The following is a 63,641-nucleotide window of genomic DNA, read 5'->3' as shown; positions in this document are numbered from 1 at the left end:
CCTTGCGGGAGTCGTACTGGCAACCTTGTAGTTGAGAGGACGTGCTCCAACCAACTGAGCCATCCGGGAGCTCAGCGGCAGCTCAGCGGCAGCTCAGCTCAAGGTGCCATGTTCAATCTTAGTTGCAGGGGATGGAGCCCACCATCCCTTGCAGGACTTGAGGAGTTGAACCGACAACCTTGTGGTTGAGAGCCCACTGGCCCATGTGGGAATGGAACCGGCAGCCTTCGGAGTTAGGAGCATGGAGCTCTAACCGCCTGAGCCACCAGGCCGGCCCCCCACAATGTGCTTTTATAGTCACACACCCTGCTGGCCACCTCAGTTCCTTTCCTGGGCTTATTAAGCACATCACCCCACGTGTGTTCCAGACAACCCAACGCAGGTTCCTGGAGAGAACTCAGGCGGCAGGCGGCAGGCAGGAGCCGGAGGGAGAGGACTTCCTGCTGGAGCTTGGGCAGGGGGAGGTAATGTTTATTTGATGCCCTTGCCCTAAATCCTTATTGGGTGTTGGGGGGCCTTGCAGGGCACCTCTCCAAGTGTTCAGGGCCCAGGTTCTGCAGGTGGGTCTCAGGGCTGTAACCATTGGAAATGCAACCTGCGGGCATGCAAGCTCTCTGTCTCTGTCTCTGTCTCTGTCTCTGTCTCTCTCTGTCTCTTTCCTTCCCTGTCTCCCTACCTCCCTCCCAATCTCTCTCTCCTCAAGAAGCAAAAAACTCACAGTTATTTACATAAAGTTTTATTACATCAGACTGTAACCAAAGGATCCAAGTTCAAACTTTGAAGCTTTCAATAAGTTTTGAATAAACAGTAGTGCTTTTTTTCCTTTTTGTACTGTAATATTTATTTTAACATTTTTTTTAGTTGGCATGATTTTATGTATATGAGGTTCAAGAAAAGAAAATGTTCACTGTTTGCATTTCTTTTCTAGCCGTTAATATTGTCCATTTCATTTCCTGATCATTACTGGAAATAATTTTGTCATATAGAGAATGGAGGGGTTTGGCCTCTGTGACATCCCGTGGTCTATGAGAGGGTAGTGGTGAGATTTAGGAAGACCCCCTTGGGAGTCTGAAGGGGAGTGGGTCCCAGATGACACAAGGGAAGGCTGGAGACCACTCAGAAACCCAGGTGAGATAGGCCCCTGGGACTCTGGGATGGGGGAGGGGGAACTGAAGGTAGAAACCACAGAGCTTAGTGTGGGGTTGGCTGTGGAATGCTGGCTGCTCTCTGTGGGCCTAGTGCCCAGACAAGGAGGTGACTCAGGCTGGGGGGGCTGTAAATAAAGAAGAAAGGGCAGGTCAGCCCAACCGCTGTGGCTGAGAGCTTCATGGACACCCTTCCTAAATCACTGGGTCCTCACACACACCCACCTTACAGATGAGGAAACAGGCTCAGACAAAGAAGGCCCAAGACAGAGAGCGGGACTGGAGCCCAGGTCTCCTACCTAACCCCGTGCTTCATGATCTTAAATAACTTTGGGTCTTAAACCACCTCCGCATATTGCTTTTTCTTCCATTAAAAAAAAAAACCAAAAAACAGAAACACAAAAACCACATACACTTAGCTACAAAGCCTGAGTGAATTTTTAGAGTGACAGGACTGCCATGAATCCTGCTTAAGCCTGAGATTATACGACTCTACGCATTTGTCAAAACTCATAGAGCTGTGTACACACACAAGTGTGCATGCACACACCCATGGCTTACCATGTGTAAATAATAACAATAAACCAAAAACAAATGCAATTAATGTACTTTGTCTGGATCCCAATTCATACAAAACAACTGTAAAAGGATGTTTTTGAAACACTGGGGGAAATTTGAATAGGAACTGGATATTCGATGACATTAAGGGATTTGTTCATTTCGTTCGATGTGATAAGACATGGTAGCTATGTAGAGAAAGGCACCCCCGCCCCTTTCTAGATACTTATTATAGTATGTACGAATGAACATAATGTCCACCACTTGTGGGGTTTTGGTTTTTTTTAAGTATTCAAAGAAATAGAGAGGGGAAAGAAAATAAAATGGCAAAGTACTGATGGTTCTTGAAGCTGGGCAATAGGCCCATGTGGGTTTATTGTCTCTCTGCTTTTTGTCTCTATTTGGAAATGTTCATGATCTAAGTTAAAAGTTTTGAAAATAAAATTAAAAAGAAGAGTTTGTTGTTTGTGAAGCACAATTTGGAAAATATAGAAAAAGAAAAGTAGCAAGACAAAGATACCCCTGACTCCCTCACCAAGCCTCACAGGCCCACAGCAGTATTGTAGTTACCATTTTGATGTATTTCCATTCAGGCTTTAAAAAGTGTGTGTGTGTGTGTGATGTTTTATATAACTGTGTGAGCAAATTGTTTATACAGCCCTGCTTTTTCTCTTCTTAAAACGTAAGCTATTCCCCGGTTCCCCTGTCCTCTCTGTGTAAACACAATTTCTAGTGTTTGCATGATGTTTACTCAATAGGGCAGTGTTGCCAGACATTGAAGCTGTTTCCAATTTCCTCTCATTACAAATAATGCCTTGATGCACATCCCTGTGTGTCCCAGAGGCGGGATTCCTGGGCCAAAGGGTGTGGACCCTTTGGCAGTTCATGGTCAAAATTGCCTTAGAGTTTCTGCCTGACCCAAAGCTGAAATGACCTCATATATTTAAAGTGAGATTTCACTGCTATTTGTTATTTCCTAAAGATTTGATTCATGACTCACATTCATGAGAGGGTGTCTTTTTTTTTTTTTTCCACTTGCAGGAAACAGAAATCCATTCACATCTAGCTCATGTCTAAAGGGGGTTGAATCAGTCAGCGAGCAAAACTAACATTCCCCTTGGACAAGCTATCTTGCTATGTCGATTGTTGAAATACTAAAACAGTTCTATGCTGCTTGGTAATCATGCTGCTTCAAGGGCCACAAGTGTCCCTCACCAAGACTACTTCAATTGCCCTAGAGCTTCCTTAGGACTTCGCAGACCTCCCCACCATGCAGCAAGAACAGTGTTAATATCAGGCACAGCAATGAACCATTCTGATTGCTCAGTGCCCAAGGTACCGGTTGTTAAATATTTTCTTTACTCTTTGATGCAAGTAACACAAAACCTGAGTAAAATGGCTTAAACTCCAGAGAATTTGTAACTGGAAAACAACAGTTCAGCAACGATCACTAAGGACCCTGTTTCTTTTCATTCCTCTGTCAACCTTAAAAATAAAAAGGCCAGTTATTTTACTAGCAAAAAAACGAATCTGTTCAGGAACAGCAGAAGAATTGCAATTCTGGATAGGCAGACTATGGCAAACCACAGGCAAGTCCAGAGAACAATGGAGGGGAATGTTGTTTTATAGAGAAAAAGCAGGAAGTTGGGAGGGGTGGTTATGAGCAAAAGTCTATTGGAAGAGAGTAGAGGTTCAGGTGGTGGTGGCTTTTCATTGGCTAAGTGTGGTGGTTTCTTATTGGCTGGGCTGTTGCTGGGCAAGAAGAAAACCTTCCTCCTGCTGGGGTAGTAAAGTAAGCTTCTTCCTGCCCTGGTTTGTAAAGTGAGCTCCCCCTTCAGGGCTTCCCTGACTCCACTGTGAATGAGATTTTCTTTCATTTATTCTTACATTTCTGTACCATCTTTTCTGGTGGCAGCTCCCAAGATGGCTGCCAGCAGCCTTCTGGCCACGTGGAACCTCATTCATATCCCACAAGTAAAGGAAAGCATCTTTGTCCCAGGTTTCCCTGTCAAATTAATGAGGCTGACTCTAATTGGCCAACTGAAGTCACATGCCTGTGCCAGAGACAGTCATTGTAGCCCGAAGAGGACCTGAATGCCCTGATTGGCTGCGACAAGTCACATATTCCTCACTGGCAAGGTGAATGTTTACCATCTGTTGCTGAAGCCAGGACTGGATCCAAATTCCATTCTTAGCCAGTTCTTGCTGTCCTCTCTGCCCTGTTTTCCATCCGTAAAATGGAGATAATAGGGCGGCCTGGTGGCTCAGGCGGTTAGAGCTCCATGCTCCTAACTCCGGGGGCTGCGGGTTCGATTCCCACATGGGCCAGTGGGCTCTCAACCACAAGGTTGCCAGTTCAATTCCTCCAGTCCCACAAGGGAGGGTGGGCTGCGCCCCCTGCAACTAAGATTGAACATGGCACCTTGAGCTGAGCTGCCGCTGAGCTCCTGGATGACTCAGTTGGTTGGAGTGTGTCCTCTCAACCACAAGGTTGCCGGTTCGACTCCTGCAAGGGATGGTGGGCTGTGCCCCCTGCAACTAGCAACAGCAACTGGACCTGGAGCTGAGCTGCGCCCTCCCCAACTAAGATTGAAGGGACAACAACTTGACTTGGAAAAAAGTCCTGGAAGTACACACTGTTCCCCAGTGGAGTCCTATTCCCCTTCCCCAATAAAATCTTAAAAAAAAAAAAAAAAAAAGGAGATAATAATGATCCCTCCTAAGGTTGCTGTGAGGACTGAATGAGTTGGTTAGTGCCCAGCACTTAGAATGATGTCCACACACAATAGGCACTTAAATGTGAGCTGCCGCTGCTGTTGTCATTATATGATTATCTTCAGCTCTCGAGGCTGTGGTTCTCTGCAAGCTCCTTATTTTCTGTACTCCACCCTCTTTCTAGTTACTGCTGAGTAACAAATCACTCCAAAACATGGTAACTGAAACCAGCAACAGTTAACCTATTCTCTCTCACCATGTCTGTGGTCAGATTTTTGAGAAGCAGCCAGTGGGCAGTTGTGGCTTAGGATCTCATCTGATTGCAATCACTTGCTGAAGTGGGGACAATGAAGCGGCTGGGGGAGGGCTGGGCATCTTTCTCCATATTGTCTCAGGGCTTCTCCACATGGACTAGTTTGGGCTTCCTCACATCATGGTGGCCTCAGGGCAGTCGAATTGCTTGCGTGATGGTTCAGGCCTTCCGGTGCAAGTGTTTCAAAAAGAGGCAGAGGCAGCCTTACTCTTCTGATCTAGCCTTGGGAGTTATGCCAGTGGCACTTCTACCATACATTATTAGTTACAAGCAACTCACAGATCCAAAGAGAGGGAACACAAACCCCACTTCTCAATGCGAGGGGTGCCAAAGTGCTAGAAAAATATGTGGGATGGGAAATGTTATTGCAGCCATCTTTGGAAATTACAGTCTGGCTCCTCTTCGTATTAATTAGCCCCACCTCTGTACAATTAGTGCCCAATACCATCCACCTGGGTCATGGCCTCCAAGTCCCAGTTCTAAATGGAAGTAGTTTATTGATAAGTCTCAATTCCTTGGGATTGAAAACATGATACAGTAGTCCTCCCTTATCTGTGCTTTTGATTTCTGCTATTGCAGTTACCTGCTATCAACTGTGGTCCAAAGATACTAAATGGAAAATTCCAGAAATAAGTAACTCATGTTTTAAATTGTGTGCTGTTCTGAATACCATGATAAAATCTCATGCTGTCCGGCTCTGTCCTCCCCAGAACATGAATCATCCCTTTGCTCAGTGCCTCCACTGTATATAAGAGGTCTGACAATTTAGCTCCCGAACTTGTTGCAATGATGCTGCTAACCTTGTTTTGATATCAGAGGGATTATTCGTTATGAATTGGTACCAACTGGACAAACAGTTAACCAAGTTTACTATTTGGAAGTGCTGAAAAGGCTGCGTGAAAAAGTTAGACAACCTGAACTTTTTGCCAATAATTCATGGCTCTTGCATCACGACAATGCACCAGCTCACACAGCACTGTCTGTGAGGGAGTTTTTAGCCAGTAAACAAATAACTGTATTGGAACACCCTCCCTATTCACCTGATCTGGCCCCTGGTTATTTCTTTCTTTACCCGAAGATAAAGGAAATATTGAAAGGAAGACATTTTGATGAGATTCAGGACATCAAGGGTAATACAACGACAGCTCTGATGGCCATTCCAGAAAAAGAGTTCCAGAATTGCTTTGAAGGGTGGACACTGGCGTTGGTGCATAGCTTCCCAAAGGGAGTACTTTGAAGATGATTGGGGACAGAGTCCTAGAGAGCAGTTCCAGGCTCTCATCCTCACATGGAAAGGTGCTGGCTCCGGTAGTAGATGGCCATCAGCTGTAACTAGTTGGCCGCCAGCTGTAACCCTTGAGCCATTGGCCCCTGCGGTGTTTGAGCTAGCAAGTGCGGATTGCAGCTAGCAAGAGAGTTGGTTGGTTGGCAGAGAAGCGGATGGCGGATTGTGGATCCTGTGGATCCTGCTTCCTGTATCTCCAACCCAGCCGCTAGTGAGATTATAGTGGTGTGAACCCCCTATCCATGGCTCCATTGGTGTTCCTTTTTGGCCTCGCCATATCCTGCACTCTCGTGCAAGGAGCGGGAGCTGAGACCCTGCATTACAGACCTTAGTGATATTCAGCAATGAGGTATGTAGCACTTTTTCTAGGATGAGTTCATGAAGTTAATTATCTGACCTCGCGCGCTACCCACCCATTTGTCACTTAGTAGCCCTCCTGGTTATCAGATCAATTGCTGTAGTATCGCAGTGCTTGTGTTCAAATCACCATTATTTTACTTAATAATGTCACCAATGCATAAGAGTAGTGATGCTGGCAGTTTGTATAGGCCGAAGAGAAGCCATGAAGTGCTTCCTTTAAGTGAAAAGGTAGGTATGTATAGGAGAAAACATAGTGTTATAGGGTTCAGTACTATCCGTGGTTTAGGCATCCATTGGGGGTCCTGGAATATATCCGCCACAGATAAAGAGGGGACTACCAGTAGTTTCCTTCTGGTTTTTAGTGATTGCCCCCACGTGCTATCTATATTCATTTTCTTTTTCCTGCAGGATAAAGGCTACAGGGAACCTTAGTGACCATTTCACCAGATTCTCATTTTCATTCATTTTAAAACGTAGTCTTGGATCCTAGATCATCTTATGGAATGATTGCTCATGTTTCTAGGTGTGATAAAGGTGCGGTTCTGTAAGAGGATGGCCTTGTTTTTAGAGGACACATGCCGAAGTATTTAGGAGCCAAGACCAAGGATGATTCAGCAGATATTCACATGTGTGCAAGCACGTGTGTTGATTCAGAGAGAGAGCGAGAGAAAGAGAAGGGAAAAAAAAAACAAACAGCAGGAAATGTTAACTGCTGATTCGAGTGGAGGGTATGTGGAGTTTACTATACTATTCTCTCAACTATCCCGTAGATTTAAATTTTTTCACAACAAATATTTGAGGGGTAAAAACTTCAGCTGAAACCTGATTCCAATTTCATGGGGAGGGAAAGGTCTCACTTCTCTTGAAAAGTCTACCTTCTGATTTCTCCCCAAACAGGCTAGCACTTCCTTTCTCTTCTCCATCCTTTTCTGGGGGTGGATGATGGAAGCTGGGCCTGCCCTGTGTTCTCTCAGTGAGTTCTTTGAGTACGTGGCTGGTTCCAATGCTGGGACCGTGAACTTAGGCTATGGGATAGTTGGCCATCTTTGTCCTCAGCTTTGGCCTTAATAGCAATTCTGGAGGTCCTGGAAAAATCCAATTCAACATCCTATTACAGAAGTCTGAGGAACAGAGACTCCAGTTGGCTGCCAGCAGCTGAGGGCTCTGATTCTCATCCAGAGGCAGTGCCTGGGGGACCTTTGGAAATGTGTGGGATTATTTTGTGATTGCCACAGTGACTTGGGAAAGAGTTGCTTTGGGAGGCTGTTCTAGAACTTTTTGACTTCATCTTTGTCTGCCCTCCCCATCCCTCCTGACACTCCAGCCCTCCAACCTGAAGCTTGTTCCCACCTCAGGGCCTTTGTCCTGGCTGTTACCCCTCCCAGGAACCCTGTTCCCTCAGATATGGGCATGACTCCCTTACTTCAGTCAGGTCTCTGATCAAATATTTTCTTCTCAGAGAGTGCTCTCTGACCACCTTGTGTAAAATCTTACCATCAATACTTTCCTCTGTTTTTTTCTTAAAAACATTTATCACAACCAGCCATTGTGTCACTCACCTACTTACCGTGTTTCCCTGAAACTAAGACCTAGCTGGATAATCAGCTCTAATGTGTCTTTTGGAGCAAAAATTAATATAAGACCTGGTCTTACTTTACTATACTGTAAGACCGGGTTTTATATTAATTTTTGCTCCAAAAGATGCATTAGAGCTGATTGTCCTGCTAGGTCTTATTTTCGGGGAAACACGGTATTTATTTTTTAATGTTTTATTCTTTTCTTACAATATCAACTCCAGCAGAGCAGGATTTTTGTCCTTCTCCTCCTCCCCCATGGCTATAGCCGTAGGTCCTAGAATAGTACCTGGAACATGGAAGGTGCTCGATAAATATCAATACATATTTTTGAATGAATGAATGAGTGGACACATTTGCCCATTAGCCAAAGCCTCTACCAGACTTTGAGATCCCTGAGGGCAGGGTCTATGTGTGTTACTCTGTATTGTCCGTATTCAATATTTGGTAGAAGCCAGTACTCAGAAAATGCATGTGAAATAAAGAAAAAAATACATATGTGACAAAAACTAGATCAGTAGCTGCCTGGGGCTGGGGACGGGAATGGGAAGTGACGGCAAGTGGGCACAAGAGGTCTTTTCAGGGTGATGGAAATGTTCTAAACTCAAATTGTGGTGATGATTGTACAACTCTGTAAAATCACCCCAAATCGTTAAAGCACTTAAAATGGGTGAATTTTATGATATGTAGAATAGACCTCAATAAAACTATTAAAGCAAAATATGGATGAATTTTATGATACGTAGAATAGATCTCAATAAAACTATTAAAGCAAAACATGGGTTGAGGGAGCAAATGAATGCTCCCTAGGAGGTGCCCGGCCCTGGGACACAGTATCACCAAGACAGCCCTTGTGCTTGCCCTCCCAGGCTCACAGCGACAACCCAGCCCAGGGGTGGGGTTAGGATGGGGGAAACAGAGACAAAGGGGTCAGGGCTGCTTTGGGGAAGCGTGGCTGGATCTCAGGAGCCCCGTGCAGGCTGCCGATTCAGACGGGAGGAGTCAGAGAGGATTTTCTGGAGGATCGAGCGGCTGAGCCAGAGCCTGACAGATAATGTTGCTCATGACTACGGCGCTAATTTAAAAAAAAAAAAAAAAAAAAAAAAAAGACAAAACAGAAAAAACCACTTTTTCTGCCTTCGCGTGGGCCTGGTCGTGGCTCTCATCCGGAGCCGTGAATGCGGCCCCTCCAGGTTGCCGAGCACAGGGCCACACGGGGGAGCTGTTCTACCGCGTTCGTGCAGTATCTCCACTGACCAAGGGGCCTGGCAGGAGCAGGAGGGTTGGAGGGCTTGTGGAGGCCGGGGGTTATTTGCGCGGAGAACGTTTCCGGAGACACCACCGCAACAGGGACGACCTGCGAACCTCCGGCGGGCGGTGGGGACTGCTGAACGCGGGGGCGGTGGGGCGGGTATCCCGGAGACCCCCACCTCGAGGGGGACGGGGCTCCAGCAGGGGGTGGAGCCTTGCAAAGCGCACGGGGCAGGGGTCCTGCGTGGGTTATATTGCGGGGCGTTAGTGCGCCGCTGTGGGCGTGGGCAAAGTTTTCCAAACAGAACTGGCAAGGGGGCGCTGAACCAACGTGAACTGGACGTCCCCCCAAAGATGACCTCGATGAGGATAGGATGGGTGCAGCACGTGGCATTGGTAGAAGGAGGTCACCCGGTAAGGCAGGGGCGTTGACTCGGTGTCCCTGGGTCTATTCTGACGCAGCCTAAGCCTGGGGGAAGTGGAGGGTGGGAGGTTAACCCTAGATCTATGGTTTCTGTGAAGGGAGAGGCGCCAGGAACAGCGAGTCTCCATCAGGCGGGCGTGGGAGGAAAGATGGGGAAATGGGCTCCGAAGAGCCAGTGGGAGGTCCTGGGGAGATAATCCGCCTGGAGCTCCCAGGGACCAGGACATCTGCCGCTTTGGGATTGTTGAGTGTGCGGGCGGGGGTCTGAGAAACACTGCTCTGGGTACAGGGAGGAATGGTTTTGTGTAAAGATCAGCGTCTGGCAGGGCAGAGGGGCTTGACTCTGTCCCTGATTTGCTGTGTGCTGCATGGCCTCAGCTTCCCCATCAGTCCAACAGCTGGAGTCATCTCTATCCAAGTCCTGGGGTCTTTCTGCCCCCTCACTCATCCGCGGTTTTCAGAGGTGAGTTGCTGAGATTGCCTCTTGCGCACCTGGCCCTGTGCTGCGACACCTACGTGACTGAAACAGCCCCGGACCCACCCTCCACATACAGTCCGGTGGGGCACCAGATAGTGACAGCCCAGGATCATCAGGGCTGGGATGGGGGCAACAGAGATAGAGGGGTCAGGGCCAGGATGGGGGAAGCACAGGATCCCAGTGGGGAAGGGGTGTGCCCGGCTCAGCCTGAAGGGTCAAAGGTCTATCTAAACTGAAAGGTTTGCATGGGGCACAGGGCTTGGAAGAGGGTCCACTTCTAAGAAGAGATAATTAAGGTGCATCAGGAAAGGGTGTTCTAGGCAGAGGGAATGACATCTGCAAAGGCTTGGAGATGAGAACATGTGGCTCATTTCCAGCAGTCTTTTGCTGCCTCCCTGGGGAGCCCCTTGGTGCCCTGTCACATGTCCCCTAGTCCAGGATCTACAGCTGAGTGATGGGCTGTAAATTCTTGACGGTGGACACTAACTAGGTTTGTTCTCTCACAGGCCGGTGGTTTAATGACTGACCTTGAGGTTGGTGTGAATCCCAGCACCCCCACTAATCAGCTATGTGACCTTGGGCAAGGGACCCAACATACCCATCTATCAAATGGAGATATAATATTGGGTTTTACCAAATCAATCACCTCATTTTAAAGAGCTATAAAGAATTAAACATATTATTTATATACTTAAAAAATATACATCTAGTAGATGATATCAAGGGACCCAAGAAATAAAAGACTTAAAAACAACATGCTGCCACATCAGATGACACTTTGGCCTAAGTTACAGAAAATACAACTGACGACACAAGAATTTGCCAACTCAAAGATATACTATTCCAAACCTCATTACTTGAAATTTTAATACTGAACTTATTAGCAGCAGATTAGAATTTTTTAAATTCTTTGGTTCAAAATCTGTAAGAATCAGAAATGGGGTGATTAATTTAGGGTACCCTTTACTACTCACCTCTCCAGTGTTGGGTCAGCTGTTACCTGCTATGTTCTGACTCAGAGGTCATTACACAGGGAGACCTCCTGTTTTAGGGGATGACCCAGGAGGAAAGGATACCCCCGGAAACACACCCTGCTTTCCCGAGGGGGACCATTATATTCTTCCTTTATTGGCTGTCCTTGTATAATACAAATCTGCAAGTTTAGATACAAAAAAATCTGGAAATAAAAGATAGAAAAGTACCCGCCAGGCACCCCTCCGCTTTCCTCTGGACCCCTCCCCAACGGGCACCGAAGTGAGGTAACTGAGCAACTCCTTCCCCTTCCCTCTACCCCACTCCTGAGCCCCCAACTTGGCCCCTGCCCCCATGAGACCTTGGCCAGAGGAAGATGTGGGCCCCCAAGTGGGGGGAGGGGTGATAAGGGTGAGCACAGCATTGGCAGTGAACGCAGCGGGTGGGCAGAGGGAAGCCCTTTGCTTGTGCTGTGTATGGGGGAGGGGAAACCAGACTTGGGGTGGGCACCTGTGTGGGGCCCAGTAGATCCCCCAAGTGGGCATTCCTCCCCCATCCCACCCAACACTGGAAAGTGGAAGGTCAACAACAGAAACTGGGAAACGTAACTTGAACCGAGGGCACTCAGTGGTACTGTGGCCATCCCCGTGTCTGGGGTGGGGGCAAAGGGCCATTGCCAGCCAAAGTCTGGCAGTGAAATGGGTCCCTTAGTCAGGCTGGGTCGGTCCCTGAATTCCATCCTGTTGCAACCTGTCACAATGTCGGTTCTGTAGTGCTTGTGGGGGTAGTCGAGAGAAGGGGTTAGAGGGGGTGTTGAGGGGCACAGCCCCAGGGAGCAGAATGAGGGGAAAGGTTGGGCCTCCACTCCCAGACGTGGGGCACCTGGAAATAACAGGGTGGGCAGGGAGGCTCAGGCTACAGTTCAATCTCGAAGGTCTTCTGCAAGTCACCCGAGAAGGGGTTGGAAGGCTTCTCTACAGTGGGTTTGCCTTCTAATGCTGCCCACTGGGCCTCAAAGGGGTCCAACTCAGGGGCCGGGGCAGGTGCTGGCTCTGGGGGCCAGGGTGCCCCATTAGGACGCGGGCAGGCCTGGCCCCCAGGGGCACTGGGCACAGCAGGAGGTGGGAAGGCCCCAGCTTTCCCAAGTAGGGTGGCGGGCTGGGTCTGGAGCTGGGCAGCTGAGCAGAAGGCGTTGGCCACCATCTGTGAGGGTGTGATGCCCACCACGGGCACACGGGGCATGGGCGGGTAGCCCAAGCCTGGGTAGGCGGGCACAAAGGGGGGCTGCATGTGTGGAGGTGGCAGGAACACGGCCACCTGGGCAGGTGCAGCATCAAAGGGCCCCATGGAGGTGGGGAAGGGCTGCAGGGCGGGGGGCACCGAGGGCACAGTGGGTACTGAGGCCGCTTGCTGCTGCTGCTGCTGTGCTTTGGCCACCTGGGATACCTCCTCTAGCCACCTCTCGGCCTCCGAAGGGGTGCGCTTGTGCCCAGGCTGGAAGGCAGCTGCAGGGGCCATGGAGGGCTCACCCCAGGCAGAAGTTCCTGGAGAGAGGAGAGGGGCAGGTGAGGGCATGGGCTGGGTTGGAAAGAATCCTAGGCTGGGATCCGACTCGAGCCAGGCTGCCTGCCTTGAATCCAGCTCCACTCCTCACTAGCTGTGCTGATGCTGGGCAAGTGGCTTAACCATCCTGGACCACATAATGTTTTCTCAGTGCTAAGAAAATACAGTTCAAATACAGTTCTGAGAGTCTAAGGCCCCACGATGGGAAAGTATAGGCAGGACTGCCAATCACCCAGGCTGGCTTCCCTGTTATTAAGTGTTTTTAATATCACCCCTGGTTTTGATATTTTGAGAATGAATTGTTTTAGGAGGCTAAGAGTCTAAGGCTCCATGGATCTTTCTCAGACTATACTATGCTAACATAATGAATGAGGTTCAACAGTTCGAAATTTGTGTTTTCTAAGATTACTGAGTTTTAAGTTTACATGTTTGCCATCCTAAGGTGCTCCCACGGGCGCTAGGATAAGCCCACAGCCCTAAGGTGACTCCATGACACGATTTCTCAGGAAGCCCTCTTCTAAAGCCGTTAGAGTCCAAGGTTTCACAGTTCCAAATCTGTTAGGTTCTATTATCCTGTGATTCTAAGGCTGTAAGTTTCTAAATTTTATTTTTCTAAGACAGGAAGTTTAAAACTGATCCCATGGGGCTAAGGTGATCCCATGGCTCTGAGATGACCCATGTGCTAAGCCTGTGGGGTCCCTGAGGTAGCCCTGCATGGAGCAGGCACATGCAGGCGTCCGCCCAGGAGAAGGGCTGCGCTTACCTGTGGGCACCGGCGGCGGGGGCCCTGGCGCTGGCGCTCCGGCACTGGCAAAAGACGAGCTGATCTGTGTACACAGAGCGTTGATGCCGTCACTGTCACTGGCACCAGGGGGCTCCATTTCAGGCACTGGGAAGTCAGGAAGGGTGGAGATCAGTGAACAGGCCCTGTTCTTGACCCTTATGCCCTCAGGGGGCCCTCTCCCAGGGTGTGTGGGTCGGTGGGTCCACTGTGCACTAATGGCCGTGACCACAAAAATGATAACTCTGTGCATGTATGTGTGTGACACCTGAGGTGTACAAGTAGGGTGTGACGCTGGTGTAGCGGAAGTATTCCATGACATGACCGCTGCCAGACCCATAAGCTAGAACACGGGCAGAACAGAGACTGCTTCCCGTAAATCCCCTCAGAGACTGTCTGGTTGACCCCCCATGCCTCAGGAGTGCTGGTTCCCGGAACAGGCCTTTGCCCTGTCCTGGGCAAGCGTGTAAGGCACTTCCCCCTTATCTGGGGGGGGGGTCACACTCCAGTACTCCCTCCATCCTGCTCTGTCCTACACAACCGTCTAGCGCCTGCCACATGGCACAAGGATATCCACCTCGTCTTGCTGCTGCCCAAGATGGGCCTCGTATGTAAGTTCCCTTAACCAACTCTTGATGTGATGATGGAATTGTCCGACTCTTTCTTTGGTCTCAGCCTCAGAGACCCCAAGTGAAGGAGAACCTGAGTGTAGCCATAAACCAGAAGAAATATTTGAAATGTTTAATATCTATTAATTTAAAAATATGTTCAACCACATGTATGGCAGGAGCATTGACCAGTCAGAATGGACGTTGGCCACACTGGCTGGGGATCATTTGTCCCGCTTTGGGTGGTGAAGTGGGGCCCTGTCCAGCCGACCCAGACTGGCCTATAACATATATCACCAGGGCCGAGATGCACCTGTGCCAGGAAGATAGGAGACACTGACCAGGTGTGGTGGCCTCATGAGCCCTTGGGATGAGCAAAGATACCAACTGAATAAACAACAGAGGACCGCTATGTATGTGGTGTGACAAGTGCTGTGATATCTCAGCAAGTGGCTATCACCAAGGAGTGGGCATGACGCTCCAAGGGGCAGGTGGGAGTGTAAGTGGTTTCCATGTCAATTCTGTGATGACTGTGTGTGTTAATCCAAATGGGTGTGCAGCTGCTGAGGGTCTGGCATCTGAGTGTAACTGAAATCCAGGTGTGTGGTATCCTGATTGTGATTCCCAAGTGTGAGCCAATCCACCTGTGTGATGTATGAGTGTGCTTGCAAGCATGCATGAGTATGCATGTGTGACTTCCAAGTTTGTGTGAATCTGAGTGTGTGGTTTGTGAGTGTGCGTAAAGCTGGGTGTGTGATTTCTACATCTGGACATGTGCTTTCTAAGTGTATGTAACTTCTGATTGTGCAACTTCCAAGTGTGTGTGATTCTAGAATGCACATGACTAAGTGTGTGACTACGTATGGAGTGTGTGTGACACTGCAGCAGACTGTGACATCTGTGTGAGGCAATGAAATTTTGTGTGGCAAGTGACATTCAAGCAAGTGTGCAACTGGCTACAGGAGCGTGAGGCTTCCAAACAAAGCCTGGGGAGCCTGCCACCTCTCCGGGAGCATGTATGACAGCCTTGGGGCGGTTCTTCGTGTCAGGCTGCAAGAGGACAGCGAGTCTGAGGATGTGTGACGGCCAAGTGAAGCTGCGGAACATGGAGTGAGTGTGCGTCACTCTCATCAAGCACTGGCATCTGCTCAGCAGTCATCTTCTGGAGAAGCCCAGCCTCCTGGATACAAAGCAACACTTCCCACACCAGTCCCAGAGGCCAGGACGGGTGGGTGTCTCAGATTTGGCGTATGGAGGCATGAGAGCGGGCCAGACCACATGACTTCACTGACAGCTGGGACGAGAGGCATTCCTCCTGTCTGTCTCCCTCAGGCAAAACATGGTACCATGCCATCTCTCCTCTCCCTTGCCCATGGCAGTATTTACTGTAGGTCACGACATATGCCACCTCTCTCTTTCCCTTGGCACATAGCAGAAATTAGTAACCAAACACAATGCTTTATTACCACTCACCCCTCACCCCTCACCTGGCCAGACCTCATGGCTCTACTGGCCAAATGCTGGAAGAGAGGACTGGTCCTTTTAACTCCATCTTCCATCCAAGCAAAACAGGACATTTACACTGCCTCTCCTATCACCACCCATGGCAGACATTGCTAACCAATGATGATGCACCACCTCTTTCCTCTTCATTGTCCCTGGAAGACATGGCTAATCAATGATAGTGGGTGTTACCTCTGCCCAATCCTTTGCCCACAGGTGACATCATGAATCCATCACTATGCTCCCTGACCCCATGATCCCCATGCTCACTAGTGCCCTCCACCTCAAGTTTCCTCTGGCCAAATTCTGGGGGTCTCTCCTTGGGCAAATATAACACTCCTGCTGCTCTTTTTTCCTTGCCTGCGGTAAACTTTGCTAATCAATCATGTGATGTGCTACCTGCTCCTTTTTCTTGCTCATGCCAGACACTGTAAGGAGATAATGATGTAAGCCATCACTCTGTTCTCCTTGCCCTGGGCAGACACTGCTAATCCATCACAATCCTCCTTTCCTCTCAGCCTGAGGACTACCTGTATTCTTCACCTGGCCAGACTGCATCACTCCACTGGCCAAATGCTTGAAGGGAGCATAAGCCTTGGTGCCTCAGTCTCCTCCTGAGCAAAATCACAGCATCTGTGCAGCTGCCCTCCTCCCCTTCTCCATGGCAGACTTTGCTGATTGATCATGATGGGTGCCATCTTTCTTCTCTCCCTTGTCCATAGCAGACATTGCTAATCTATCTCTCTTGCCTGTGGCAGACATTGCGAATTGATCATGATGTGTTCTACCTCTCTTGATTTTGCCCTTGGCAGACAGTGCTAATCAATCATAGTGCCTACCACCTCTTCTCTCTCTCTTGTGTACACAGAGAGGGTTATTGATCCTGATGTTCCTGCCCACTGAGCCCAAGGCTTACCTGTGCCCTTCACCTGGAAGTCAGTGCGGCGCTGCAGCGTGGATGGCAGCTCGTTCAGCCGTAGGCTCAGCTGCCGTTTGAAAGGCGAGTTCTTCTGGCTGAGTGCCGGGAACCCACGGAAGGAGCCTTGGCGAACCAGCTGCTCCAGTGGGGCATGGCGCCGGGGGATGGCAGCCGCAGTGGTGCCTGCAGCCACTGGGGTGCCTGCCTCACCCTTCTCACCAGGGGATGTGGTGGCTGGTGTTGGGGACACATGCCCAGGCTGGGCAGGGACGGGAGCTGCACTGGGCGCAGCTGCTGCCTCTGCTGGAGACATGAGGGAGACAGGTGGTTAGATACCTTATCTTGGCATTTGAGGCCTCTCCCACCCGGTCCCCTTAATTATTCCCCAAGGCTGTCTTCCTTACACAATGTATCCTGTCCTCAAGACAGGCTGGTCAGGGCCCCAAAATGTCCCTCATCCCCACCCAAGACCACTTTCCCCAGGAGGCTCTTGGGGAATTGTCCCCCAACCTGACCTTCTGTCTCTAGCTTTCTGCCCCCAATCTGTCTTCCTCTGCTGCTCCCGCTGTTTTTCCCTGTGAGACCTTCTGTCTCATTTTCTAATTAATTTAATGGACACTTATTTGGTGCATGACCAACGTATCAGGCCTTGTTCCAAGTGCTTTGAAATTATTAACTCATTCAATCCTCACAACCATCCTACTGTCAATACTACCAGTGTCTCCATTTTACAGATGTAGAAACTGAGGCCCAGCAATGGTAAGTGACTTGCCCAAGCCACAGTGCTAGAAAGAGGCAGGCTGACTCTGGAGTCAGCAGTCTAAACAATTGCCCTAACCTCTCTCCCTCTGGCCTGGTCTCTCCACGTCATGCTGTCTTCCTCTGTCATTCTGTCTGCTCTTCTCTCTACCTCTCTACCTCCTCACAACCCATTCTTCAGATCTCAAGTACTTCCTCCCTTCATACAACTGCTACCCATCCTTCTAGACCTAGCTTGGCACACTACTTCCTCTGGGGAGCTTTCCAGATCTTTCCAGACTCTCAGTACAGGCTCCCTTCACTCTGGGACTGTCCATTGTCCTCTGGGGGACACCTGCCCTCCCCACTCCGCACAAGGCATGCTCTTCAATGGCAGGATCCTCTCACCCCTGCCAATACACAAACACACATCCATCCTCCAATCAGGCCCTCACTCAAGCTGCAGCCTGAATGCTGGTGAGATTAAACTCAGGCCCAGAGAGGGCAGGAAGATCATCCAGCATTTCTTCTCCCATCTTCCAGATGGAGGCGGTGAGGCTCTCACCCAGGCCTGGCCCAGGACAGTGGAAACAGCACGGGACAGGCTGGAACCAGGAAACCACCTCTGCCCCCACCTTACTGTGTGACTTCAGGAAATCCCTCCCCTCTCTGGGCTCGTTTTCCGACTGTAAACCTGGAATAAACATCCCTCTGGCTGCCTCCGGGGCCTCCTTTGAGGGTCAGTTGAGGCAGTGAATGTTCCATGCTTTGGAATCCGACAAAAGCTTAGTAAACAACTCTGTGGACAGTGCACTCCTCCACTGCTAAATTGGGAAGAGCTCTTTGTACAAGTGCAGTGCCTTGAGACTGTGAATAAGTGCACCATCGGCAAAATACTGTGATATGTTCGGCAAATCGTAATGCACTTCGTCAACTCTCATTTTGCTGTGCAAGCTGTAAAGTGCTTTCTACAGTGCAAAGTACCTGGAAGCTATAATATCCTCTGGAAATAGCAAAACCCTTTGCAAACTGTAAAGCATATGACAATAGTCTTTGTAAATTCTAATCTCCTATATAAACAGTAAAGAAATATTTATAGACTGTGAAGGGCTGTACACTCAGTGTGTTCTCTGTAAACAGTAAAACATCATATACTCTACCAGACCCTCTGTTAACTTCACTTTGTAATCTGTTTTGCCCATGATAAAATTCTTTGCAGGTGCTAATAGATGAGGTAACAGTAAAATACTTTGTAAGCTGTGAAGAGAGCTGTGTAAATTTGTAAAGAGGTTTGTAAATGGTCATGTAATTTACAGATAAAAATGTATTTCACAAACTCTACTATCCTAGTAAGTAATAAAAACTTCTGGTTTCCTAATTTTTTAGTCAGAAATATTTTAAACACACAGAAAAGATGTACTAATGGAACACTGAGCATGCAGGTTCGCTTCACCTATGGTCCCCAGGGTTAACATGTCACCAGATTTGCTCCTTCCCTCCTTCCAGAGCTTTTTGTTCTGTACCATTTAAGAGAAAGTCACAGACAACTCAATCCCAAAACCTTCAGCAGGTACCTCCTAAGAACAATGACAGTATCCTACAGAAGCACAGTACAGTTTCTCACTTGGGAAACTTAACGTGGATATGATCCTATTAGCCAATCTACAGTCCCTATTCCCATTTCCCCCAATGTCCCAATCATGTCCTTTATGGATGTTCTTTTATATATGTATACAATCCAGGATCCAATTCAGGACCACACATTGCATTTAGTAATATTTGTCAAGTCTCTTTAGTCTCCTGTAATCTGGAACAGTTCCCAATGGTAAATTCTTTGTCAATTCTAAGCAGTGTTTCCCAAATATTTAAAAACTAGAATCCACAGGGAAAAAATTAAATTACATCGTGACTTGGCACATAATACACTTATATTTTTTAAAAGCTCTGTTTGAGAACTTACAAAGTATTGGCCATTTACCTAGAATGTTATTAGAGTTTATTAGGCATTTTTCAAACTTTCTTGATGGCAACCCCGAGAGCGAAATACCTTTTACATGGTCACCCGATCCACATCCACACATACAAAATGTACACGTGCAAATACAGACACCGACATAGAAGTATCATCAAACTGTACTATCCTTACTACACTCCATTACTCTGATGTTTCCTATTCTTTTCTATTTCATTTTTTCAAATGCCAGCCACCGTCTAGCAAACTGACTTCACAACCCGTGAAGAGGTCTTGATACACAGTTTGAAAAGCCTGGGAACCTCCCTGAGATGGCAGGTAATAAAGCGCTTCGTGAGCTTTGCCAGGATTTGTGGCCTACAGAATACTACCCACAGAACTCCTTAAACTGAAGTGAGCTTTATAAACTGTAACCAAACTTATGGTTGGTGCTCTGCTTTGTAAACTGTAGAGTCTCTGCACCTCTGCAGCTCTCCCTGCAGACTGGACTCTTGGCCCCACCAGGGCCCCCTCTATGCCCAACTCTGCCTCTGGGCAATACCCACCTTTCTTTTTATCCGGGGCCTCTCGCTCAACAGGCCGCCCACCCCCAGACAGGCGGAAGGAGCCCTCGCGGGCAAAGCTTGTGCGGCTGGCATCGAAGGCAGCTGTGACCCCGCATTCCTTCTCCCGCCGCTGCTTCCGCTCCAGGCAGGCTGCAAAAGCACAGCCCACAGCGTGGCTCAGCCTCTCCCCCTGTGGGAAGAGGTTAGGGGTGGGGTGGGGGTTAGAGACACTGTATTGTGAGATTGGCCGCCAGGAGCGCTGGGTTCCAACAGCTCGGTGCTGGGTGATCCCAGAGAGCTTCATCTCTCTGGGCCCCAGAAACAAGAGTGCAATATTATGGGGATTCCTCAAAAAATTAAAACTAGAGCTGCCATACGACTCAGCAATTCTACTCAGGGGTATTGATCATAAGAAAACAAAACCACTAATTCGAAAAGACACATGCTCATTGCAACTTTACTAGTATTAGCCAAGATAAGGGAGCAACCTAGGTATCCACTAATAGATGAATGGATAAAGAAGATAAGATATGGTGTGTGTGTGTGTGTGTGTGTGTGTGTGTGTGAAGAAATATATACATTGCCCAAATGGCAAGATTTCATTCTTTTTATGGCTAAGTAATGTTCCATATATATTTCATTTGGGACAACAGAGATGGACCTAGAGGGAATTATGGTAAGAGAAAAAAGTCAGAGAAAGAAAAATACCATATGATTTCCCTTATATGTGGAATCCAAAAAAACAAAATAAACAAACAAAACAGAAACAGGCCTACAGATATAGAGAACAAGCTGATGGTTGCCAAAGGTGGGTGGGTGGGAGGATGGGAATAAAAAGAAAAAGGGAAGAAAAAAAAGAGTGCAATGCTGTATGCCTCCATTTATATGAAGGTCTAGAATAGGCAAAACTAATCTATGATGAAAAAAGGCAGAACAGTGGCTATTTCTTAGGGGTGAGGGTGGGGCCTGACTGGGAAGGGGCAGGAGGGGATGGACCAGGGTGGTGGCCATGGTCTAGAGCTTGACAGGGGTTTGGCTTATACAGGTGTAAGCAGTTGTCAAACTCAACAAAAGTATAACTAAGGTTTGTGGACAACATGTGTTTTTTTCCAAAAGAAAAAGAGCTGGAAAAAATATGAATTCTACTTAATGGTATGCATGCTGAAGTGTCTGGGGGAAGTATTCTGGTATCTGCAACTCTGAAATGCATCAAAAATGAGATGGGCAGATAAATGATAAAGTGAGTATAGGCAAATGTGAATAGCAGGATCTGAGTGGTGTGTGTACAGGTGACTGGTTACTGCGTTAAGTCTTTCCACTTTGCTGCAAGCTTCAAAATATTTTTTCTTAAACTTTGGGAGTAAAAACAATAGCTACATTTTCCTGAGTGTCTACTTGAGAGGCTCCAAGGCCAGACAGCCTGGAATTGATGCTGGCTTCCCACTTCCCAGCTGTGTGTTCTCAAGAAAATCACTTCAGGGGCGTCCGGGTGGCTCAGTTGGTTAGAGTGCGAACTCTGAACAACAGGGTTGCCGGTTTGATTCCCACAATGGGCCAATGTGCTGCGCCCTCCACAACTAGATTGAAGACAATGAGCTGCCGCTGAGCTTCCGGAGGGGCGGCTGGATGGCTCAGTTGGTTAGAGCATGAGCTCTCAACAACAAGGTTGCTGGTTCAATTCCCGCATGGGATGGTGGACTGCACCCCCTGCAACTAAAGATTGAAAACAGCGACTTGACTTAGAGCTGAGCTGCGCCCTCCACAACTAGATTAAGGGACAATGACTTGGAGCTGATGGGCCCTGGAGAAACACACTGTTCCCAATATTCCCCAATAAAAAAAATCAAAAAAAAAAAGAAAAGAAAGAAAGAAAGAAAATCACTTCACCTCTCAGTGCATAAGCCTCCTCATTTACAAAATGAGGGCCCTAACAGCACTTACTTCACAGGGTTTCTGCAAGAATTAGGTGAACTAATGCATGCAAGGCATGCAGTACAGGAAAACCACGCATGTGCCAACAAAATTCTGTCCATAAATCTGGCCCTGAGCTGACCCCTGACTTGCATCCTTTTACGCACTCCTCACAACAATGCCAGGAGGTGGACACTCTGATGAACCCATTTTATAGATAAAGAAACAGGCTCAGTCAACACACCCATCTCGAGTGGCAGAGTTGGGATTCTCATGAGATCTGTCAGACTTGTTTCCTAACCAAGATGCTCAGCCATGTCTTAGAGTTAAACTTGGGGACAAAAATCCTCAACAAAATACTAATAAACTGAACCCAGCAGCGTATTAAAACGATTATGCACCATCATCAAGTGAGATTGATCCCAGGAATGTAAAGTTGGTTCAACATGAAAACCAATCAATGTAATACACATAATTAGAATGAAGGAAGAAAAAACACATGATCATCTTGATTGATGCAGAAAAAGTGTTTGACAAAATTCAACACCCTCTCATGATTAAAAAAAACACTCAACAAACTTGGAATGGATGGGAACTTCCTCAACCTGATACAGGACATTTATGAAAAAGTCACAGCCAACATCATACTAAATGGTGAAAGAATAAAAGCTTTCCCCTAAGATCTGGAACAAGACAAAGATGCCCATTTTCATTACTCCTATTCAACACTGCACTGGAAGTTCTAGCCAGAATAATTAGATAAGAAAAAGAAATAAAAGGCATTCAAATTGGAAAGGGAGAAGTAAAATTATCTCAATATTTGCTGATGACATAATCTTATATGTAGAAAGTCCTAAAGGATCCACAAACTATTAGTGTTAACAAATGAATTCAGCAAAGTTGCAGGATACAAGATCAACAAAAATCAGGTACATCTATATACACTAGCAGTTAACAATCCAAAAAGGAAATTAAGACAATTCCATTTACAATAGCATCTTAAAGAACAGAACAGTTAGGAATAAATATAACCAAGGAAATGAAAGACACATACACTGAAAACGACAAAACATTGCTGAAAGAAATTAAAGACCTAAATAAATGGAAATACTTGGGTTGGAAGACTTAATCTTCTTAATATTGACTTAATATTGCTTGTCAAGACGGCAATATTTCCAAAAGTGAGCTACAGATTTAATGCAACCCCTATAAAAATCCCAATGGACTCTTAGAGAAATGGAAAAGCTGATCCTAAAATTCATATGGACTTGCCAGGGACCCAGAATATCCACAACAATTTTGAGAAAGAACAAAATAGGAGAACTAACATTTTTCAATTTAAAAACTTATTTCCAAGCTTCAGTAATCAAAACAGTGTAATATTGGCATAAGGACATGCAGACCAATGAAATAAAATTGAGATCCTAGATATGCACACACACATCTATGGTCAATTGATTTTTAATATGGATTCCAAGACTATTCAACTGGAGAAAGCACCATTCAATAGATGGTGCTGGGACAACTGGATAACCATCTTTTGCAGGTCCCTACCTGAACCCTATCCATGTGACTAGGTTCTGACCAATGGAATGTAAGTGATTAGAAATGACACACAGCTCTGAAAAAGGAAAGGGGGTGCCCCTCTTTATGTCTTTCCTTTCTGTGGTTGGGATGAAGATGTGAAGGCTGGAGCATGTGCATCCATCTTGGATCAGGGAGTGGAAGCCATACCTCAGTATACCAACAAGATAAAAGGAGCCGTGGTCCCTGATGAGTGGAGAGGAACCACACCACTGCTGCACTGCCTGCCTTTGGATGTCTTTCACATGAAACTCAAACTTCTATCTCACTGAAATCACTGGTATCTGTAACAAGCCTCAGAATCCTAACTGTTAGAATGCTTCTGAGAAGACAGTACACTTGTTGCTTTTATCCAATTCTCAGAGGGAACCTTGACAATCCCCACACTCCCAATATAAAAAAACACAGACAAAATGAATTGAGGCTAAAGAAAGAGTGAGGGGTATAGTTTGAGAAGGGCCTGAGAGAGCCTGCATGGGATAGGAAACTATGGGTGGTGTTTATCCATAAGCAAAAATTCATGGAGCTGGACATGGATACTCAATGAGAAAAGTTAGAGAAACATGAAGAACTATTGATAACGAGGAGGAAGATGAAAACAAATGTTTTCCTGAACATTGTTCTAAGTCCTCTGTATTAACCCAGTCAAGTCCACAATAATCCTGTTGGGAGGTGCGAGTACAGCCCCTTTTCCACATGAGGACACCAGGCCTGGAGAGGACAGCTGAGTGGCTTGCTCAACTCCACTCAGCCAGCCCGGGATGGGGCTGGAATGCCCAGGGAATGGGAGAGAAGAGTCAGCTGGCTTTGGGCTTCAGCGATACTCACGGAGTCCTTGAGTGCCAGGAAACAGTGGCAGATCCAGCGGCGGGTGGTCCCATCACGGCAGATGTAAGAGAAAGCCTTGTCCAGGTTGCGGTCAGGAGCACAAAAGGAGACCTTTTCAATGGTCTGGTCTACCAGCAGGTCCTGGGAGGGGCCGGGAAGCCAGGAGAGGAATGTGAACTGTCTTTCATGTATTCATTCAAACGTCTTTTAGTGTCTGCTTTATATTCCATCCTGACTAGGGTAGGCACCCAGCAGTCACTGAAACAGCTGTGAAGCCTGCTGGCATGGGGCGGGTCTCAGTTTAGCGCAGGAATCAGACTCATTACCAGGAAAGGGCCCAGAGTCACAGCCAGACTGTAATGAAGGGGGCACAGGCAGAGGGGTCAGGGCCAGGATAGGGGAGGCACATGGGCCTGCAGGAGCCAAGAGGAGGTGCTTGACCCAACTTCGGGGGGAGTCAGACAAAGCTTCCTAGAGGCAAAAGGCAGGGAACAGTATTTTAGGCTGAGGGAACTGCCTGTGCAAAGGTGTCAATCCTGTTTGGGTATTAAGCTAACTCTCATCATGTGCTGGCTGCCTCCTCTGGCAGTCTCTGGGCTAGAGGCAGGGAATTTAATAGTGAGCAAACAGATACCCAGATCCTGGTGCCACGGTGCTCTTGTCTGGCTGGGTAGACTGACAATAAACATATAACAACTAACATTCATTGATCTGAACACTTACACTGTACCAGGCATAGTTTTAAACTATTTGCATATACTTTCTCAGGTAATGGTAGGTGTTGTCTCATTTTACAGATGATACAATTGAAGCACGGAAGGGTTATATCTTATACCCGGGGTCTATAAGTGGGTGACACAGGACAGCTGGTAAGTGGGTGAACTGGGATCCGAGCTAAGGCGGCTGCTCTACAGTCTATGCTCTCACCCACTATCTATGCCAGCTCACAAATAACCACAGGACTTATGACTGTGGAGTGTGCCAAGATGTTCCAAGAGCCCATGGCATAGTCTAGAAGGTCTCTGAGGAAGGGAAATCCTAGAGGTGGGTGGGAAAGCATCCTTGGCCCCATTCCAGCAGAGACAGGATAGTGGCCCACTAGTGCCTACTCCCACCCTCACAAGCTCCTACCTTGGTCTTGTCATCCACGACTCGGAGCCCATCAGCTGACACCCACAGGACAGACTTCACGGACTTCCGGCCCATCTGGGGTGGAGGGGAGAACAGACGGCATGGTCAGGGCTGCCTCTTCCAGTCTGACCTTGCCCTTCCCTACGCCAGCCACTCACTCACCGCCTTCAACTTCTTCACAGCATCTTCACACACGTGCATTCCACGGGACTCCTCCACCTCCACGTGGCCCAGGTACTTGGGAGGGAGAGGATGGGAGGACATGAAATCAGCACAGTAATCAATAATTCCTAGTGTTCTCTGAGCAGCTGCAATGTATCACACAGTGTCCTAAACAGATCATACTTACGAACTGATCTACTCTGTACCGCAACTCTACAAGGTGGGTCGCCCATTCCCATCCAGACATACAGATGAGAAAACAGAAGCACAGCGTGTAGTAGTGATTACCATCCTGCCTCTGTCCCTGGGCCTTTACCCGTCCTTCGGAGTGCCAGCATCTGCATCTCTGCGCCTGAGAACTGGCCCCACGCAACGACTGACGGGAGTTGCGGTACTCTTGCCGCAGCCTTCATGGGCGGGTGGCTCTATTTCCCAGAGTCCCCAGTGGCATTAAGCTCAGTTGCCCACGTCTGCAGTTTAGTAACACACCCTTGAATGGCTGCCTTCCTTTCCTCACTCCCACCAGCATTTCCTGCACCTCCCAGCGGACCCCTCACACTTAAAGCCCGCTTCTGGGTGAGGGAACCAAGTTAAGGTGTGAACCTGCACCCTGCTGTTTCCTTTACCAAAGTGTAGTGTGCAGTTGTAAACGGTCATAGAGGGCTTTGCAAATGCAACAGAATTTTTGTGACCTTCCAGTGCCCTCTGTAAATTGTGAGCTCCCACAAAATGGGGTGACTCAGGCAGGACATCCCTCAGGTAACATTTTCCTGGTACAAGAGAATGTGTGTTGGTTTTTAATCTCAATTCTGAAGGACAGGCTCCAGAGTTCTTTGAAGATAACGATGTCTCTGCCACACAGAACAAGACTTCGTCCAACTCGCCCAGTGCCCGGGACCCGCATGCGCACAGTGCCCCGCCCACTCACCCTGACGGGGAAGCTGCACGTGCCCTTGCGCACTGCGTCCTCGTCTGCCTGCCACTGGTGCGGGCGTGACGCCTCTGGCACGTAGGCTGGCTTCCGCCGCCGCAGACTCTGCCGTAACTTGTTCATGGTGCCCGCCCCGTCTGGCGACACAGGACAGGGAGTGGGTCAAGGGCAGGGATCAGAAGCATGGGGCTCAAGCGGGACGGACACAGTGCTCAGGGAGCATAGGGTCAGATAACAAGGGAATCGGGTTACCGGGTCACTGGGTAAGAGGACATGACATTTAGGGAACTTTGATCGTCAGCAGTCAGGGGACATGGGGAAAGAGGGTAACATAAGGCAGGGAACTGGTAAGAGTCAGTGTGGGGATTCAGAAGACATGGGGCGAAGGGGCAGGGAGGTCTGGGATAGGGGTCACAGCTTTTAGGGGTCTGGAGATTGGGGATGTTACAATCTAGAAGCATGAAGATGCAAAGTAATGGAAAATCAAGGCATTGGAGGGCATGGGGATTAGAGAGCATAGGAGTCAAGGGTCATGAGAACAGGTGTTTTAGGGGTAGGAGGTCAGGGGGTGAGGTGGTCAGAGGGCACAGAAGTTGGGAATTGCATGGGTCAGATGTGGGGGGAGTGGGGGGCATGGGTCTGATATGGGGGGACTCAGAAGGTCCAGAGATTGGGGTCCAGAGCCCAGCCAGAGGGTGTGGAGGAGGGGGGCTTGTCTCTGTGCCTCTAGGATACTGCCCTGACAACTGTGTCTAGTCTAAGGCAGGGGCCCCTGGGGTGGTATGCATCTGTGACCATCAGAGGTAGGGGTGGGCGGCCGCAAAGGCAGTCTTCACTGACCAAAATGCTCTTCACTGACTGATTGCCAAAGGGACAGTCCCAGGAGAAGGGTGCGGGGACACTGAGGACAGAGCACCAACAGCAGATGGGGACTCTGTGTGTGCAAGCAAGTGTGCAGCTGGTGTGAATGCTATGTGTGAGGGTGTCTAGAGCTGAGCATGCAACTATTGTTTGCAGGTATGTCTATTTCTGAACGCTGTATGGAAGGACGAAGGTCTGAGAATGGTTGTTTATGAGAGTGGGAGTCTGTGTCCAAGAGTTTGGTTGTTGTCTGTGAGTGTAGGTCCCTAAAGGTTGTTGCTGAAAGGTATCTATGTGTGAGAATGGTTGTGAGTGTGTGTCAGGAAATGCTGCCTGTGAGGATGTGTCTCTGGGCAGGAAGCTGTTGTCTATGAAGCTGTGTGTCTGTGTGAGGGTGTGGCTATTATCTTTGATGACTGTTACCTATGACAGTGTGTGTGTGTCTGTGAGTTACCCAAGAGACCATATCTATGTCCAAGAGTGCAGTTATTGTTTGTGAGGGTGTGTCTGTGTCAGAGCATGTGGCTGTTGTCATAGAGTTGGGTCCGTGAGCGTTGTTCTGAGGGTGTGTCAGTACATACCTGTGCATCTGTGAGGGTATGTGAGAACGTGAAGTTGTTGTCTTTGAGAGTGTGTTCATGAGTGTTATTCGTGAAACTGTGACTGAGAACATGGCTGTTGTCTATGAGAGTGCTGGTTATTATTTGTGACACTGTGTGCAGAAGTATAACTCTTTGGGAGAGCATGGGTCCACAGATGCTATCTGTGAGGCTGTGTCTGCTTGTGAAAGTGTGGCTGTTGTCTGTAAAAGTGTGGGTCTGTGTGTGTTGTCTGGGCGACTGTCTGTGTGCAAGGGTTCATCCATTGAGAGTGTGTATCTAAGAGTCGGTATCTGGTTAGTATCTGTAGTTGCCTGTGTGAGTCTGGGTGTTGTCTGGGAATGTGTGTTTGTGTGACCTTGCGCCTGTGGATGTGGGGAGGTTGGTGTGTGTCTGAATGTCCCAGTGTGTGTGTGACATAGTCTAGATGTGCGTGTCTGTGCACAAGTCAGGCTTGGATAGTCACTGAGTGTACAGGGAAGAGGTTTGAGGGTGTCCACTCATGAGTGTAATTAGGACTGTGTGATTGCAGGGACAGTTCCTCTGGTCATGCTAGGCAGGCCCACTCACCCATTCAGCCCTTGCCCTGTCACCAGCTAGTCACTTACCTGGCTCCGTCCTGGAGGTTTCAGGGGGCCCCAGGGCCCCACAGGGGGCTGGAGGCAGATGCTGCTCAGGCCTCCTGGGTCTGCCCTGCCCAAGAGAGAGAGGAAAAGGTGAGAGGTTGGCTTGGGATAGGGCTCAGTCCCCTACTTCACCCCATCTTTGGAAAACAGCCAACCCCCCCCCATCGCAGGCTCGGGTGAGAGCCTGGTTGTCATAGCAACTGCTAAGAAGGGAGATGAGCCACCTGGTTGCAAGGGCCCAGAAATGAGTAGGGGTATTTGGGGGAATTTGTTGGGGGATATCCTGACCCCAGGAGGCCCTCAGTATCCACGGTGATGGTGTGAGGAAGGAGTGGCCTTGTCCTTTAGAAACACATCCAGGGATACACACAAACAGTCACATGTATGCATGCAACTCACATCTACAGTTGTCCCTAGCACCCAAGCATGGCTCTGTCACACCTAAACAGTCACAGCCACTACAAACATCTGGTCATATAGCCATAGTCACAGATATACACAGTCTCCACTACAGACATTTGTCCACATGCATATAGAGTCCCAGCCTTCCTAGGCACTGCCACAACCACTGTCACATCAGCTACTGACGTTTGGTCACTTCTATTTTCTCAGCCACATACAAAGAGCTGGGCCCAGGCATATCCACTAGAGTGGCACATGCACAGCCACACCCAGTGACAGTTATATTTCCTCAGGCAGCCACCCAAGATACTCACGTCACAGACCCACCCACATAGAATCACATCCAGTCACACAGACATAATCATAGCCACACACAATTGTCACACCTAGCTCCACTGCTGTGTGTTGACATCTGGTCATGAATGCATGCAGAAATACACACATTTGGTCACACACAGACACACCCAGCCACAGCCACATGTGTTTAATCATCTGAAGGCACATAGCTGCACATGGACACTTAGCCGCTTGTATCAGTCACACCAACACACCTTTTTGGTCACACACTGTCAGACAGTCACATACTCAGTCGTAGGGGCACATATTTGGTCACAGTATCAGCTAACTTATATGGACAGTCCTCCACCCCCAATCACATACAGAGACACTGATGTCTATGGCCCATGCATTGTAGAGAAACAGGCACGCACACCCAAGACATGCGTACAACCACCCAGAGACAACTATCCCCAAGGATGGCCACACTTAGACACAGCAAGATAGCCGGTGGTTCAGATTCATGGCCATACACATTTCAGAAGTGGTAATGAATGCAAAGTCACACAGCATCAGTGTCCACATTACCCGGCCATCTATCAGTCATAATACTGTCACCCAACATCCCATACTCAGCTGTACCATGTCATAGCACCACAGAGAAACACATAGGCTCTCTTCATGCAAATATACAAGTCACACAGACAAGTTAGTGGCCATATACAATCACAGCCCCGTGTGGACAGACGTATCTCACACACAGAGACATCAGTACACAATTTCCATTTCACACATTACAAGCACACAGTCAGGTGTATGCTTAGAAATGCAGTGACCCAGACATAGCATTTAGAGCTGCGTTCACACAGTTCCTGATGGAGCCATGTACATAGTCAGGGGACAGTAACCCTGTCACCAAATCACACACTCAAACACAAGCAGTCCAGCATGCACACAGACTCACATACCAAACAGTTACACAAGTATAGACACACACTCTCACAGACCATGACACAGACACAAGTACAGACAGTCACCCAGGGTCAGACATGCCGGTCACACACAAATACAGAAGCCACAGTCATATACACACACTCCCACAAACACACACAGTTACCGTTACCTGGTGCCACCATACAGAAACACACCTATATCCTGAGTCAAACACAATGAAATAACCCACTAAGCCAGGCTTTTAGAGCCCAAGTCCAGTACATAACCCAAATCACACATTCACGACTATTCGTGCACAAAATCACTCAGTATCAACACAGAGGTAGATGCAGTCATTTATACAACCCTGGGCACACACACAGACATGGCTTTGAACACACAACCACTGTCATACAAACACACAAGTCACAGTGCCATCACACAACCCCAGTCACATAAGCACAATACAATGGCAGTCACACACCCAGAGTTGCAGGGACATTGTGTGTCACACAGACCCATGTGTGACACACATTAAAATTAGTCATAGACAACCACAAAACGTTCACAGTCATTGGGAGAGTTGCACATGTACACAACTCCACTTACAGTTACAACTCCACTCACATTTTCAGTCAGCCACACACATGCCCAACTGCAGACTTAACACATATACTGTCACATACCCAGTTATAGTTTACCAAGGCACACAAACACAGGGTCACAAAAGATGGAATCAAAGACACAACCACGCAGTCACAACCATGCACACACGCAAACAGACTAAAAAGTACAGGGTTCTGCACAGTGAGCAGCTGTCATACACGCATACAGTCACACAAATGCTGGGGTCACACACAGACACAACCAGACGCAACCACAAACAAGAAACGCATACACACACAGGATTCCTCATAGTCACCAGCTAAGGCACACAAACACGGGGTTATACTCTCAGCCACTTCTCCATCGCTTGTTTCCCCCTCCCCCCCCAGGTACCACACACAAAGCCACCATCACCTCAGAGGCTGCAAACAGGGCTGTACCGGGTCCCTGGGGAGCCGCCCCCCCAGCATGAATCCTGGAGCCTTGGGGGCCAGAACCGAGGGGGGGGGCAGAGCATTATATGCGGGTGGGGCCGCTCTCAGATAGGTGAACAGCCCCAGGGACAAAGGGGACAGCCCACGGGACCTGTGCCCTGGGACCCTTGACCAACCCTTGGTAGTGGAAGAGGGTGCCAGAAATTTGCCTTATTTTACTCAGGCTGGATGGGGTGGGGGATGGAGTCCCAGGCATAGGGACCTTGTTGAGAAGGGGCTGTTCGTGGGACACAGCCCAAGGACGGGCGGGGGATGCTATGCCCAGGATGCCTCTGAGGCCTGGGGACAGGCTGCCTAGAAGCCCCCCAGGCCTTGGCCTGGTGGCGAAGCTGTGTTCTGAGACTCCATCCTCAAGACCTTGCCTAGAGGGTTGTTGTACTCAGAGACCCCCTCAGGCAGGGAGGGGTCAGGATGGCGTTTGGTCTGGAATCGCCTCCTGGAGGCCTTGGCTTCATCTGGGGACTGTGCTCCAGACCCATCCTCAAAACGTTGCCTAGGGAGTTGTACCGAGAATCTGCCCCACTGTCCTTGATTTTTCTGAGGGGGAAATCTGTGTCCGCGATCCCTATCTCTAGGGCCTTAGCAAGGGAGGGCCTGTACACATTAAACCCGTCTCCCAAGCTTTGGCTTGGTGGGGGTCTGTTCGTGGACCCCCACCCAGGACCACCCTCTCCAGCCTTGGCACCTTCTCTTCATCCGAGCGCAGCGGTCGCCTCCCACCCAACGCCACATCAGCAGCGGCGCCGCCCCCCACCCGAGCCCCCCTCTCCCGCCCTTCTCACGCTGGCCGCCGCGCTGCGGGACATCCAGGGCCCCGGCGCCCCCGCCTCCCGCCGCCCCGGCTGGGTCCGGATTCCCGAATGCTGCTGCTCTGAGGAGGCGGCGGCGGCGGCGGCAGCTCTGTCTGACGGGGGCCAGGGCCGGGGGCCGAGGGATGGTGCGGGATGCACGCGCGCGAGCCTGCTCTGCTCCCCGATGATTCCGTTCCGGGGGCGGGGGAGCGCCCCTCCCGTCTCGGCCCCGCCCACTGGCCTACCGCCTGCTGGATGTGCAAAGACCCCGCCCCAGCCGAGCGCCTAGTCGGCTCGAGCCCCGCCCCTTAGCCTCAGACCACGCCCATATACAAAATATAACCCCGCCTTCTCTGCTGCGGCCTCCGCCCCGCCCCGCCCATTGGCCAGTCCCTAGCAGAGCGTTCATTTGAGCCTTGCTCCGACTTCCCTCCAGGTCCTTCCAAGTCTGGGCTCCCTGTTTCTCCGTGACCCCTGACCTCAGATCCCCTTCAGTTATACGTCTGAAAGAGTTACTTCGGGAGGCGCCTCGCCGCCCCACATCCTCAAATCTTACAGCTAACCCCACGGTTCTCCCAGCCCAGCGGGGGCGGGCAGAAGCGGTGACGAGGCACTTTTTGCAAGGAATGGGAGGGGGAATGAATAGACCCCGGCGTCCGGGTGCGCGATCTGCTCGGCTTTGGCGGCGGGGGCGCCGGACTGAGACCAGGGCGCGGTTCTGGCTTTCGCTGCGCCCCCACTCCCGCCCGATCCTGTGGGTTTGGCAAAGCAGCTGGCAGGGGCATTAAGGCCCATTAGCAAAGGCGAGGTTGCTGGGAGCCCGGCGCCGAGGTGGTGTGTGTGTGGGGGGGAGGCCTTCTCAGCTGCCGCAGCTTTACGAGCAGGTGGTCAGCACGTGCGGGAGGGTTAGGTGGGTGGAAGGGAAAGGGGAGAAGGAGGTTCCCGGCAACAGATGGCCCGAGCAGGACTGGGGCTTTCAGACAAGAGGGTGGGAGGGGGCTGGCCATCTGCACCTGGACACTGCTCGAGAGCTCCTCCCCCTCCCCCCTCTGCGCAGAGAAAAGAGCTGGGGGAAGGGGAAGGCTGCTTTTACTCAGACTGAAGGTTCAAATACACCCCCCCCCAACACCCCTCCCCAACAGAGAGGATGGACAGGGAGAAGGCAGCTGGTGGAAGAGTGAGGGAGGCAAAGGTGAGGAGGGCTGCCTCCACCACCCCACCCATCTCTCTGGCCAGATCTGTGGGAGATCCGAGGCACAAGCGAGAGACTCTAGATGAGTCTGCCTCTCCACCACGGCGTGCTGAGGGCCTGAGGCTCTCTCACATGTTGGCAGAAATAAGTTAATCCCTGATGTAGAGTTCCTGCATGCCCATTTTGGGGTGGGGAGAGCAGGATATGGGGGCATGAAGGGTGGAGTTCCCTAGCCCCAGGGTACCCCAGCCCCCAGGGAAGGATGCTAGGCAAGACTGGGAAGCCCAAGGCAGGGGTTCCCAGACTGGAGCAGAGTGGGAAGGAGGTATCACAGCAGGTGATGGCCCTCTACGGGCCAGATTTCCCAGAGGGAAGCCGTCTGAGGGGTCACACCCCACATGCCCTCTGGTCAGGAGGCTTCGGGCTGTGGCTGAGCCTGGCGACTGGCCCAGTACCGATGGTAGGTGTCCTGGAAGAGGTCTTGGCATTCGATGTGGGCGCGGAGACGGGCGCAGGCCAGGAAAGCCCCTGCCAGCTTGCGGTGCAGGGCATAGGTCTCCTCCGGCGGGGGGCGGAGCCGATGCTGCAGCAGCACAGGGATGAGGCCTTGCACTCGGCGGGCAGTGTCACCCGCCCCGAAGTCGTAAGGTCCCTTGGTGGCAAAGGGCTCCCCCAGGATCATCACAGCCTCCACGTGGGCATCCGAGAATGCCTAGGGGTGGGGGAGAGCAGAGGCACCCAGTATGGACAGGAAGCCTTCTACTTAACCCTAAAGGGACAAGTAGCCCTGAGCTCCCTCCGAGTCTCCAGTACTAGCACAAGTCCCAGCTCCTTCCAGAGCCCCCAGGAAAGAAGCAGCCTCCTACTCCTCCCAAAAGAAACAGCCCTTCACTCCCTCTCAGAGCCTCCAATAAACAAGCAGCCCTCACTATCTAGAACAGAGAAGCAGCCTCCATTCCTGGACCCCCAGTACCCACCAGCAGCCCCCCATTCCCTCCCTCTAGAATAGGTAAGTGGTGCCTATTTTCCGAGGGTTCCTGAGTAGCCAAACAGTGCCATTCCCCCTACTCCTCCCCAAAGAACCCTTAATAGACTTAAGCAGCCCCTACAGGCCCCCCAATAGATACCAGCCCCTACTCCCCCAGTGTCTCCCAACCTTGGTTTCAAAGCCTGTGAGGAATTTGAGGTCCCGGGACTTCTGCAGGACCCGGTCTCTGTCTCCATTGGCTGCAGCCATTACTACCTGAGGAAATGGGTGGGGCACAGGGTCAAAGGCTCAGTGAGTTCAAGGGTTCAAGGAGGGGTCTTGGGGAAATGGAGACTGCAGTTGGAAGTTGGGCCCTACCTGTACCCACTTCCCTTCTCATCTGCCTAGGCCCTCTCTCACCTAGAAGACTCTCCCTCATCACCTTGTGCCTGCCTGTCTGTGTCTCTCTCAAGACTGTTTCAGAGCCTGGAGGGTGGGGGTGGTCAAGGGTTCTGCCCACCTGGCTGGGGACACAGAGCCTGCCTGGAAACTAAACAGTGAAAAAGCACAGAGGAAAATAAATGTCAAGTGCTGTTCATGGGTCCAAACACTCAATTGGCCAAGGATGTGACTGTGACCCAAAACTGCATCTGAGGTTGCCATTGGGCCATCTCTGTGATCACCCGGTTGATATCCGTTGATACCTGTCTCTAGCACTGGACTTGGAGCCTTGGGAGCAGGGATCTGGGTTGGCACAAGGTCTGTCACTCAGAAGGCCTTTGTTTAGTAAATTAGTGTGCAGAGCTAAGCACTTCTCCAGCCACGAGTGCACATCAGGCAAGCAAGACTTGAGGGCACATGGACAGACAGACAGAAGTGAGAGCCAGCCCACCTGGGCTCAGGCTCAGCTCTGCCACTTGCTGGCTGACTGGGCAAGTCGCTTGCCTCAGGACTCCGCTTTCTCATCTGTGAAATGGGGATGAAAGTATCTTCCTCATGGGGTGGTTTTAAGGATAAAGGAGGAGATAACTGTGTAGTGCCTCATGAGCACTGTGCCTGTATATAGGAAGCACCATAAATATTACCAGCTATTATTATCCAGAGGCGGATACGAGGGTCCCAATTTTACAGAAGAGGAAACAGGCTCACAGTGGGCAACAGCAAGGCGAGGAGTAGAACCTGGCGTGAACCCTTAACCACTGGGTTGCACTTTCTTGAGAGGAAGGGGAATCAAGATTAAATCAGGCTATTCTGTTCTGTCTCGTCTACCCTGCCCAAGATTGTTCGGCCATCTGTCAGGCCTGCCGTCCTTGGGGGCCAGTGTGACAGGGCTTTTTTAAACTGGAAAAGGCTGAGAAGGTGGCAGGAGGGCCATTCTAAAGAGGCTGGGGAGGGGGGCATGAGATGTCTCAACTACCCAGAGAAGCCTTGGCTTTGTGCCTCAAATGGCCAGCAGAGATGGCCTCAGAGATGGCCTTAAGGGGCCTATGTGTGTGTGTGGCGGGGGTGGGGGGTGGGGGTGGGTTTAACCAGCTCCTCCTTCCTGTCTGCATCTCAGGGGTAGCGCCATCATCCTCCAATGTCCAAGAGTCCCGGGCCTTGTCCCCAACACCTGTCTTTCCCTCCCCACAGCCTCCCCAGGCTCCTCACCCTCAGTCTTAAAGACCACTCTATATTCAGAGGGGGTTTCCTAATTCTTACTGCGGCCCTCCCCTGCTCAAATCCCTCCCATGGCTTCCCAGGGAAACGGGATAAAGTACAAGCTGCAAAGCATGGCTTCTAGGACCCAGCGTGATTTGGCTCCAGTCTCATCGCTGACCCAATGCTTCCCCCTGACTCCCGCCCACCCCACCTGCCACAGAGTCAGAACATGAACTTACTTTTGGGTCTCTAGGACTTTACTACTCAGTGTGGTCCCTGTAAGAGTAGCTTTGCCATTACCTGAGAGTGTGTTAGAAATACAGCATCTTCTGCCTAACTCCAGTCCAGAATCTGCATTTTAACTGGGTCACAGCGGGGGAGGTTTCACATACACATTCAAGTTTGAGAAGTACTGCTCTAATAGGAATATTCCTTCTCACCTCTTGGCCTTTGCACATGTTGTTGGTCTAGAATACCCTCTGAGCCTCTTCCTGATTGCTCTCCTAATCCCTCAGGTCTCAATTCTGATGTCTCTTCCTCCAGGAAGCCGTCCTTGACGCCTAGGCTGGGCCAGGATCCTTTGAGCTCCCATAGTGCCCTGTGCTTCCCCATTCCAGCCCTGACCACGCTGGGCCCTCAACTATCTGTCCCCCCACTGGACTGTGAGCTCTGTGAAGGTGGGAACCTGGGCTGGATTGGTCACTGTTGTCCCCCACATTATCTAGAATAGGACGGGGCACAGAGGAGTGTCAAAGAGTAACCATTGATCACTAAATGGTTAGAAGACCATGTTAAATGTCCAATCTGACCAAATTAATGACATAGTGTTCTCTGTGACCTCTGAGACAAATTGATCCTGGTGGGCAGGAGGGAAGGTGGGAGGGACGGTCAATAGGTGAGGAAGCACTTCCTCAGGACAGAGCAGCCCCCTAGGGATCGGCTTGCCAGGAAGGTGTGTGAGCACAAACCTGGACACCGAGGCCCTAGACAGTGTGGGTGGGGTGTGGGGAGGTGAAAGGATGGCCATCATGGACCTGTCTCTTAGGACAAGGCTAGTCAGGGTTGGGAGTATGGGCTCTAGACCCAGACCACCTAAGTCAGAATGCCAGGTCTGATGTGACCTTGGGCAAGTGACTTAACCTCTCTGAGCCTGTTATTTCATCTGTAAAATGGGGCTAGAAATGGTCTTTACTCCATGAAGTTGCTGTATGGTTTAAATCAGTTACCACAGGTATACCACTTAAAACAGCGCCTGACAATATTAAGTGCATGGTATTTGTTAGCTGCTATTAATATTACTATTATTTCTTAATTCTAGATACTGTATTTCTCCTTCTCACCCTTGCCTCAGTATCTGGCTTGAGCCTCGGCCCTTCTGAGACACTAGGATTGGGAGGACTCACCTCGATGTAATGGTCTGTGAATTCGGTCCCAAATTCCCGGCTTGCACCGAAGTCCAGCAGGGTCACCTGGGAACAGAATGGTGAAAGGGATGCTGGGAATCGACCAATGCTTCCCACTGTCTATCCAAGGTGGCTAGGGTCCATCTCTCCCTCCCTACACCCTGTCCCCTCCTGCCAGAGTTCCCGCTGTCTCCCTGGGCTCCTGGCCTCCAGTCTCCACACTAATCCACCCCCACATGAAGCTGAAGGAATCTTGCTTTTATTTTTTTGGTAGTAGTTGTTTTTATAATAGCATACTTTAGGTACAGAAAAAAATCCAGAGAATAAAATATATGGAAAAGTGAACACCCACAAATCTCACCACACAGCTTAAAATATAAAATAGTACCAATCCAGGTGGGGCCTCCTGTGTACCCCAGCCTGATTCTACCTCCCCCACATCCCGATCCTCTCTTCCAGGGTCACCACTTTCCTGAAATTATTATTATTTCCTGAAATTACCATGCACGTATTTCTATATTTTTCTATATATGTGCGTACCCATGAACAATATATAGTAATGTTTTTTGTATCTTAAAACTTCATATAAATGGTATTTATGATCGTTACTCTGCAACCTGTTCTTTGTGTCCAGCATGGTTTTGTGATTTATCCCCACTGCTATGTATGGCTCTGGCTCATTCATTCACTTTTTCACTGATGAGTAAGGAGTTCATTGTGCAAATGTATCACAATGCATTAACTGGGTGATGGACACTGTGGGTATTTCTGGGTTTTTCTATTAAAAACATTCTTGATGAACACATGTGCAGGAGTTTCTCTAGGGCGGTGGAGTTCGGACTATTAAGCACAACCCACAATAAGAAATACAGATTATACTGGGCACCACTGCTAATGCCACATAAATATAAACATCAAACAAAGTGTCCTGAAACATTATAGCTCTGTCCCATCCATGACACACTGATACTTTCTATTCTATGCCTTTAACCACAAAAAATGCAGTTGAGACCCAATATCAGGACACACATCACCTACCCAGGTTAGAAAAACCCCTCCCTGAGTTGTCAGCCTAAGAGGGATGTGGGGTGTGTATGTATTTGCAGGGGTGGAGGGTGGCAAGACACTGAGGCTGGAGACTTAGCAGGGCCACTTCACATTCGGCAAAGGGCTCAGACTTTATCCTGAGGGCACTAAAGCGCTGTGGACGGGAGAGCGTGGCCAGATTTGTTTCAGAAAGACCCCTCTGGGGATATAATGGGTACAGACCACTTTGGAGAGCCATTTGGCAACCACACACACTGAGAGTCTTTTGGTTCAAACTCACCCCTGGGTCTTTGGACACCCTGTGTCGTCTGCCAGGATCACTCCTCCTGCCCTTTCAATGGCTGTCCCCTTCTCATCTGTTTGGTTTCAGCTTTAATGGCACTTCCTTCAAGAAGCCTTCCTTGACCCCACTCACCCAGGCGGGGTCAGCCACTTTCCCTGGCTTCCCACAGCCCCCTGGGCATCCTCCATCACTGACCACTCTGGCCTGGGTTTCCTCATGGTGGTACTAACTACTCTAGGTCACCACTGTCTGGTGACAGGTTCCCCTGCTGGACTGGGAACTCTGAGAAGGCGAGGATCAGGGTTGTCTTGGCATTGTCAAGAGGCAGCAGTAGGAGGAGCTTGGTGTGCTCTAAATGAATAACAAGTGTGGTCATGATGACTAACTACCTTCAGAAAGTTGTGATCCCTCTTTTATACTGTCACATTGGTACTAGGAAGCCACTGCCCAGCCAGGGACTCCATTTCCCAGCATCCCTTGCACCTAGACAGGCCCTGTGACCAGTTCTCATTAATGGAATGGTAAAGGGAATGATTTGTCACTTCTGGTCAAAACAGTTAGATAAGGGTTAACCTCTCAACCTCTCTTTCCCCTTCTACCGGAAGAAGAATATTGCAAGACCTGGGGGAATGGCATGATCACAAAAGGGAAGGAGCCTAGGTCCCTGAGTCACTGCACGGAGGAGGGCTACACTAGCCTGTTACATGGGTAATAAACTACTATTGTGTAGAGCTACTGAAATATCTATCACAGCAGGTAATGTACCCTCACATACATCACAAGGAACCAACCTGGTGGCTGGCTGCGTCATACAGGAAGTTTGCCCAGTTGGGGTCCGTCTGCATGAATCTAAACTCAAACAGCTCCCGTAGACACAGCCTCAGGAGCTGGAAGCAGATCTGGGGTAGAGAGAAAGAGTTAACAGACACCTCAGAATCATCTGCCCCTGTAAAGCCCTCTCTGGCCTGGAGCAGGACCATGGGTCTGGCCTGCCCTGCTGGCCCTGCCCTGGGGCAGCACTCTCCCTATTGTCCCACGAGACCATGTACCTGGTTCCGAATGTCCTGGCTCAGGCCCTGGCACTGGTCCAGGGGGACCCCTCCAGCCAGCTCCATGCCCAGCACCCGCGTGGTGCAGAGGTCCTTAATCACTGCCGGCACCCGGAAGAAGGGGTCATCTTCCAACAGCTGCCTGGGGCAGAAGGGAGGGGAGTGGATGGTTGTGGCTTCAGGCTCCTATGACCCAGCTGGAGGCCTCTTCCTCCTCCTCTGAGAAATCCTCCGTGAACGGTCTGTGTCTTGCCTTCCATCTTGCCCTCCTCTTGCCAATACCTGGCTGGACTGACATTTATTCAGACACTTCATTCATTCAACAAACATCTCCATAGGGCCTACTGTGCCTGCCCCTAAGCCTGGTGCTGCTGGAGACCCAGTTACCACTTTCCTACCAGAAACACTTCTATGACATTCGGTTGCCCTACAATAAGCTCAATGAATTAAGCTTGATGAACATTAGTTTTTCATTAAATTATTAATTAATCTGTCAAAAAAATGGTCACTCATATACAAATCTCCAGGTCCATGGTGACACTCCTTGGCCACTCCTTGGAGTCAGAACACTGATTAAGAGAAAGAATCCTTCTCAGTGTCCGTCCCTGTGCAGGACAGAGCAGTGGATGAGGCCCAGGCCTACCCCTTACACACACCGGAGACCACACTCTAACAAACCAACAGACCAATAATAGACCGTGAGAGGTGTGTCGATGTAAGATTTGGGAGGCAGAAAATATGAGCGAGGCCTCTGGTTGGGGACCTGTGGGATGGCTGGAGTGAGGTGGGGAGCAGGGAGATGGGAAGAGGCCAGGGGAGTAATGTGGGTTTTATTCTAAGGGCACTGGGAAACCCTGTGAGGGAGGGCTGTCCCCAGGTCCCATGAGGAATGCTCTGGCCCAGCCCACTCCGCACCCTTCTCCAGGTCCTGCTTTGGAGTTCGTATTTTTGTCCTTGTTTATAAAATCTGACTTAATCAGCACAATTCTCTTTTATCCTCGCTCCTCTGGGAGGGTACTCTCCCAAGGCCACTATGCAGATTCAGGCCACCCAGCCTGTTAAGGGCTGACCTGGGGTTAGATCCCACGTCTGTCTGAGTCCAGGCCCATGCCCCTAACCACTGCCATCTACTGCCCTTTCTCTAGTTCAGTATCTACAGAGCTTGGCTCAATGAACGTCTGGCCACACTGAAGGATCTCACAGATATGCAGTAATTAATTGCTGCATTATCACGATGCTTCTAAGATACAACTACATTGTTCCCTGTATCTGTAGTTCATTCATTTTCACTACTGTATGATATTCCACTGATGGATATACCATATTTATTCATCTACCCTGCTGGATGAATTTCATAGATTTGGGTTGTTTCCAATTTGGGGCTACTGCTGTTCTAAGCATTCTGGAAAAAGTCTGATGGTGTAGACTGGCAAAGGTGTCCCTAGTGTATTTAGCTAGGAGGATGACTATTGCATTATATGTGACTATTGAGCCTTATTATATGATGCCAAACTGTTCTCCAGAATGCTTATCTCAGCATCTCCTCCTGCCCAAGTTATACAAGGGATACCCTGCAGTCCATTCTCTCCAACTCTTGACACTGTCATATTGCTCAGTCTGTCAGTGCAGTGGGTGTAACAGTCACTCATTGTGTGACGAAGGGCCTGTTGACAAGTTCATCTCCCTCACTGGACTGCAGTGGTTACCTAACCCATTCTACAGATGATAAAACTGACAGAGAGAAGAAGTGACCTGCCCAAACTCAGAGGGCATGGATGGATGGATGAAGGGATGGATGGATGAATGAACGAAGAGTTTACCAGCCCCACCCCAGGGCTCCAGCTGCCAGAAGCTGTGGGGGCAACCACGTCCCACTGAGCCTGGGAGGGAAAGGAGGGAAGCTGGAGGGAAGGGGTCCCTCCAGGGGCCTGCAGCTCACCTGAAGTTCTGGGCACAAGCCGCCTCACGACGGTAGTCACACTCCCAAGCCAGCTCCTGTTGCAGGGCCTGCAGACTCTGCTCGGCAAACAGGCCTGAGGGGAGCAGCTGTGTCAAACAGGGAAGGCCACAGCCTGTCCCACCCCACCTGTCTGACCCCTCAGGCTCCCACTCATGGATGTCTTCTCTTACCAATCGTGTCTCTCACTCTGTCTCTCTTTCACTGCCCCTCACACCTTCTGCTCCATGCCTTTTACCTGCATTTTCTGTCCACACACTTCCCCTCTGTCTTTCATACAACTGTGAGCTCTTCTGAAGTCTCTCTCCGGGGGTCTCTTTCACAGGCATGCACACCAGTCCCTAAGCATCTCTTTCAGTCACACATGCCACCTCCTCTTTATACTGTCTCACAGTCATTCTGCCTCTGAACCTTACTTCTGCCTGTCTCTCTGACACACACATCCCCTGCCCCGTCTTCTTCAGGCTCTTTTTCATGTGCTGTAACACAAACATAGGGTCCCACTTACATTCTCTTCCTGCTTCTGTGGCTCTTTTTCACAGCTACAGTCCCTGTCTGCACACTGTGTGTGTGTTTCTGGATTTTGGTCTGGGCTTCTGCCTCTCTGCGTTTGTCAGAATCTCTAAATTTGTCTTTTTCTCATACGCTTGTACTCCCTGGGCTCTCCCTACGTCGGTGTCCCTTCTTTCTGTCTCAAACACACACTTACACATGCACTCACACACAGGCACCCCCTGCCCCGAGCTAGCCACTCTCCCTCCGTCCAGCCCCACTTCCTCTCTTCGGGGTCCCCGTCCTGCAGGCAGGGGTGGGGTGGGTGCCTCACCCTCAGGCAGGGCCACACTCATCTTGAGCAGCGACAGCAGGTTCTGGACATCACTCTGGATGCTCTGGGCAACGCCTGGGTACTGGGGGAGGGCAGCAGTCACTTCTCGCGCACAGCAGGGTGCTCAGCACGACCCCTGTCTGGGCTCCCCTCTCACCTGGATCTTCACAGCCACCTCCGTCCCGTCCCTCAGCGTGCCCTGGTGCACCTGCCCGATTGAGGCAGCGGCAAAGGGCACCTCCTCCAAAGAGGCCAACTTGGCCTGCCAGTCCCTGCCGAGCTCCTCTTCCAGAACTCTCTGGGGAGAGTGGTTGTAACAATTATCACCATGATTAGAGGCAGCAGAGTTCATTCCCTGTGCCGAGCACTTTATGTGCTAATAATCTGGACACTCTCCAAATGCCGGACCCTGGGCTGAGCTCTTGGCAGCTACCCCACTTTACAGATGAGGAAACTGAGGCGCAGAGAGCTGTCTCTTGGCCAAGGTGACGAACCAGGCCCTGGTGGACTGGAAGGCCCATCCCAGCTTGTGTCTCCCAAGCCGGTACTCCCGAGGTTGTGCAAGCTACTATCAAGGATTGCTATTATGTATAGTTAAGATTGATAATAAGCCTTTATTAAATTGTATATTGCATAAATAACTCAAAGTTAATGTGATAAAGAAGAGTTAAAACTTACAGAGGGCTTCCTATGGGCCAATCCCTGTTCAGAGTGGCTCAGAGAACAACAATAATTGCCCAGGGTCATATGGTGAGTGAGCAGAACAGAGGATCAGAAGGCAGGTAGGTGGCTGGATTCCAGATTCCACACCCTTACCCAGGCATTAGAACAGCTCATGTCTTGGGCACTTACTCAGTGCCAGGCGCTGTGCCAACCTATTTAGAGACACGCTCTCCTTTAATTAAAAAACCAGTAATAATAACAGCTAAAACTGGCATGGTGTGTCAGGGGCCCTCCTAAGTGCTTTCCGTATATTACTGTGTTTCCCTGAAAATAAGACCTTGCCGGACAATCAACTCTAATGCACCTTTTGGAGCAAAAATTAATATAAGACCTGGTCTTATTTTACTATAAGACCAGGTATAATGTAATATAATATAATACCGCGTCTTGTATTAATTTTTGCTCCAAAAGACGCATCAGAGCTGATTATCCGGCTAGGTCTTATTTTCGGAGAAACAAGGTAATTTATGGGACACTATGATGAGGATGCTGCAGGCCACACGACTGAGATCACACAGGTAGGAAGTGGCAGAGCCAGAGTCTGAACTTACGAAGTCTGGCCCCAACCACTGTGCTCCCTGCCTCTGTAACAGCTCACTGAGCCTGCCAGGGACTGGACTAAGCGCTCTGCACCACCCTCTCATTTAATCATCAAAACAGTCCTATCCGGTGTCTGCTTTTGGTGACCCCATTTTACAAATGGGAAAACTGAGGCCCAGTTAGCCAGGGAGTAGAGCAGTGAAGCCAGGAATCATGCAGGTGGAGCCCGCCTCCCTGGCCAGCCTTCCCTCACTGGACACTCACCAGCATCTGCCAGCGGGGCATGAAGTCGGCACTCTGGCGGACTCGCTCAAAGATACGCTGCAGCTGGGGGCTGATGAAGCTGTTGTCTTGGGAGACAGGGAGACAAGGGAAGCAGTGAGGGAGGAGGCAAGGTGGGCCCCCGTGGGAGTATCTGAAGCTGGGGCTTGTGGGTGGGTGGGGGGGGTAGAAGTCAGGGGTCGGGGGTCATGCTATACCCTGGATGCTGAGCATCTGGCCAACCTTGAGAGCGGCCCCCCGAACTGTACACAGGGTCTGCACAATTCGCTCGGCATTGGCCTCTGACAGGAAACGGCTGGAGCCCGGCCGGGAGCCGTCTTCTGAGGTGGAAAGAATGATCATTAGTATTACAACCACAAAAATAATCAGTAGAACGCCACTGCACACCACCAGGATGGCTACAACGAAAAAGAGAATTCCAAGTGTTGCCAAGGATGGGGAGCCGCCCGAATGCCAGCACTGCTGATGAGCGTGCCATGGCACAAGCCCTCCGGAAAATAGTGGGGAAGTGTCCAGTAAAGCACACACCTACACCAGATGCAGTTTCTCTCCCAGGTGTATGCCCAAGAGAAATGCATAAGTATGTCCACTGACAGATATTCCAAGGAGCACTGCTCCTAACGGTCCCAAATCGGAAACATCCCAAATGATCGTCAATACAATGAACAAAGGAATTGTGGAACAGTCACAGAGTGACTACCTGGAATAAACCACCAACATCCACTCACAGCAACATGGATACATCTCCCAAAAAGAATGTTGAGCAAAAGAAGCTCAGTTTTAGGTGTGGCCGGTTAGCTCAGTTGGTTAGAGCATGGTGCTGGTAGCACCAAGGTTACTGGTTTGATCCTCGCATGGGCCACTGTGAGCTGCGCCCTCCAAAAAAAATTTCTCAGTTTTAATCTCTAATACAGCAAATATCCATAAATATAACCCACATAGACAAGCTCTTTGGGGTCCTCATTTTATTTAACAACTTTATTGAGATACACTTGTAATTCACATACCATATAATTCACCCATTTAAGGTGTATAGTTCAACGGTTTCTAGCATATTCAGCATTGCGCAACTACCACCACTACCAATTCCAGAACATTTTCATCACCCCAGAAAGAAAGCCCTTACCTATTAGCAGTCACCCCCATTTCCACCAACAACTTCCCCCCAAGCTCCTGTAAACCACTAATCTACTTTCTGTCTCTATAGATTTCCCTATTCTGGGCATTTCATATCAATGGAATCATACAATACGTGGCCTTCTGTGTCTGCCTTCCTTCACTTAGGACGGTGTTTTCAAGATTCATCCACATTGTAGCATGGATCAGTACTTGATTCCTTTTTATGGCTGAATAATGTAACACATTTTTTTTCTTTTAATCCATTCCTTGGTTTTAAGGGTGTGCAGGGATCCTGAGACCAAAAAATTGGAGAAATGCTCTCCTAGGGTTTCTTGATCTGGGTGCATAGATGTGTCCATTTTGTGAAAATGAATGAAGCCCGTATGCTTGGGATATGTGCACAGTTCTATATGCAAATTATATTACTCAGTAAAGTGTTTATTAAGCTTTTTTATTGATCTCTTTACCCTGTGTCTAAGTGTCTCTGTGGATTCTCTGGCAGAATCCCCACAATCACCCAAGGAAGTAAGAACTAGAATTCCCAATGCCTTAATTTTCAAGGTGAGGAAGCAAGAGATTCAGAGAGGTACAGTGCCTGGCCCTGGATCACACAGCACAGAAGTGGCAGAGCACAGTGCAGACTGTTCGGCCTTACCCTAAAGCCTAATCCTGAACCCACCTGCAATTTTTTTAGTTTGAAAAAATTCCAAAAGACAGAAAAGTTGCATCAGGAACACCCATATATGTGATTCAAACATTTAAATGTTCTGTCTCACCAGCTTTATCTACGTGTACCCACAGACTTACTGTTATTTTTTGCTTGGAGTTGCACTCAGTCTGTGCTAAGAATAAAGATATTCCCTTGCACAGTCAGTGCCACAATCACACCTAAGAAAATTAACACTAATTATCTAATATCTACTATCCAGTTCATATTCAGATTTTCCCAATTGTTCCCAAAAGTCTTTTATAGTTATTTTTGTCTTTAAAAAAATTTTTTTCAATGACATTCAATATTATATTAGCTTCAGGTGCACAGCTTAGTGGTTAGACATTTATATAACTTATGAAGTAATCTCCCAATAAGTCTAGTACCCACCTGACACCATACAGTTATTACAATATTATTGACTATATTCCCTATACTGTACTTTACATCCCCGTGATAGTTATTTTTTTCCAACTGTCATGCAATCATGGTTCTCACATTCCCTTTGTCAGTTATTATCTCTCTAGTCTCTTTGATCTAGAATATCCACTCCCATTTTCGTTTCGGCCATTGACTTGTTGGGGGAATCTTACCCACAGGGGTTGATCTCTAGACATCTCATTCCATCTATGTTGTACACAGCTCCCCAGTGGCACTCCTATTTTCAGTTTCGTCTTCTGCTCAGAGCTAGGAACTCAACTCCTGATGACTTAATTTTTCTTTTCCTCATGATCTGCTTCTATCCATCACAACCCTGACAGTGGCTTTGCCCCGTTCTGAGCACTTCACAATGACCCTCAGAGGTGGGTATATTATCATTTCCATTTTCCACATGAGGAAACTAGGACTCTGAGAGGTGAAGCCACTGGCCCCCAGGTCACACAGCCAGCCAGGGTCGGAACCCAGGCAGCGTGGCTCACTCACCTGACTGTAGATATTCGCCGAGCAGAGACTTCTTGGCCACCTCAGCCAGTGCTCCCAGCCCCAAACCCACAGCCAGTCCTGGGAAGTGAGAGAGGAGCCTGAGTGCCCGCTTGCCTGGGGCTTTCTCCCCCCACCCTCTCTCTACTCTGTCTCTCTCTAAGCAACTTGCCTTCCAGCTCTTTGCTGTCAACCCTTTACATGTTATTACAATATTAGTTATTACAATATTATTGACTATATTCCCTACACTGTATTTTACATCCCCGTGAGTTATTTTTTTCCAACTGACATCCAATCATGGATCACACATTCCATTTGTCCCTAGCTCAGTCTCTTACTCCCTCCCTGCTTGGGGTTCCCTTCAAGGTGAGGCTGTCTTTTTTTCTATCCTCTCTCCAGGTCTTTGTCTCCTGTGTCAGCAGTTCTCACCCCTGGCTGCACATCTGAACCACGTGAGGAGCTTTTGTAAATACAATGCCCAGGTCCCACCCCTGAGGCTCTGATTAAACTGGCCTGAGATGAGGCCTCGAAATTTGTATTTTGTTTTAAGCACCCCAGGTTGATTCTAGTGTACAGCCAAGGGTAAGAAGGCCCCAAAATGATCCTCCCAAGTCTCTCTGTGACTTCCTGCGAGTCCTGCCTGTTTCTCTGTCCACACCTCCTCTTTTCATGCTCACATTTCCTTTTCCAAGTCAGTTATTTCTCCATCTCCCCATTTCCCTCCACCTGGCACAACCACCTAGGCCTCTTTCTCTCTGTTCCTCCTTTTGCTGTTATCTCTCTAGCTCTGATTTCCTCTGCCTCCTCTCTCCCCTTGCCCCAAAGATATCTCGAGTCTCTCTGCCCCTTTCACTGTCACCATGTCTGTAAGTAATCATTGTTGGCATTTTCTGAGCACTTTCTACATGCCAGATTCATTCCTAGTGCTTTATGTGTATTAACTAATTTTGTCCTCAAACCCTTGTGAGATTAGTTTTATAGGAAAACTTCCACTTTACAGAAAAGGAAATCGAGGCCCAGAGAATTTAAGTAACTTATCCAGAGTCACAAAGTGAGATGCAGCAGAATCACCCCTTGAACCTGGGGCAGCCTGGTTTCAAAGCTCTAACCACTGCATTTGACTCCCTCTTTATACTATGAATCAGTGTCTTTAAAACTTGAACCGTGATCCACAATAAAGACATCTGCATTATAACTGGTACAGACCAATGTATACGTATATAATGTTTCATGAAACAAGATTTTCCCTTACTCTACAGGTGCACTCATATTTTCCATTCTATTCTTAATGCTGGTTTCAACCCACTAAATTATTTCATGCAGATTGTGAACTGAAGTTTGAACAATCCTGCTTCTTGATCTCAGGTCGTCACTTCACCTCCCTTAGCCTCCCTGCCCTCATCTATAGAATGGAAATAAACACTCATCGACTCGATGCAGAGAGAGCACATGTATGGGAACTTGCATGTTCTTCCAAGTTCTCAGTAAATGTTATGTTCCTCTCTATTTCTCTTGGTTTTGCAGACCTTTGCCTTCACTCTCTTTCCATCTCTCCCTCTTCTCTGTCTCTGATTCACCCTCTTCTTTCCATAAATGTTGCTTCCTCTGAGCTACCGTGTTTCCCCCGAAACTAAGCCCCAGTTAAGATCATCAGCCAGACAGACACATTTAGTACGTTATGACGATGTTCCAGAAGATGACATGACTGTATTTGAATAAATGTAGATTGTTGTACATGAAAAAATAAGACATCCCCTGAAAATACGCCCTAATGTGTCTTTTGGAACAAAAATTAATATAAGACCTGGTCTTATTTTTGGGGAAACACGGTAGGTCACAATCACCCATAGTCACACCTACCACCAAAGTTGGCCAAGCGGCTGATGCGGGAGGCGGGTACCTTGCGTTCTCGAGAGCGGTCACTTAGCTGGGAAATGGGAAAAAGGTATGAGGACGAGAAGGTGGGCATAGTGCCCAGGGAGTCCAACCAACCTGTCACCTCACCCTTCCCCAAGCTTGGGGGGCCGGCTGACTTCATGCGGTGTTACTGAGTGGGTGGGAAGCAATGATACCTGGGGCCGGGGTGTCTTCCTGAGCCGGACCTCGCGAGCCTTGCGAATGTCCTCCTCACCCAGGCCTCTGCCAGGCCTATCCTGATGATACTTTTGGGCCCAAGTACCCACACATGGCCCCTGCAAGAGATGTGGACATTGGTAAGGAGTGGAGGACATGAAGTCTGCCTGGCCCTTTGGATCCCTCCCTGTCCATTTACTCACTGATGTCTCCCTCAGCCTCTTTCCCTTGGAGCGCCATCCCCAGCCTCTTACCCACCAATGGAGCCCAGGTCCCTGGGCCCCATAAAGCAGACCAACAGTGTGGCCCAGCTGTACACAAGTCCCCCGCAGTAGGCCCGCCACTTCCAGCCACATTGCCTGGGGGAGAAGAGACGGAGGTTATTCGGGCAGGAGTTGTGGGACTGACCTCCCTCCCTGCTTTGGTCTGGGACCCCCAACAAGCCCTCACATTCCTCTATGTTCATCCTAAGACTCCCACCCACCAAAGACTTCTTCCCCTCGTATAGGCCCCTCCAGTTTATCCTGGTTCCCTTTCTCATTGCTAGGAACCCATAGCTCTTCCTGAACACCTTCCAAAACTCACTGCCCCCTGTCTCACTCCCCGCCATTGCTAGGGCCCTTCCTTGTTGCTAGACACCCACAGATCCTGCAGGACTACCTCTCCACTTGAGCCCCCCTCGTCGCTAGGCACCACCTTCCCCTCTGTTGCTAGGCACCCACAATCCCTCCTGGGTGCCCCCTATCCCGGTTATGGGCACCTCCCCCTGTTGCTAAGCACCCACTGCTCCCCGGCTCCAGGTCGGCAAGCGCGAGAGCCTCTTGCGCTTCCGGGAGTCTCTGCATGCCCGCCCCTCCGGTCAGCTAGCCAATGATGGAGCAGCAGCTCTATGACTGGCACTAAGCACAACCCGCTGGGCGTAGGGAGGGTGTGGGCGGGGCCTAAGGGTGGGCGTTGGGGCCTGCGGGGGGATTGCTGGAACACCGGTGCCCTTTTTATGCCTTTCCACTCATCTCAAAGTGCCCAGGGCGCGGCGGACCTTTCTGTTCTCGACACTGTCTTGTTTGCAAACATCCCTCTCCCTGACAAACTCCACAACTCTAGTCTGTACAAACATCTTGCCAACCTCCCTTATTTCTATCCCCAGCAGGCTCAACATCTCTCCTTTGAACACACGTCTTCCCAGCAAACATTTCCCGTGCACATAGAGCCTCTCTAATTTGCACACCCACCCTCTGCTTCAAATACCCGCATCCTGGCACTCAGCCTCTTCCCTTGCACGTATAAACTTTGCTCCTTGCTTGCCAACTGTCTCCCTCTTGCACTCTCAATTCTCTGATGTACATAAACCCGCTCACCCTCAGCCTCTTGCACCAATGTGTCCCTGTTTCCTTATAGTCCCTGCTATCTCTGCTCCACATCCACCTGCAGTATGGTGTGAGTGGGACGCCTCTGTTTCCTGTAGGCCTGACATTGACATTTCCCAGAACACAGTCAGCGAAGATTCCCAGAGCTGAGTCAGGAGACTTGGCATCCCAGAAAACCAGCTTCCAGCCCATCTGGGTGTGTGTGGTGTGTGTTTGGAGGGGGAGCAGTCCAGCTTAAAGCTTACTCCCCCCACAGTAGGCTGACTCACCCCTCTTCTCACAGTCTGGAATAGAAGCAGCTGGCTGGGGCCTCTCTCCCACTGCTGGGAGAAGGAGGGATATGACGCTTTCCCCACAACACCCCTGACCCCTTCTAACCCTTTTCAGGAATCAGACCTCCCTGTTTCTGTCCCTGTGCAATGTGACCTCAGAAGAGCCTTGACCCGTCTGGAACTCTCCTGCCCAGCCTGTATGATATGCTAGGGGGCCCCTGCTATGACTTCTGGTCTGTGAAAAGATGACTCATTTCAGAGCCCTGAGACTCTGTCCAATGCCCCTCCCACAAGTGACTCAAATTCAAGACAGACCCCCCCCCCCAACGTAAGACTCTGACTCAGGAGCTAGGTGACAGCTCACCCTTGAGGGTAAAAATATATAAAAAACACCCATGACAATAACTATTTTACAGGACTGTGGCAGATGGTACCAAGCCTGGTGCCACATGCTTCAAATACATGAGGTCATATCAAATAGCCTGGTGGCTACAAAGGCTAGAGGTTGGCAGACCTCTGAGCCTCAGTATCCCCATCTGTAAAATGGGGCTGTGGCATCCCCTCCTGTTCAGTGTTAGAGATGCAGTGAAACTGTCTGTAAAGAGCTTGGCACAGGACCTGGCACAGAACAAGAGCTCTATACATGAAACAAACTTCTTATGGAAAAGTCACTCTTTTAAAAATTTCTATGAAGTATTTACCATGTGCTTTTCCTTGCTATGTCTAGGCACTGGGGACATAGCAAGGAACAAAACAGGCAAAAATCTTCACCCTTTCGGTGCTGACTTCTGGTGAGGGGCACAATAAACAAAATAAATAAGTACAGGCATACCTCGTTTTATTGTGCTTCCCTTTATTGTGCTTTGCAGATATTGTTTTTTAAAGATTGAAAGTATGGCAGCCCTGCCTCGAGCAAATCTACCGGCACCATTTTTCCAAAGGACTCAGATGATAGCACTTTTTATCAACACAGTATTTTTTAATTAGGGTATGTATATTGGTTTCTTAGACACAATGCTATTGCACACTTAATAGACTACAGTATAGTGTATGCATAATTTTTATACGCACTGAGAAACCAAAAAATTCATGTAACTTGCTTTATCTCGATTTATTGAGGTGGTCTGGAACCGAACCCACAATACCTCTGAGTTATGCCTGTGTATTTTTTTTTAAATAAATTTTATTGGGGGATATTGGGGAACAGTGTGTTTCTCCCAGGCCCATCAGCTCCAAGTCGTTGTCCTTCAATCTAGTTGTAGAGGGTGCAGCTCAACTCCAAGTCCAATTGTCATTTTCAATCTTTAGTTGCAGGGGGCACAGCCCACCATCCCATGTGGGAATTGAACCAGCAGCCCTGTCGTTCAGAGCTCCCGCTCTAACCAACTGAGCCACCTGGCCGCCCTGTACCTATGTATTTAATGAGGTGACATGTTAAAGAGAAAAATAAACCAGGGAAAGGGGGCAGGGAGTGGAGGGAAGATTGTGAGGTTAAATAGGGTGGTCAGGGAAGTGCTCACTGAGGAAATTATTGGAATATCTGAGGGGAGGATGTTCCAGGCAGAGGAAACCAGCGCTTAAATGCCCTGTGGTAGAACATATCTCAGAGAAATAGCGAAGAGGCCAGTGGACAGAATGAGTGAAGGGAAAAGACGGAGGAGAGATCTGGGAGGTAACTGGAGCCGGATCACGTATAGTATAGTGAGTCACCCTGAAGACGGTGGCTTTTACTTTGAGTGGGATAGGAACCATGGAGTGTTCTGAGCAGAGAAGCTTCAGTCATGATCTGATTTACAGAAAGTACTCTTAACTTCTGGTTCCTCTTCCAACATCCCAGCCTCAAAAGCAGATTATATCATACAGTAGGGATCCAGATTTTGGATTAGGTTTGCCTGGGTTCCAATCTACACAATTTAGATACAAGTATGTGATCTTGACTCACTGTTTTGCCTTTCTGTGCTTGTTTCCTTGACCATGCACTGGGGATAACGCTGATCCCTATCTCACAAGATTTGGGGTATAAAGTAGTAAGTACAGTGCCTGGCACAAATGCACATGTTGTTGTAAATAAATAAAAATTCCCCTAACAACCCTGTGAGGAAATCGTCATCGCTATCTTCTTTTTACAGATGAGGAAATTGAGGCTCAGAGGAGTCAAGTCAGTTGGGAAACAGCCTCCAGGAAGTGAGTGTTGGAGCCAGGATTTGGCTAGGCATCCTAGCTTGAGCTAAGGCCCTGGCTTTGTCCCTAATCTAACCTGCCTTTGACCTTAAACAAATTCTTTCACTCTGGGCCTCCATTTCCCTGTTAGTAAAATGCTTGGTTCTCATGGCACTGGAACACGTATTTTTCGAAACAATCAAATATTATGTATCCTCATTTTGCAGGTGACAAAACTGAGTGCGGTGCTAAGATAGGGAGCCTAAGTCACACGCTCAAGGTAACAAAGCTAGAAGTGACACAGGCGGGTCTTGCACCCACATACCTGGGATTCTCAAGTCTTTGAAACTGAGTCCCTGCTCAGCCTGAAAAAAGGGCGCGCTGCTAGACTCTCACCGAGGTTTATAGGTAGGCTAAACTGGTCACTCGCGGGTGAAGGGAGGTTGGATCAGTTGCAGAGGTCTAGGAGGAACCCCACTAGCCCGCAACCAGGACCCCAAGGAGGCCCAGACGCAATCTGGACAAGCTCCCGACGCTGGGAATCCAGCCGCTCCCTCCAAGGAAAAGGGCGGGGCTAAGCGAGGCCCGCTCCTTACGTCACGTCCTGTGGGGCGGGGCTTCTGGGCTTTTCCCCCGGAGGGGGAGTATCGGTTAACCCCTGCGTGGCCCGAAGGGCTGGAGCTCAGCGGGCCGGAACTCGGGAGTCGGGGCTCCCCAGCCACACCCCTCGCAGGATTTAAAGGGGCAGGAGGGGCTGGGTCGAGCCGAAGCCCGAACCAAGGGAGCGGGCATGAGGCGCTGCCCGTGCCGGGGGAGCCTGAACGAGGCCGGGGCACTGCCGGGGGCAGCCCGCATGGGACTGGAAGCTCCTCGAGGGGGGCGGCGGCGGCAGCCTGGGCAGCAGCGACCTGGGCCCGGCGCTGGGGGCCCGGCGGGGCGGCCGGAGGGGGGCGGGTCCCGGGCCCGGACCAAAGTGTCCTGCTTTCACACCGAGCGTGAGAGTGCCGGCCTCGGGCCTGAGTCGGGGACAGACGGCCGGGCTGAGCCTGAAGCAGCTGGCCTCGGAACGGAGACGGAGCAGCCCAGCCAAAAGACGGAGCCAGATAGGTTCAGTCTCTGGGGACATCCAGAAAGGAGCAGCCACTGTTCAGAGCTGGAGACAGCCGGTCCCTGGACGGAGACTGAGACAGATGGATTTTGTGGTGATCCACGCAGGTCCGACCTCCAGTCTCAGCCAGAGAGGGCCAGCCTCTGGACGCAACCCAACGTTGATGGGTCCTGGACAGAGCGAGAAATACATGGGTCACAGGCCCATCCAGAGAGGGCCAAGCCCCGGACTGATAACCTCTGGGCCCACCAGAAGAGGTCCAGCTTCCTAACTCAGCCAGAAGGGGCCTGTCCCTCAACAGAGCGAAGTGCTGATGGCTCCTGGAAAGAATTGTACATTGATGGCTCCAGGACACAACAGAATACTGAAGGTCCCAGGACACAGCCTCACACTGGTGGCTCCCAAATACAACAGGATACTGAAACAACCTGGAAACAGCTTGGCACTGGTTTCTCAATACAACAAGCTACTGATGGCTCCTGGACACAACCTGGCACTGACGCTGCACAGACACAAGATACTACTCATGGATCCCAGACAGAGCCTGGGACAGACTGCCTTTTGGGGGAGCCCAACCAAGATGGCTCATTAGCGGAACCAGAACTTGGGGAGTTGGTGACTCACCTGTACTCTCACCTGGAGTATAGCTCCCTGAACCCTGTGCCCCGCCTCATCATCACTCCTGAAACCCCTGAACCTGAGGCTCAACCAGTGGGACCCCCCTCCCGGGTTGAGGTGGGCAGTGGTGGCTTCTCCTCTGCCTCCTCTTTCGACGAGTCTGAGGATGACGTGGTTGCCGGGGGTGAAAGTGCCAGCGACCCTGAGGACAGGTCTGGGGTGAGTGGGATCCATCCTGCCCTTAAGCCACACACCCCTTAGACCTCTTATCCCCTTGCCTTTGCTTTGAGAAGTTCCCTAGCATCTACCAGCAATTTCATCTCCAGGTACCTCTTCCATCCACTGACCTTCTTCCTCTGCCAGGTGGTTTACTAACCCACTCCAGCCCCCTCCTAATTAATCCTCTCCTTTCCCCCTCACCCACTGCCTCCAGTACCGGGGTCTAAAATGGATGGCCACTGGCTGACTTCATGCTGCCCAGGAATGCCTGAAACGGTGCGATATGCTGTATACACATATTTTTGAAGCAAGGGTCTATGACTTTTGTTGGATCCTCTGGAGAGTGTATTTATGACCCCAAAATCTGAAGAGCACTCATATAGAGGGGCAGAAAAAGTGTACTTTCTACCCCAAATTTCTTAGTCTGGGGCATATGGCTACCTTAAAGGATCATGAACCTTTACCAACCTTTAGCCCATTCACTGTTTGTAGGGAGAAAGTCCCCAGCTTTTATCAGATTCACAAAGGGCTTTGTGAACCCAAAATGTTAAGGGACCCCAAGCCTAGCCAGGTATCCTGTGGTCTCCTAGTTGTCCCCCAACTCCCCGGAGAGTCCCCAGCAGACTCTTGTTTACATCCTCCACCTTGACCCCGGGCTTGGGTGCGGTTCTCCCCTGGTGAATCAGGAGGGCCCAGCTGGGCAGGTTCAGGAGGAGGGTCACTGCAAAGGCAGGTGTGAGAGTGGGTCCGCCCTCTGGGTCCTCCCTCTGGGTCCTCCCATTGTTCTGGGGCCCCTGATTGGAGTCTGCAGTGAGCACTCCTCACCCCACATGCCTCCCTTAGGAACGTGTTCACACATGTGGCCACAGATGTAAGAGACAGACCTGCCTCAGCCCGTCTGTGCCAGAGCAAGGGAGTTGACCTGCGGGCTGTCTGCCATTGCCATTCCCTCTGCCTACCCTCTCACCTCCTTGGCATCTCAGAATAGCTGAGCTGGAAGTGGGTGGAAAAAAAAAAAACAGCTAGTACTTGTGCCTAGCCTTGTACTAATCTCCTTACTCGTATTAACTTATTTAATCCTCACAACAGCCCTAGGAGTTAGATACTATTATCATCCCATTTTATAGGTGAGGAAACTGAGGCACAGAGAGGTCAAGACACTGTCCAAGGTCACACACAGAGCTGATACTCAAACCCTTACTGAATACCAGGCACTTTTTAAAATGCTTTATATGTGTTAACTCTTTGAATCCTTATAACAGCACTGTGAGATTGGGATGATTATTATCTCCATTTTACAGATGAGAGAACTGAGGTCTAGAGAGGTGAAGTCACTTGCTTAGTAGGGTTGGCTAAGTCTGGTCAGAGCCAGGATTCTAACTCAGTTCTGGCTGAGTTTAAAACCTACTCATTTTAACCCCTGCGGTGTATGGATCCATCCCTAACCTACTTTCCTGCCAGGCCTCTCTGTATCCAATTTTTTTCATCTTTCCCGATTCTTCCTACATGGCCCACTTCTGATCAAGTTTTGAACTTTCCATGCTCCAGCGCCTTCCATGGCTCCCCAGGGCCTTCCTGATAGTGATCAGGAGTTCAGTCCTGTGTTCAGAGCTTCCTGTCTCCAGGCTGCTTCCCACGTTCAGCTTCCTTTCTCCAGCCCTGACCCCTCTGCTCTAACAAAGCCCAAGTACACACTGTTCCTCCAACACTGCCGCCATCCTGCCTCCACTCATTGCTCAAGCGTTCCCACTGCCCAGAATACCCTTTCTTCCGTCTCACTCATTTTGAAAAATCCCATCTGACCTTAAAGGCCCAGCTACTTTCTTCCTTTTCTCCCCCGTTCCTTCCTTCTCACATCCATCCCGTCCTCCTAATTAGACAATAGTCTCTGGGCCACTGCTATATATCTGGCCCTTGTTGGCTTTGCTGGGGACACAACAGTGATCGAGACACTGCCCTCATGGAGCTCCCAGGCCAGTGAGGGAGACAGACCCATCACCAGGCTGTGACAGCTCAGAGTGGTCAGGGCTGGGATTGGGGAAGCCCAAAGAGTTGTGGGAGTCCAGAAGAGGTGACTGGCTAGACCTAGGGTATCAAAGAGGACTTCCTGGAGGAGGGGGCATGTGCGCTGAGACCATCCTGATGTCAACCCAGATTAACTATCAGATCTAAACAAGAGAGAGACAGAGAAGATACTGAATCTGCTTATGATTGAAAAAAAAAAAAAGACAGTTTCAACCAAACTTCAATCCACACAACCTTTTTTCGAGCACTTACTGTGTGCCAGGCCATGGATTGGGACAGTCATAACCATGGCAACCTCAGTCCTTGCCCTCAGAGTTTGTAGTCTAGTAGGGATGGGGTGGGTAAGCCCAGGGCAGTGGGATTAGACCAGAGGTAGAATCAGCTCTGTGCTGTGTGATTTGGGCAAGTGACTTCACCCCTCTGAGCTTATTTCTTCCTCTGTAACAGAGTCAACAATCCTCCTGGGGTTGTGTTTTTAGGATTAAGTAGGATATGGCACACTGAGTCTTTGTCATTATGCCTGGAATGTTCCAGGTGCTTAGTAAACAGGAACCTTGATTAATCACCTCCTCTCCACTCCCACTTGTGCAGCTGGAGGGGGGAGGGAATAGCCTTTCCTGAATCCTGCAGCCCAATACTCTGACTCTGCTTGACCTTCTCACCTCAGTTAGGTGTCTGCTAGGTAGCTGGGCTCTGAGCGGGTGAGAGAGAACATGGTCTTGACTCCAGGGTGGCAGGGAGGGTTGGGGAGATGGGGCTGGGATGAGCCACACAGCTTCCTCCTGTGGAGATGACCCAATTCTCCCAATACTTGCTAAAAACATGCTGTGTGCTTAGAGCAGAGAATGTATGTTCTTGCGTGTGTGTGTGTGTGTGTGTGTGTGTGTACACACACACATGCATGTGAATCAGACACTAACCCAGTCTTAAGAAGCTCTTGGTTGAGTCAACATGATGTAACTAAGTCCTTGTTTTCTGTTTGCTTCTCTGGTTTTCTATTGCCCTCTCTCTGTTTTTCTCTGCTTCTATCTTTTTTCTCTCTCTGCCATTACTTTGTATCTGTGTCTCCCTTTCTGTCTCTCTACGTTTCTTTCTCTTTTGGTAACTTTGTGTCTGTCTCTCTATTAGTCAGAATAGGTCAGGATTTGCTGTTGGAACAAACAACCCCAGACACCTCTGCTCCATGCTGTCCTCCTGCAGGGCCCAAGCGGAGGAAGCCGCCATTTCTCTTCCCACCCCTTTCTTTAGTAGGGAAAAGAACGTGATGGGCCACACTCTGGCTTTAAGGCTTCCACCCAAAAGCCACACTTCTGCTCATATTTCATTGGCCAAAGCAAGTCAGTAACCTAAGTTCAAAAGAGCAGGCGCATGCCTGTGAGGGGGAGGGCTGGAGCTATCTGGTGAGCTGCTCTCATGACTGCTGCAATCTTTGTCTCTGTCATCATTTTGTCAGGTCTCCATTTCTTCTCTCTCTGTGGTTCAGCCTCCATTCATCAACTCCTGCCTCTGTCCTTTTTCCCAGAAGGTCTGACTTGGTTTGGAGACAGAGATGAGGCTTCCAAATTTTTGGAGTGTGTGTGTGTGTGTGTGTGTGTGTGTGTGTGTGTGTGGAGGGGGGATATTTGGGGGTGGCTTGTTACTGCAACAAAACCTGGCCTATCTTTACTCGTTTGAGGGGACAGAGAGAAACAGATACAAAAGAAGTGATGACAGAGAGAAATGGACAAAGACTCTTCCCCATCTGTGCGGAGGCCTTTGGGGGAATCTTGTGATTGCTGGAGTAAGTGGGCATGGCTCACTCCAGTGGCTTTGGACCAGTGATCCCAGGAAGCCCCAAGGCCCAGGAAAAGCCCAGGTCTGAGGCAGAACATTTAATTCCCACGTCTGTCTTGCTCTTGAATTCTTTCTTGCATGGAGGCAAGAACTCTGCCACTCCTGCTCCGGGTTGCGTCCTCCCTTGGAGATCCCTGTGAGCCCCCTGCGACAGGTCCACCTTCATTCCCTCTCATGGCAGCACCCCCATCCACCCCCTTCCCTCCCCAGCCTCAGCCCTGACCCAACCCTGCTCTGCCCCACACAGAACAAACCGTGGAAGAAGCTGAAGACAGTTCTGAAGTATTCGCCGTTTGTGGTCTCCTTCCGAAAACACTACCCTTGGGTCCAACTATCTGGACATGCTGGTGAGAGCAGGGGGTGGGGGCTGGCGGGGGGCAGACAGAGCTGGGCAAAGATGCCTGGGCTGGAGAAGGAAAGCTACAGAGCTGCTCTCTGTAGTTTAGTTTTCTCATCTGTAAAGTGGGTTTGGTGATGGTCTGCACCTCATGGGGCTATTATTAGAAGTGCTTAGGCCTGGTCGTTTATACATCAGGGCAGAAGGCTGTTCCCTGTTATCCCAGTATTGGGGTGTGGAGTGGGGGTGTAAATCCACAACCTGGGGACAAATGGGCCTGGGCTTCAAATACTAGTTCTGCTCTTTATTTGTGGGTGACCTGGGAAGTTACTTTCTCTCACTGGGCCTCAGTTTCCTCATCTGTAACATACAGATAATCATACCTCCTTCTCAGGATTAACTGAAGGGTTAAAATCAAAATGTATATCGAGACTGAGACACAGGCCCCTCATGAATGGAAATTATCGTTCCCTGTCCTCACCCTGTGTCCAGAGCCTAGTAGGCCCCCAATAAACAACAGCTATAATGGTTTTTCCCCAGGGCCAAGTATAATGTCTCCAGTACACAACAGCACAATGCCTAGCATTTTTTGTAAAAGGTTAGACAATAAATATCTTATTTTTTGTGGGCCATGCGGTCTCTGTCACAACTATTCAACTCTGCTGTGGTAGCATAAAAGCTGCCATAGATAATATGTAAACGTGTCTTTGTTCCAATAAGGTTTTATTAACAAAAACGGGCAGCGGGCTGATGTAGACAAACCATGCCCACCAGCAAAGGGAAACAGGAGGGGAACTCATCTGCCTGTTCATCCTAGATCAAAGTCAAAAAAAGGCAAGACCCCCCTGAAACTGTCAACACAGGCCGGCTATCTATATGTGTCCTAGTTACTATTGTTGAGTTAAAGCAAAAATCAAAAAACAAGAAAACCTCAAAACTTAGCAGTGGTTTAAAAAATAAAGCTTAGTAGAATGAAACAACTATTTTATTATAGTCACATGTTGTGGGTCAGGAGTTCAGACAGAGCACGGCAGGGATGGCTTACTGCTGCTCCATAATATCTAGCAACTTAGCTAGGACAGCTTGAAGGGTGCAAGCTGGAAACTTCTGGAAGGTTATTCACTCACATGCCTGGCAATTGATGCTGACTGTTTGCTGGGTCTCAGCTGGGGCTGCTGGCTGGAAAGCCTCTAGGTGGCTTCTCCATACTGCTGCTTGGGCTTCCTCACAGCATGGTCACCTCGAGTACCAAGATTTCTTACGTGGCAGCTCAGGACTGCAAAGTGTCTCTGCCAACAAAGTGGAAGCTGCTTTTATAGACTCTGAGGTCACACAGTGTTGCTTCTGCCGTAGCCCTCTCAGAGTCAAGAGGAGAAGAATGAGATTCCACTCCTTGCTGGGGAATGACAAAATTCTAGAAGAGTATGTGGGACAGGAGTTATTGTTGCAGACATTTTTGGAAAATACAACCTGCCTCAGTAAGAATTTGTAATTCTAATCTACACTCTCTCTGTGTGGTCTAGGAAAGGCTTGATTTGTAAAATTAACTTAAGTTGTTAGCACCCTGGGACTCTGGGCAGAAGCAAATGCACGTCTACTCTGGAGAGTCAAGCTCTTGACAGATCTCACAAAAATTCCCACAGCTGATTGTGAGCTCACATCCAAAATTACAAAACAAATGAGGATGCACTCTGCTGTGAAGAGGACTTTGTTTAAACAAAGAGCAGAAATAGACCTTTCCTTTGCCATCCCTGGCCAGGATTTTGAGATACGCAGGGAGGGAGAGAAAGCATTGCAGAAGGGTCAGGCAAAAAGACAGTGGCCAGGTCTGATGCCTACAGGAGAGCTGGGGAGTCCCTGCTGATACACTTTCTGACCTTCTTATTGACTGTGCTGCTCCTAGGGAACTTCCAGGCGGGAGAGGATGGCCGGATTCTAAAGCGTTTTTGTCAGTGTGAGCAGCGTAGCCTGGAGCATCTGATGAGCGACCCCCTGCGGCCTTTCGTACCAACCTACTATGGCACGGTGCAAAAGGATGGCCAGGCCTTCAACCAGATGGAAGATCTCCTGGCAGACTTCGAGGGCCCTTCCATCATGGACTGCAAGATGGGCAGCAGGTGGGGTCAGGGATAGCCGTGAAGCAGAGGTGGAAGGTCCGGGTGGGCATATTTGAAGATAGTGCCAAGTCAACCTTCAAAGTGGTTGTACGTGCATCCCCAGCAGCAGTGTATGAGACTTCCAGTTGTTCTATTTTCTCATCAAAGTATTTACCTGTTCTATTAATTTTAATCATTCTGGTAGGTGTCTCATTATGGCTTTAATTTCTGTTTCTCTGATGACCAAAGAAGTTGAGCATTGATTGGTCATTTGGAAATCCTCTTTTGAAAAGTGCTTGTGTGAATATTTTGCCCATTTTTCTATTGGACTGTCTTTTTCTTTTAGATTTGTAATTCTTTCTGTATTCAGGATACAGGTCCTTTGTTGGAGATGTACATGCATATTCTCCAGCTCTCCCATTTCACTCTCTTAATAGTCTTTTGATAAAGAGAATACTTTTAATTTAATCCAGTTTGTCAGTTTTTTTTCATGTGTTTAAGAAATGCCTGCCTACTCCAAGATCATGAAGATCTTCTCCTGTTTTCTTATGTAAGATTTATTGTTTTAACTCTTACGTTTAGCTCTGCAATCCATCTAGAACGAATTTTTATATGTGGTGTGAGGTAGGGATCGAGGTTCTTTTTCCCCCCCTATATGGATATCCTATTGACCCAGCCGCATTTATTGAGAGGACTCCCATTTCCCCACTGAATTGTAGTGCCTTCATTGTCATAAATCGGTGAATGTATTTGTGTGTCTGTTTGTGGACTCTGTTTTGGTCCGTTGAGCTATTTGTCTATTTTTTGTGCCACACTGTAGTTTTATAACATGCCTTGATATCGTGGAGTGTAAGTCCTCCAGCTTTGTTTTCATAATTTTCTTTGTCACATCCTGTGTTCCAGGACCTACCTGGAAGAGGAGCTAGTGAAGGCGCGAGAACGGCCCTGGCCCCGGAAGGACATGTATGAGAAGATGGTGGCTGTGGACCCTGGGGCCCCCACCCCCGAGGAGCATGCCCAGGGTGCAGTCACCAAGCCCCGCTACATGCAGTGGAGGGAGACTGTGAGCTCGACCTCCACCCTGGGCTTCCGGATTGAGGGCATCAAGGTGAGGGCCAGGAGTGGCTAGCCTGTCACTAGAGGGCTGGGAACTGGATCTAGGCAGGACTTCTCATGGAACATGGGTGTCAGGGAAAGCTGGAAAGAAGCAAGACCTGGAAAGCAAGCAGGAGACTGCAGAGGATGAAAAGTCTGGGGATAGGAGAGGTCCTGCCTCTCTCTCACCTCCATATCCATCAGAGACCAAGTTTTGTTTATGCCTCTGCCTGAGCATCTCTTAATTCCATCTTCGTCTCTTTTCGCATGGCTCTGCCCTAGTCTGACCCTGTCTTCTCCTGCCCCAGCCTCCTCTGATCCATTGTCCAACACGCCAGCTGGAGTGATCCTTTTTTCCTCCTTTTGGAGAAAGATTTTCTTTATCATTTTTTTAAAAAAATTAAATCTAGTTGTTTGACTAGGTATTCATAAAGTTCGAAAGTCAAAATACTATTATAAAGTGTATACAGGAGAAACCTCTCTCTCAACCCTGGGGCTCCCCTCCCCTCCCTTTCCCTTGAGAGCTGTAATAGCTCTTTGTGGATATGCCACAGTCCCCTATAGATGGCCACCTGGGTTGTTTGCATTTTCCATTTTTTGCCATTATAAACAATGTCTCAGTGGATCACTTTGTACATAAGATGTTTTACTAGTGTGAAGGTTTAGCTATAGACTAGATTCCCAGAAGCAGGACTACTGGGTCAAAGATGAAATGTATTAGGAATGTTGCTAAAGATTGCCAAACTCCTTCCATAGGTGTTGTACCATTGTGCATCCCACCATGATGTATGAGAGTGCTTGTTTTCCCATGGCCTCGCCTGAGCCATCATTCTAAGTTGCAAATCTGGCTGTCATTCTCCTATTCACCATTCTGTGGCTCCCTAGGACCTTCAAGAGAGGTTCCCTGGCCTAAAGGGCCCTCCAGGGTCTAGCCTCGTCTCTCACTCCTCTCTTCCTTCTTGTGTACCTTCCGGCCACAGTGAAGCACTCCATTTCCTTGAAAGGGTCCTGCTCTCTCCTGCCACAGGGCCTCTGCACATGCTGTTCCCTCTGCCAGGACTGCTGTTCCCCTTGTTGTTCTCCTGGTTGGCTCCCATTTTCCTGTCTCCTTTTAAATTTTACTTCCTCCAGGAAGTCCTCCTTACTAGATGAGGGCCCTCTCTTTACCTCTGCAGAGCTCCCTATACTCCTTCATTATTCTTATCTCCTTTTGTGATGCTCTTATTCAATACTGCCTCCCTCATCTAATTGTGTCTATCCTGTTACCTCCATGTTACCAGTGCCCACATGACACCTAACACAGCATGGCAGTACGACTCAGATGGCTTCTCTCTGCCCCTCTCAGACGTAAAACGTAACACTAGTCTCATTTATTGAGTGCTTGCTTACTATGTGCAGGCACTGTGCTGTACATCCTACATGCCCAATCTCTTCTAATCTGTATACCAGCTTTAGTAAATTCCCATTTTCCAGATGAGGAAATTGAGGTTGAGACAGGTGAAGTGACTTGCTTAAAGCCACCCAGCTAGGAAGTAGCAGAGTCACAATTCAAAGCCAGATTTACCCCCATCCAAAGCCCACTTGGCTAGACTGGCTCAACCCGGGGGGTTCAAAGTTAGACTTGAAAGGACCAGCTGCTCAGGATAGTGACTTGGGGCTGGATTGATCTGGGTTGGGCAGGTGGGTTGGCTTCTGCTGAGCAGCCATTGAGCATGGAGGCAGGCAGGTGTCCCAGGAGGTGCCTGAGGCTGCTTGGTGTTGGGTGTGGAAAGGAAAAGTTATGACACTATGCCTTCACCCCTTGCCCTGCAGAAAGCTGATGGGACTTGCAATACCAACTTCAAGAAGACACAGGAGCTGGAACAGGTCACAAAGGTTTTGGAGGACTTTGTGGACGGGAACCGTGGAATACTGGTGAGCAGGACACCCATGTCCCA

The 63,641-nt window shown here is 49.4% G+C and overlaps 3 protein-coding genes and 1 long non-coding RNA gene across 6 annotated transcripts in view; 1 reads left to right on the top strand and 3 right to left on the bottom strand.

Moving 5' to 3' along the window:
• Positions 1 to 10,939: 10,939 nt before the first annotated feature.
• On the bottom strand, positions 10,940 to 32,074 carry NUMBL (NUMB like endocytic adaptor protein). 3 transcript variants are annotated; one of them, XM_019751502.2, is made up of 10 exons: positions 31,831 to 32,074; positions 28,320 to 28,404; positions 26,249 to 26,388; positions 25,321 to 25,395; positions 25,159 to 25,233; positions 24,028 to 24,168; positions 19,705 to 19,894; positions 16,447 to 16,749; positions 13,402 to 13,527; positions 10,940 to 12,619 (listed from the first exon to the last, which is right to left on the bottom strand). In XM_019751502.2, the coding sequence occupies exons 1-10, from the start codon at positions 31,852 to 31,854 to the stop codon at positions 11,991 to 11,993; spliced, it is 1,788 nt and encodes a 595-aa protein (XP_019607061.2). In that variant the 5' UTR covers positions 31,855 to 32,074; the 3' UTR covers positions 10,940 to 11,990. The 3 variants fall into 3 exon arrangements, with proteins under 3 accessions (XP_019607061.2, XP_019607060.2, XP_019607062.2); XM_019751501.2 differs by having other exon boundaries at positions 16,447 to 16,752; positions 31,831 to 32,073; XM_019751503.2 differs by having other exon boundaries at positions 16,447 to 16,752; positions 28,320 to 28,399; positions 31,831 to 32,073.
• Positions 32,075 to 32,911: 837 nt separating this feature from the next.
• On the bottom strand, positions 32,912 to 49,409 carry COQ8B (coenzyme Q8B). Its single transcript, XM_074314300.1, is given in 16 exon segments — positions 32,912 to 33,467; positions 33,470 to 33,743; positions 34,188 to 34,274; positions 37,043 to 37,108; positions 39,164 to 39,271; positions 39,422 to 39,563; positions 41,361 to 41,454; positions 42,205 to 42,286; positions 42,362 to 42,502; positions 43,732 to 43,817; positions 43,947 to 44,069; positions 46,502 to 46,579; positions 48,362 to 48,428; positions 48,574 to 48,693; positions 48,829 to 48,933; positions 49,359 to 49,409. Coding segments are annotated over 15 exon segments (1,857 nt in total). The 5' UTR covers positions 48,931 to 48,933; positions 49,359 to 49,409; the 3' UTR covers positions 32,912 to 33,180.
• A 3,622-nt stretch (positions 49,410 to 53,031) lies between these two features.
• Positions 53,032 to 63,641, top strand: part of ITPKC (inositol-trisphosphate 3-kinase C) — a 14,464-nt gene continuing 3,854 nt past the window's right edge. Inside the window, exons 1-5 of the mRNA XM_019751443.2 lie at positions 53,032 to 54,318; positions 58,424 to 58,523; positions 60,417 to 60,630; positions 61,513 to 61,717; positions 63,517 to 63,618. Coding sequence (XP_019607002.2) covers positions 53,164 to 54,318; positions 58,424 to 58,523; positions 60,417 to 60,630; positions 61,513 to 61,717; positions 63,517 to 63,618 — 1,776 coding nt within the window. The 5' untranslated portion in view covers positions 53,032 to 53,163. The remainder of the gene's footprint in view (positions 54,319 to 58,423; positions 58,524 to 60,416; positions 60,631 to 61,512; positions 61,718 to 63,516; positions 63,619 to 63,641) is intronic.
• Positions 59,481 to 63,641, bottom strand: part of LOC141567449 (uncharacterized) — a 6,101-nt gene continuing 1,940 nt past the window's right edge. Inside the window, exon 2 of the long non-coding RNA XR_012490079.1 lies at positions 59,481 to 63,641. This exon is cut by the window's right edge and continues 210 nt beyond it. This is a non-coding gene — a long non-coding RNA (uncharacterized LOC141567449).

This window comes from Rhinolophus sinicus, linkage group LG11 (genome assembly GCF_036562045.2).
Source record: "Rhinolophus sinicus isolate RSC01 linkage group LG11, ASM3656204v1, whole genome shotgun sequence".
NCBI classification, from domain to species: domain Eukaryota; kingdom Metazoa; phylum Chordata; class Mammalia; order Chiroptera; family Rhinolophidae; genus Rhinolophus; species Rhinolophus sinicus.
The sequence above is the reverse complement of the archived record's forward strand: the minus strand, read 5'-3'. Positions and strand labels throughout refer to the sequence as shown.

Bases quoted from the DNA above. Each gene is read 5' to 3' on its own strand.
- NUMBL (XM_019751501.2), bottom strand. From the start codon at position 31,854: ATGTCCCGCAGCGCGGCGGCCAGC. The intron at 26,389-28,319 runs GTAAGTGACTAG...CTGTGTCGCCAG, and splicing joins AACCTCCAGGACGGAGCCAG to ACGGGGCGGGCACCATGAAC. The intron at 12,620-13,401 runs GTAAGCGCAGCC...TCCTCTCTCCAG, and splicing joins CCCGCCGCCGGTGCCCACAG to GAACTTCTGCCTGGGGTGAG.